The following is a 72,089-nucleotide window of genomic DNA, read 5'->3' as shown; positions in this document are numbered from 1 at the left end:
TTGAGGCTAACTATATGCTTTACTAAACAGAAAGATTTAAGTTTGGTCTTAAAAGTGGAGGTGGTGTCTGCCTGTCGAACCCACATTGGCAACTGGTCCCACAGTAAGGGTGCCTGATAGCTGAAGGCTCGTCCTCCCATTCTACTTTTATGAATTCTGGGAACTGCAAGCAAACCTGCACTCTGTGATCTGAGTGTTCTATTGGGAATACATGGGACTATTAGATCCTGCAGGTATGATAGGGCTAGTCCATTTAGGGCCTTATATGTAAGTAGGAGAATTTTAAAGTCTATTCTGAATTTTACCAGAAGCCAGTGAAGAGAAGCTAAGATGGGGAAGATATGATCCCTTTTACTGATTCCTGTTAAAACTCTAGCTGCTGCAGTCTGGATCAGCTGCAGGCTATTAATAGAGTAATTTGGACATCCTGACAATAGTGAGTTGCAGTAGTCCAGCCTAGAAGTAACGAAAGCATGGACAAGTTTTTCAGCATCACTCTGAGAGAGGACGCTCCTAATCTTAGCAATATTACGGAGGTGAAAGAAGGCGGTCTTAGAGATCTGTTTAATGTGATGGATAAATGACACATCCTGATCGAAGAGGTCCCTCGCAGTGGTACTGGAGGCCAAAGTAATTCCGTCCAGAGAGAGAATATTATCAGCTAGTCTAGTGTGGTATAATTTCTATGTAAGTTATGATGAGCTAAAGTTATAGTATGCACTGCAATATGATAGCGTGAAGTAGTCATGTTATGTTTCCATTAAGATTGAAAGAAAAGCAAGATACAGCTGTATTAAAAGAGTACAACTGGTTAAGGGCCTGTAAGCTATAGAAGGTAAAACTGTAATTGTGAAACTGTTTTATGGTAGTGAAACACTGTCTATGGTAGCCATACACTGTCAATGAAATCTCATTGTAACTGCTGTAAACCTGAAAAAGAACATTTATTGTAATCCTGCATAAAACAATTATTTTTAAAAAATAGCACAGAAAGAGGCCTGGAGATAATAGTGTCTGGTGCCAGCTGAAACTTAGACAGAAATTGGAAGGCAGCTCAGAGAGGAGAACTAATGGTGTAAACTGTGCTAAGAAGCACATAAAAAAATTAATAAAATAATAAATAAACAGGTGCAAAGATAAGGCCAATGTAAACTGTGGTAAGAAGCACATAAAAAAATAATAATAAAATAATAAATAAACAGGTGCAAAATAAGGCCAGTGGAAAGTCCCCCGAAAACCTAGGGCAGGCCTACCTAATGGTGTAAAAAGCCACCACCCAATCCAGGACAAAAAGAGAAACCAATTGGTGTAATAAAAACAAAGTTGGCAAAAGGGATGGACAATAGGCGTGGAAAGGTCCAAACCTTAAGGTATATAATGTGAAGCCACCAGTCATTTTATGAGAGACCCTTCATGTGTACCTAGTGTGCTTTGTGAACGGTTTTTCCCTTTTTTGCCGGCATTAAAGTCTTTGCTGCTCAGAATCCTGTCTCCTGTTGATGATTCTACTGGACTTTGAGGGAAGATTTTCCTGAACAATTTGACACAGTTAAAACTTAGAAATTATTGTGGTGTGGCTTTGAGTCTCCGCTCTGAGCCTACACAACACTAGTTCTAAGATGTTTGAGGCCTAGAACAATGATTTCAGTTTTGTCTGAGCTTAATAATAAAAAAATTGGAGGTCATCCAGTCCTTTATGTTCTTAAGACATGCCTGGAGTCTGGCTAACGGCTCTGTTTCTTCAGGCTTTAAGGATAAGTACAGCTGAGTGTCATCAGCATAACAATGAAAGTTTATGCCATGTTTCTGATTAATATTTCCTAGAGATGATGATGATGAAAAAGATGAAAGTGACATATTTTGTCATTGGAGGGAACTCACTCCAACGAAATTTGTGCTCTGCATTTAACCCACCCAAGTGACGTGCACACACACACAGCAAACCCGGGGCAGTGGGCGACCGCGTGCAGCGCCCGGGGAGCAGTGGGGGTTAGGTACCTTGCTCAAGGGTACCTCAGCCATGGACACCGGTACGGGGAATTGAACCAGCGATCCACCGGTTACGGGTCCGACACCCTAACCACTGATCCACGACTGCCCCAAAAGAGAGAGCGTGTATAAGGTGAACAAGATCGGCTCAAGCACTGAACCCTGTGGAACACCGAGGCTAACCCTTATATGTGAAGAAGAAACATCATTAACGTGAACAAAGTGAAATCCATCCATCCATCCATTTTCTATACCGCTTATCCGTCAGGGTCGCGGGGGAGCTGGAGCCTATCCCAGCTGACTACGGGCGAGAGGCGGGGTACACCCTGGACTGGTCGCCAGTCAATCGCAGGGCCAACACACAAAGACAAACAACCACACACTCTCACACTCACACCTAGGGGCAATTTAGAGTAGCCAATTAACCTAATGTGCATGTTTTTGGTATTGTGGGAGGAAGCCGGAGTACCCGGAGAAAACCCACGCAGGCGCAGGGAGAACATGCAAACTCCACATAGAAGATCTGAAAAAACAGCTGGGACTCAGCCCAACTTTGGGTTCTGGGTCACATCTAGATTTAGAGGAACTGTAAAATCAGTCCGCCCCAAAGTGAAATCTATCTGTTAAATATGATTTTAACCAGCGTAGCGCAGTCCCTGTGATCCCAGTCTCATGTTCTAATCTGTGTAATAAAATGTTGTGATCTACAGTGTCGAAAACAGCACTGAGATCCAGTAGAACGAGTATGGAGACAAGCTTGCGGTCTGATGCCATGAGGAGGTCATTTGTAACTTTAACCAGTACTGTTTCTGTGCTGTGATGGGCTCTGAAACCAGACTGAAACATTTCAAACAGACTGTTCCTGTGTAGGTGATCAGTTAACTGATTAGCAACCACTCTTTCAAGCATTTTAGATAAAAATGGGAGGTCGGATATCAGCCTATAGTTTGCTAAGATGTCTGGGTCAAGTGAAGGTTTTTTAAGCAAAGGTCTGATAACAGCAGCTTTAAACCTAACCTTAAACCTTAAACCTAACCTGTTGTTAAAGACAAGTTGATCTGATCTATCCAGGATGGGGTCTAAGAGACATGTAGTTGGGTTAGATTTGTTAATGCTGGAGGTCAGCTTGGGGAGGTCTATGGGCAGGAAGCTGTCCAGAGATGGAGTAGGATTAAAAGAGGTTTCTGGAGATGGCACTATATCAGCTATTCTGGGGAGATCTTTATTGATTTTTTTGTCTAATGTTATTGATTTCATTGGTGAAGAAACTCATGAAGTCTTCACTACTAAGAGCTGCAGGAATACAAGGCTCAACAGAGCTGTGTTAAAGAGAAAACGTGGGTTGTTCTTGTTTTGCTCTATTAATGTTGAATAATAAGCAGTTCTGGCTTTACGAAGGGCCTTTTTGTATACCAATAGACTATCTTTCCAGGACCTTCTGGGATTCAACTGATTTGGAGGAGTACCACTACCCTCTCCATCCGTCTTGATGTTTGCTTCAGTGTTCATATATTTGAATTATACCAAGGAGCTAGCCTCCTATGATTTGTAACCTTCTTTTTCAGTGGAGCAACCATATCTAAAACTGTGTGCAATGTGGCTGCAGTGTTGTTGACAAAAGAATCAATTTCTCCAGGAGTAATGTTTAAATCAGTACGCTCTGTTGTACTGGTACATGGTGGTGAAGGGAGCTGTGATGGGATTGCATTCCTAAATCTGTCCACAGTATTCTCAGAGAGGCATCTGGTATAGTAGACCTTTTTGTTGTGTGCTGTAAAGTCTGTTAGAGTTGGTTCAAAAATTACAAGTGAATGGTCTGAAAGAGGGTTTTGAGGGACAACTAACAGGTTCTTAGTTTCTAGGCCGTAGGTGAGAACTAGATCGAGGGTGTGATTATGGCAGTGTGTTGGTTCATTTACTATCTGAAGGAAACCTATTGAATCTAAGAGTGAGTTAAAGGCTGTCTTAAGATTGTCAGAGTCAACATCCATATGAATGTTAAAGTCACCCACTATAGTCCGAAAACTCACACAGGAACTCTGAGTAAGCAGCAGCAGGTGGGCGATACACAACAGCTAATAAAACTGGCTTTTCTGACTTCCAGTTTTGGCGAGACAGGCTGAGAGTGAGACTCTCAAATGAACTATGGATAGATTTAGGTTTGGGGTTAATTTGAAGACTGGAGTGGTAGATTGCTGCCACTCCTCCTCCTCGGCCTGTTCCTCAAGGAACATGATAGCTAATATAACCAGACGGAGTTGATTCATTTAAACTAACATATTTGTCATCCCGTAACCAAGTCTCAGTGAGACAGAATATATCGGACTGATGATAAATAATTAGATCACTGAGTAGGAGGGATTTAGAGTGGAGGGATCGTATATTTGGGCAGTGGTTAGCACTGTCGCCTCATAGCGAAAGGGTTCCAGGTTCGAATCCCGGTCTGGGCCCTTCTATGTGGAGTTTGCGGCTTCCTCCCACAATACCAAAAACATGCACATTAGGTTAATTGGCTACTCTAAATTGCCCCTAGGTGTAAGCGTGAGAGTGTGTGGTTGTTTGTCTTTGTGTGTGGGCCCTGTGATTGACTGGCGACCAGTCCAGGGTGTACCCCGCCTCTCGCCCGCAGTCAGCTGGGATAGGCTCCAGCTCCCCCGCGACCCTGACGGATAAGCGGTATAGAAAATGGATGGATCGTATATTTAATAATCCACATCTGATTGTCCTAGTTTTTGGCTCTAAATATTTGCTAGTTTGTATTTTTATGAGGTTATTGTGATTAACACTTCTTAAGTTTTGTGCTAGTTGGACTATGGGAGGACGAGGCACTGACAATATTTCTATGGGATTGTTAAACTTAGTATTACTGTGTGCATTTATATTTTTATTTATTCTACATTTAACGGAGGGCAGCAGTCCTACAGAAGCAGCAGAGAAGTGTGTAATACAGCGACTCTGGCCTCGACCCTGGGTTGTCAGGCGGTTGGTTGTCTAATAAACTTGGCTATATTAGAAATAAGAGCCCAGGTGGGATGAATGCCGTCTCTGCTAATAAGCCCAGGTTTTCCTCAGAAAGTCTCCCTGTTATCTATAAAGGCCACGTTGTTTTCTGGACACCACCGTGACAGCCAGCGACAGAGCGAGGACATGCGGCTAGAGTCCGACATAGTTTTTGCCAAGTTACACACCGACTCCATATTAACTTTGATGACCTCTGACTGGCATAGCAGGGTGTCATTAGCACCGGCCTGAATTATAATCTTACTATAACGCTTCCCTCTGGTAGGCGTTACAGAGCTCTGTATGCCAAGACTACTAGACATAAAAACAGTTTCTTCCCCCTGGCTGTCTCCCTGATCTCCCCGTAAACCACCTGCCATTGTGTGAACCATCACACTGTTTGCACTACCTCATTCCACTGTTTGCACTACATGTGTGTGTATATATATATATATATATATATATAGCCTATATATATATATTTTTTTTTTCTCTTGTAAATATTTTATTCTTCTTTTTATTATTATTATTGCTATTTTGTATTTTGTATGGTGCACAGGACAGAGAAAAATCCGGAGTCAAATTCCTTGTATGGTCACACATACTTGGCAAATAAAGCTGATTCTGATTCTGATTCTGATTCTGATATTTAATCTTATCTCTTGCCAGCAGCTTTAAATTGCCCCCTATGTCGCCCGCTCTGGCCCCCGGGATGCATTTGACTATGGTCGTTGGTGTCGGCTTCATGTATTGCAAAACACCAATAACCGGGGTCGGTTTCTCTGCGGATGTGTCGCTGAGTGGAGAAAAGCGGTTAGATACATGAACGGGTTGGTGGTGAACCACGGGCCTTTGTTTCGGGCTACGCTTCTTTTGAACGGCCACCCAACCTCCCTGACTTCCCGGCTGCTCGGGGGCTGCCGGGGGACAGCTGACATCAGCTAAAGTAGCTAAAGTAGGCCGGTCCGCACAGGCTAACTGCTGCTGGCTAGCTGTTGGAACTAATGGACTATGATCTACAGTATGGAGTCGGGCCTCTAACTCAGTTAGCCTCGCCTCCAAGGTTATGAATAAGCTACATTTTCTACACATCTCACTCTCACTAAAGGAGGCAGAGGAATAGCTTTCACACACCTTACAGAAGATGGGAGAGGGAGAGGCAGAGGGAAAGTGAGTGGAAGAAGCCATGCTAGCACTAAGCTAAGATGAGCTGAAAGACAGACAGCAGGGATCGGGAAAGAAAAGAATCTAGATGATTGTGCGGTTTATAAACTTTTCCTAAAGTGCTTGTGTACTTATTTGTAAAAATCAACCACAGTAAACTAACACAATGTATGTTGATTGAAGTACATCAATACCACCAAGCACCAAACGCTGGCAAGTGAATGACTCAACGCTGGAAGAGCAGCCAAAACAGTCACAACAAAAGCTTATAGTACCTTATTATCCAACTAGAACTCTATGCTCCCAGGATGCAGGGTTATTTTTCATCACTGATTGAAACACACACACATGCAACATACAGTGAAACACACAGGAGCAGTGGGCTGCATCAAGCGCCCGGGAAACATATATTGGAGGTTAAGTGCCTTGCTCAAGGGCACATCAGCCAGCTAAGTAGGGTGGGGACATTATTACTCCATCACACTCAAATTTTTCCTGCTCGTCCGGTGGGGGAATCGAACCAGCAACTATCCAATCACAAGCCGCTTTTCCAACCTCTAGGCCACGGCTGCCCCCAAATTTACTTACTTGCTTGTTACTTGTGGTTCCTAGACTCACCAAAAGTAGAATGGGAATCAGAGCCTTTAGTTATCAAGCTCCCTTCCTATTGAATCATCTTCTAGTTTTGGTCCGGGAGGCAGACACTCTCTCTACGTTGAAGAGTAGACTTAAAGCTTTCCTTTTCGATAAAACTTATATTAGGTCGGGCCAAGGTTGGCCCTCAGTTATGCTGCTACAGGCATATACTGCTGGGGGATCTCCCATGATGCAATGAGCTTCTCTTTCTTCCTCTAATTCTCTTTCTATTCACATGTTCTATCAATGCATGTCACTAACTTGACTTCCTCACCGGAGTCGTCGTGTTTTCTCATCTCACAGGTTTCCGTGGATCATGTCTGGACCTCCTGCTGTGGTCCTTCTTGACACCGACTACCGTTATTAACACCTGTCATATTTCTACATTGGTATTATTACCACTATTACTACTACTAGTATCATTGTTATTATTGTTTCATTATTGTTAGTAATGTTTTTTATCATTCCAAAGCTCTTTTGTTATCGCTGTTGCTAAACATCTCTATCTGTGTGCCCCCCTTCCCGCCCCCTCTCTTTCCCTCGCCCTCTCTCCTTCACACAACCCAACCACTCAAGGCAGATGGCCACCCACATTGAGCTAGGTCTGGTCCGAGCCACTGTCATCAAGCACTTGCTCATAGGGGTTTTGTTGGGTCTCTCTAAAATAGATTAAAGAGTTTGGTCTATACCTGCTCTAATTGGAAAGTCAACTTTTGTTGTGATATGGTGCTATATAAACAAATTTTATTTAAACTGAAATTAAAACCACTGCATGTGACCAGAATGGTCCTCGAGCAGGGGCCAGACAAAGTGTCGTTCACGGCCCTTTGGATCGGAAATGGGTCCTCACTGTCGTTTGTGCATATGCACCAGGCAATAGCTCGAAGTACCCACCACTATTGTCAAATTACATAAATAATTAAAAACTCACACCTGTACAGATGTTAATCCTCACACCCCACTTATCACAAGTTAAACTATTTGCAAACCCTTCAGCATCAAACCAGTCCAATGTTAGTACAGGCCTGTATGTACAACTATGTTACATTGTATGTAGATTATAGTATGAATGTGTATATTCTCTTTGCTACTACTACTACTACTACTACTACTACTACGCTTAACATGTTGAGCTGGTGTGACTATCCTGGTCTTTCACACAGCTGCTCTACTCTCATTTCTATTCCTCCCTTTAATTTATACCATGCACAAAGCCTCATGACCATATAAATTTGCCGCACAAAATACAAAACAACACAAAAATTGGTCTTACAGTTTAATGCTCAAAAGATGAACAAACTCAGCTTCAACGGCAGTCGTGGATCAGCGGGGGCAGTCGTGGATCAGCGGTTAGGGTGTCGGACCCGTAACCGGTGGATCGCTGGTTCGATTCCCCGTACCGGTGTCCATGGCTGAGGTACCCTTGAGCAAGGTACCTAACCCCCACTGCTCCCCGGGCGCTGCACGCGGTCGCCCACTGCCCCGGGTTTGCTGTGTGTGTGTGCACGTCACTTGGGTGGGTTAAATGCAGAGCACAAATTTCGTTGGAGTGAGTTCCCTCCAATGACAAAATATGTCACTTTCTTTTCTCTACTTTCAACCCTCAAACTCCTGGGGAATCTCTTTTTTTAAATTTGAGCTTATATACAGTATACTTTTAATTAAGATGTATGCAATCATAAAGTGTTTGAAGACTTAAAATGTTTCTTATTCTGAAACTCTTCTGTTCTGTAATTATTATTTATTATTGTGGAACATAGAATGCAAATGTGCAAGAAAGTTCAATGACATGTATCAGGTTTTGTAATTGTTAGCATGTACAGTTATGCCGTTTCTGCCCTAAATGTTCATTCAATTCAATTCAGTTTATTTATATAGCGCCAAATCACAGCAAAACTTATCTCATGACACCTTCCAATTTAAGCAGGTCTAGACCAAACTCTTTAATTAAATTGTAAATAGAGAGAGCCCAACATTCCCCCTTGAGCAAGCACTTGGCGACAGTGGCGAGGAAAAACTGCCTTTTAGAAGGCAGAAATGTAGTCTAAGCCTATAGCAGCATAACTACGGGCCGGCCTAGGCCAGCCCTAACTATAAGCTTTATCAAACAGGAAAGTTTTTAGTCTACTCTTAAATGTGGAGAGGGTGTCTGCCTCCCGGACCAAAACTGGAAGATGGTTCCATAGTAGAGGAGCTTGATAACTAAAGGCTCTGGTTCCCAATCTACTTTTGAGAACTCTAGGAACCACAAGTAGCCCTGCATTTTGGGAACGCAAAGCTCTGGTGGGATAATAGGGTACTATTAACTCTTTAAGATAGGATGGTGCCTGACCGTTCAGGGCTGTATAAGTGAGGAGGAGAATTTTAAAATCTATCCTGAATTTTACAGGTAGGCAATGTAGAGAAGCCAGAACAGGAGAAATATGATCTCTCATGCTGGTTCTTGTCAGTAGTCGTGCTGCAGCGTTCTGGATTAGCTGGAGAGTCTTTATGGATCTATTGGGGCAGCCTGATAGAAGGGAGTTACAGTAATCCAGTCTAGAGGTAATGAATGCAATTTTTCTGCATCTTTCTGACTCAGAATGTGCCTAATCTTTGCAATATTACGGAGGTGAAAAAATGCAGTCTTTGTAATATTCACTATGTGTGAGTTAAAGGACATGTCCTGGTCAAAGATAACTCCTAAATTTCTTACAGTGGAGCTTGAGGCCACGGCTAAGCCATCTGGCAATGCAATATCACTGCATAATTTGTTTCTAAGGTGTTCGGGGGCCAGAACAATAACAAGAGATACAAGATACAAGATAGGTTTATTTGTCACACACACAATCATACATGGTACAATGTGCAGTGAAATTCTTTGTGTCCCTGCTACCGAAAAATAGGTAAATAAAAATTTTTAATTTAAAGAAAAAAATAATAAAATTAAAATTAAATTTAAAAAAAGTGAAAATGTGCATTATTTATATGAGTGGTATTTACATCTAGTGCATGTAGTGCAGGTGGGAGTGGGATTGTCCAGATTAACGCTCACTGTTGAGCAGACGGATGGCCTGGGGGAAGAAGCTTCTCCTCATCCTCTCAGTGTTGGTTCTCAGGCAGCGGAACCGACGGCCTGATGGCAACAGGGAGAAGAGTGAGTGTCCGGGGTGATGGGGCTGCCTGAGGATCTTCTCGGCTCTCGACCTGCATCGTTTGGTGTAAATGTCCTGCAGGTCGGGTAAGGACTACCCTCCTAAGGGCCGATAGGTCCTGCTTTGTGCAGCTGCCCATCCATGTGGTGATGCTCCCACTCAAGATGCTCTCAGTGGTGCAGGTGTAAAAGTTCCTGAGCACCTTGAGGGGGAGCCTGAAGTCTCTGAGGTGTCTGAGGTGGAAGAGACGCTGCCTGGCCTTCTTAACAGTCCTGTGAATGTGCAGTGACCAGGACAGGTCCCGTGTGATAGTCACACCGAGGTATTTAAAACTGTCCACCCTTTCCACCTCAGACCCGCCGATGCAGAGTGGATGGATGTCCTTCTGCTGCTTCTTCCTGTAGTCCACAATCAGCTCCTTAGTTTTGCTGACGTTCAGCAGGAGGTTATTCTCCTGGCACCAGCTCTCCAGGTGGGTGACCTCCTTCCTGTGGGCCTCCTCCTTGTTGTGGGAGATTAACCCCACGATGGCTGTGTCGTCAGCAAACTTTATGATGGTGTTACTGTCTGATGTGGACACACAGTCATGTGTATACAGGGAGTACAGCAGGGGACTCAGCACGCAGCCTTGGGGGGATCCAGTGTTGAGGGTGAGGGGGGATGAGCTATGGGGGCCCATACGTACCACCTGTTGTCTGCCAGTAAGGAAGCTGTGGATCCACCTGCACAGGGAGGAGTTCAGTCCAAGATCACACAGCTTGGTTACCAGCCTGGAGGGGACTATGGTATTGAATGCTGAACTGTAGTCCACAAACAGCACTCTCACATAGTTCCCCATCCTAGTGTCTACGTGGGAAAGTGTCTTGTGCAGCAGGAAGGTTATGGCGTCGTCTGTGGATCTGTCTGGGCGGTATGCAAACTGTAGGGGGTCCAGGGTGGGGGGGCAGAGAGGAGGTGATGAATGTTTTGACCAGCTTCTCAAAACATTTCATCACCACAGATGTGAGGGCTATGGGGCGATAGTCATTGGAGAAAAGAGGGAGGAAAAAAAAAAAAAAAAAAAAAAAAGCTTACAGCACCTGGTATTCCCAGGCAGTCTCCCATCCAAGTATTAACCAGGACCAACCCTCCTTAGCTTCCGAGATCAGACGAGATCGGGCGTGTTCAGGGTGGTATAGCCATAAGCCAAACTTCAGTTTTGCCTGAATTTAGAAGTAGGAAATTGCTGGTCATCCAGGTTTGTATGTCTTTAAGACATGTCTGAAGCTTGACTAGCTTTGATCTGGTTTCATTGATAAGTACAATTGTGTGTCATCCGCATCTCAATGAAAATGTATGGAGTGTTTCCTAATAATATCACCAATGGGGAGTATATACAGGCTGAATAATATTGGCCCAAGGACAGATCCTTGGGGAACTCCATTACTAACTTTTGTGAGTGTGGACGATGTATCATTAACATGAACAAATTGAAATCGATGTGATAAATAAGACTGAAACCAGCTTAATGCAGTTCCTTTGATGCCAATTAGGTGTTCCAATCTGTGCAGTAATATAGAGTGGTCAATGGTGTCAAATGCAGCACTAAGGTCTAACAGTGCAAGGACAGAGATAAATCCCTTGTCTGATGCCAGGAGGAGGTCATTTGTGACTTTGACCAATGCTGTTTCTGTGCTATGATGAGCTCTAAAGCCAGATTGAAAATTTTCAAATAAGTTATTATTTTGAAGAAAGTCACATAACTGATTGGCGACTGTTCTTTTAAGGATCTTGGAAAGAAATGGAAGGTTAGATATTGGTCTATAGTTGTTTAAAACCTCTGGGTCAAGTGTGTGTTTTTTAAGGAGAGGTTTGACTACAGCTACTTTAAAGAACTGGGGTACATAGCCTGTTATCAGGGACAGATTGATCATGTCTAATAGACAGGTGCTAAGTAAGGGTAAAGCTTCTTTGAGAAGGTTGGTAGGGATGGGGTCTAAGAGGCATGTTGTTGGCTTGGATGAATATACGAGTGAGTATACCTGATGGGGATCAATAGGTGAAAACCAGTCAAGATGATTATCTGTTTCTGCTGTTGGTTCTAAGACACTAGTGTTTGATGTTATATCAGTACAAGCTGAGGTCAGTAGGTGCTGAATTTTATCTCTAATGTTTAGGATCTTGTCGTTAAAAAAGGTTATAAAGTCATTGCTGCTAAGGGTCACAGGGATACAAGGCTATGACTCTCTGTCAGCCTGGTTACAGTGCTGAAGAGAAACCTGAGATTATTCTTGTTGTCCTCAATTAATTTTGAGTAATAGGCTGCTCTGGCAGTCCGTAGGGCCTTCCTATATAATCTAAGACTGTCTTGCCAGATTGAGCGAGATTCAATAAGTTTGGAGGAACGCCATTTCCTCTCAAGTTTTTGCACATTTTGCTTTAATTTGCGAACCTCTGTATTATACCAGGGTGCAAGTTTCTTTTGCTTTATGAGTTTCTTTTTTAGCGGAGCAACAGAGTCTAAAGTCGTCCTTAGTAAACTTGCAGCACTGTCCACGAAATGGCCAATTTCAGAGGGATTATTGTATTGTTCACTAGTCACCCATAATAATAACTTTATTAGTTTTAAGGACCAGACTCGATAGGAACTCTGGAAATACCAGTAAAAATTCAGAGTATGGGCCAGGAGCGCGGTACACTACAACAGTAAAAATTGGTTGTATTGTTTTCCAGGTAGGGTGTGAGAGACTAAGAATAAGGCTTTCGAATGAATGGTAGTTGACTTTGGGCTTTGGACTAAATGATAGGTTTGGGTCAAAAATGGCGGCAACTCCATCCAGGGATTAATAAAGGAATTCTGAACTCCACCTCCTCGGCCGGTGTCTCGAGGAATGTGAGTAGTAATATGATTTTGGGGAGTGGATTCATTTGAGCTGGCATATTCTTCTGGCCGAAACCAGGTTTCAGTCAAACAAAATAAATCTATATTATTGTCCAATATTAACTCATTCACTAGTACAGCTTTAGATGAGAGAGATCTAATATTTAACAGTCCACATTTAATTCTCCTATTTATTGTAGTTGTGGAGGTGTTGGTGTTGATCTTTATTAGATTTTTATGTATAACTCCTCTTTTTGAATTTGGTTCAATTAATTTAAGACATGCGGCTAAACATATCATCACTGGTCAGATTGGGTAGGGGTCCATAGAAAACTACGGAGTCCGACATAGTTTTTGCGAATGTACAAACTGATTCCACATTAATTTTAGTGACCTCCGACTGGCGCAGTCGAGTGTCATTACCGCCGACATGTATTACTATTTTACTGTATTTACGCTTATCCTTAGTCAGCAGTTTTAGATAAGATTCAACGTCGCCCGCTCTGGCCCCAGGAATGCATTTGACTGTGGTCGCTGGTGTCGCTAACTTCACGTTCCTGACTACAGAGCTGCCAGTTACCAGAGTTGGTTTCTCAGCGGGTGTGTCGCTGAGTGGGGAGAACTTGTTGGAAACGTGAACTGGTTGGGGGTGAACCGTGGGCTTGTGCTTAGGACTACGCTTCCTCCGTGCAGTCACCCAGCCTCCCTGGTTTCCCGGCTGCTCGGGAACTACCGGGGGCAGGCTACGAGCTACACTAGATCGGTCCGCACCGGGTAATGGTGGCTGACTAACAACAGTAGCTAAAGACTTTGTTTCCATGGTGCGGAGCCGTGCTTCTAATTCATTAGCCTCGCTTCCAGCGCTACAACTAAACTACATTTATTACATGTACCACTTTCACTAAAGGAGGCAGAGGAATAACTAAACATCTGACACACTGAGCAGGAGAGCGAGAGGGAGACAGAGAAGCCATCGCTAATGAACAGGCTAAGCTAGTTTAGCGGAATTTAGCAAATGCTAATCGGTTATAAGGTTAGCGTCAAAATAATAAAATGAGTGATGAAGTCTATGACTAGAACAGACGATCAAGGTAACAGTGTGAAATTACTCGCTGCAGCGAATATTGGAACAACTTAAGCGATCTTTAATTAAAGCGCAGACGGAGCTGCTCGTACCACCAGTAACACACAACAACAAGAAATGACGTAGGACGCTTACCGCAACAGGAAGTCCAGCTGTTGGCTGCCGGGGCACGAGAAATGCGACCGCCATCTTGAACCGGTCATTCTACTGCAAAGATGCCTGAACACTGTGCGGCGTATAGCTGTACAAATTGGTGGACTTCTGACTATTGGGGCTCGGGGGATTACTTTTCACAAATAAGATTGAACATTATTATTGGTTGTATTTTGTGAATAGAATATTACTGTACTGTTCCCGTTTTCATTTTGAAGGTTTCCCAAAAATAAAGACATTAGGAAGAAGTGGGAAGTGGCTTTGAGGAGGGAAAGATTCACTGCAAGTGATTCATTCATGCTTTGCAGTGAACATTTTAAGCAGGAAGATTTTTGATAGGACAGGTCAGATTGTGTGACTCAGAGATGGTGTTATTCCACCCATCTTCAGCTTCCCTATTCATCTCCAAAGCATAGGTGTATCATCATAAGGTTATTAGCATTCATAAATATAAATATTCTATTATCAGTCATATTACGTTTCAAGTATTATGCTTCTTCATTTTAGTCACAAAAGGGCAGGACTACCTCCAGAAGAGCCTCTCAAGAGGCCCCAATAGCTGCAACTTCACACCCACAACCTCAGTCTAATGATGTGAGTATTTCTATTTTAAACATCATATCATAATGGTCCTGGACATATTAAAATCTCACTTATTTGCTGCCACTCATATTAAACACACTCGCAAACCTATACACACACAATTGAAGACATGTTGAACATGCATTCCTGGCACATACACAAGAACACCATGGCGAGAGAAAAGAGGGACAGTAAGGAGTCTTTTGGGGGATTTGGGGGAAAATTAAAAAAATAAACTTTTATGATCAATAAAAATGAAAAATTAAAACTTTCATTAGCAACTTTGTGCACATGTTACATGTATGTCGTTTGCAGCAAAAAAATTCTATGATTGATTAAATGCACTGACACTTCACTGCGCCTACCAAACAGTTTACACTGAGTGGAGCCGGTGACCGGTCCGAGATGGCGGCCCCACGGCTCGTCAGCGCCAATAGGCAGTAGCGGTTGATACTCTTTATTATGTCTATGTATGACCGGGCTTTTGGTCTCCACTGCGCATGCTCCATGTATACCGCTTTTTTTCCTCCTCAGTCACTCATGGCCCATCCTACTCTTCCTCTGATTGGCTAGAAGTCTGGGTCTTTAGAATTGGATTGGTAGCAGGACGAATGAGTTTCGTAAAGTCATCTTAAAAATATCAGGGTAAACCAATCAGACAATTCGTGCCTTCGTATGTATTATGCGACCAACTGTGGCGATCAGTCGTGCGCAAGCCTGGTTTATCTCGAATGCCTATGTGGCTCTTTGGATTGTTTAGGGTCGCGCGTCTTTCATCGTTGGCGGGTTTCTGTAGACTGCGAGCCTACTGTAGAGCCTCTCAATTGACCACAGAAATACTTCACCACTCTAGGTATAGAGTATCAAGAAAAATGTCTGACTGGATCAGAAACAGACGACTTAATGCTTCAAACAGCGAACATGACAACCGGTAAGGTGTGACTGTTGTAGTTTCGCCATATGTGAAACACTGTTATAGCCAGCTCCCATTGTATTTTTGTACACTTGACTGGAGGAATCATGCTAGGTTAGCTGAGATCCTCTTTAAAATATATATTCTGTTTTACTCGCTACAAAGCACACCAGTTAGTAATCAATTTCTACAACTTAAGCACATCTGCATCTGTTTATAAATGTTGTGCTCTGTAGCCTTTTCCCGCGCCAGCTTGTACAATTACTACGATATCGAGTTGCTCCACTTTGAGGTGTGCTCGTAACACTAGAACACACCGCCTGTTCATTTGTTGATTGAGTGGCTAAGAAATCGACAGTAAACACGAAACATCGAGTTAAAAGAATATTGAAGTTCTTCGCCGCATGGATTATAATTGGTCTTTCTCTGCCTGTGCAGATAACTGGACGGATAGTTAACCCCTTTGTCAGGAGGAGGATATATCATGAACACGTTACTCGGGATATAGCTGAAAGAATATTCGCTATCTCGCAACTGTAAACATTCGGGTAGATAATGGATTAACGAAGGCCGTCAGAACAAACGGAAGTAAAGAGTGCGTGGCTCGTTTAAGTGCTGCTACAGTTAGCACAAATTCTGCGTCTGCATGTTACCAGCATATTCTCAGTGGCTTTAAGAGGCCGTAAACTCGCGATGTTATAAAATCCCAGACGCTTGTTTAAAAGCCCGACCGCTGTACTTGCATTATCGTCAGAATCTCCAAAAGGTCTTCGGGAAAAATATTCCTCCGTTACACTGTAACCAGTTTCCCAAATTTCGACCCATTTTCTTTTCAAGGGAGCAGACGAGTGTCTCGGCTTAATGAACGCTCTGTCACATGTGGCCATTTTTGTCTGAAATCGTCTGTAATTCCAAATCATGGGCTGCCATCTTTGTTTTGACAGGAAACAGTTGCGTTCGTTGGTGTAAATAGTTATCATTTATATTTAAAAAACTGGATGATGCACACAGTCTGCAAATCAGTTCTGCATTTAATGCTCTATGTAACTAATGTGCTGTTTTGGTGTGTATTGCTTATTTTGTGTAGCATTGGTTTAGTTGTTTGACACTGGAAACATTCTCTTGACATTTATTTTTAATTTAATTTACTTTATTAATCCTAAGATGGGAAATTACTTCTCTGCATTTAACCTATCACTGATTAAAACACACACACATGCAACATGCATTGAAACAGACAGGAGCAGTGGGCTGCATCAAGCCAGCTAATGGGGGGTGGGTGACATTATCACTCCACTACACTCAAATTTTTCCTGTCCGTCCAGTGGGGGAATCAATCTAGCAGCCTTCTGATCACAAGCCTCTTCTCCAACCTCTAGGCCACAACTGCCCCAATGCCATGAGGTGTATCTGTAATAAAGATCTATCAAAATGAATTTGAAAAACAAGCTTGAATGTTTAGGTCTAATTCTTCATTGTGTCTTCCCTTGTGTTGGAGCTATGGCCCGTCTCGGTGGTCCCACTGCAGGAAGAGAGGGATTGATGGAAACCTGCGGGCCTACAGAATGTCAGATGGTAGTAAAAGGGAAAACAGCAGCCACAGTGACCGCAGCTGTAGCCACTCCAACAACAGACATGCTAGGTAAGATAAGAATTTAGATAAGTAAATATTTCTGTGTTGCCTCACATTCTATATGTCAGGCTCAAAAGTTACACTTTTATTCACCACAAGAACCACAGCCCATGGCCAACAAGTGCTTATGTTCTGCACCTGCATGAAGAGAAATAATTCCCCATACCAGCAGGTGGTGGTAGTCTCTTTGGCAGTCAAAAAGGGGAACCGGACTTCCTCGGCCTGGCAAAGACAGATGAACGATGAGCTGGGCTATCATTGTGATTTTCTCCACCTGTACGTGATGCCCTTTCACTGCTTGTGTTTTTGCTTGCCCAGACAACACTTGTTGCACTTGTGGCAAGGAGCATTTTCGACATCACCTTTGAGGTGTAATCACACACTATATGTGTTGCATGCTGTTGTGTGTGTATGACAGCTGCCAATGTTCTTTGCACACAGGCTCTGACTGATTGAATATAGTGAAAGGGTAACACAGACTAGCTACATATGTGTGTGTGCCATGAAAGAAAATGATTAACAAGACATGCAAGCAGGTTTTATCAGGATCAAGGCAGATTTTGAAAAATGGCTAAATTCTTAGTGCAAAAAGACTTGAGAAATTAGAGTGTTGAAAGAGTTTTGACAATAGGCCAAGCTATTTTTAGGGCAAGGGCTGAGTTGGTATCAAACATATGACCATTTGTAGTTCATAGTCTTTTAACCTCTCGACTATCTGCTCTGTTGGTAAGTGTGTTCCTTTTTGTGGAACAACAATACCTTCCATTGGAGAAAATCAAACTTTTGCATCATCTGTATTATCTATAAGGAAAAGAAACTTGAGAAACGGTTAACTGAGTGTGCAATGTTCTCCCATATTGAGTCTCTAGATAAATAAGTTTGTGATCACACAACCACAACTGTATCAGTTGGCACTGTGGCCACAATGGCTTGATATTCCTGTCACTTTGTTTTATCCTTAGCTTCACAACCCCTGAGAACACAGGCCCGGTGTCTCGTTGTGGCAGACAAGCAGACTGGGGCAGCCTGGTGGAGGATGATGAGATGAAGAGGGATATGCACATAGACATTCAGCGGTAACCAAACTCTGCTTTTATTTTATTCATTTCATCTAATTTATTCAGTTATTGAAACTGGTGTCAAACTTGACTGATTATGTTACAGTTACAGGAGGAGGATACTGGGCACAGAGACCCCTCAGAGAGAGAGGAAGACCTCCTCTGACTCTTCTGGGAGGTATGTCTTTTATTCCTGACCATTAAACTCAGAATATTGATTTGTTGATCAAACATTGGCTTCCGATTGCCAGCTGTGACATGTTGTGCCAATTAATAGCATCTTGTCATGCCTTTTTATTATTTGACTCTGTATCTGTAAATGGATGGTAAGCCTGTTTATCTGATGCAGTTGTGACTCCAAAGAGGACGAAAATATGGAGACAGATGAGGCTGTGTTGCTACGACGACAGAAACAGATAAACTATGGCAAGAACACGCTGGCCTATGACCGATATATCAAAGAAGTCCCAAAGTAGGTTTACACAAAGCTACACAAACACCCACACCAGTGTTTACTACAGGATTTCATGAGACTATGGTGGGTGGCAACTATGGTGAACTCAGACCTGCTCAAGGAGGCATACTTCCCTGGAAGAAAATTTTGGACCTTTTAAATGTTAAATGTGTCGATTTGGTGCTTTTTCAGAGCAAGATTTAAAGGCTAGATTACAAATACTGTAAATTTCAATAATAAATTGTAGAAAATATAAAATGTGGAGAGTAATAAAATATATTCAAAAACTTTGGTTCTCCAGCCTGAGAACTGTACCTTTGGCCCTTTGGCATGATTGACCTTCATAAGTCACAAATTCACAGAACACAGCCCTGACTGACTGGACGTGAGGGATGAGATGATGATGTTGGAACAAATCAGACTATAGTGGGCAGCCAAAGTGTTGGTTAATAATGATTACTTATGGAAAATGTTGTGCATTCAGTCTGTATATGCCAGGTCTTGTTACTGAGTAAGAAGTAAAGCTCTACTTGCTGGCATTATCACTGTATCATTTTTTTTATTGCAAATACTGTTTTACAACAAATGGGGGAAACATTAACCCCCAGTTTCTGTTATTTGTTTATTTTTTTCCCCCTTCCCCTTTATGATTTCAGACATATGCGTCAGCCGGGTGTTCACCCAAAGACACCTAATAAGTTCAGAAAATACAGCCGTCGCTCATGGGACCAGCAGATCAAACTGTGGAAGGTCAAACTGCATGCCTGGGACCCACCAACAGAGAAAGGCCAAGATCAAGTCCTCAATAACATGTAAGAAGATTTTTGGCCTTGACCTGAGGCATGTAAAGAACAGATACGAACTTGTGCTCATGTGTTTGCCATTTGTTCCTCCAGTGGTGAGCTGGATCTTGATGTCATGGACATTGAGGTGAACTTCCCAACCTTGTCAGATTCCCATAATACCCCAGACTCTTTCAACACACACAGCCTTTCACTGGAGGTGAGTTTGATTCTTTTAGTAGAATTGTAGCACATTGTGAGCTCAAGCACATGTGGTTTTAAGTTCAGCGGAAACACATTTTTAAGTAATTGAAATTTTAAGCAGTATAAGAGAAAAATATAGTTATACTTCTTTGATGGTTTAATGAATGCTTGACAATTCTCTAATTCCAGGAAATAGCTGTAATTTGATACTGTGTTTACTAAATGAGAGATTGGGAGAGCACAGCAGATCAACTAAATGTCAAAATGTTTTCAAATTGTTATACAATTCAACATACATGGACATTAATTTTTCCTAAAATAAATGCATAATGAAAGATCTCCCTTAGAAATCAGCAACTGCTTTTAAACTCAGTACAGCTAAGTAAACTTTACTATTTGTCTAAGATCTTTGTCTCCAGTTTCACCAGAAAAATTACCATATTGCATCGATCTTTCCAAGAAGCCTCCTGAGTCATTAACTTGGAAAATAACATTTTCAAACGGGAATCCTGTGATTTGCAGGGATTAGATGACTATGTAATTACCCAATGAGGCATTAGCTTTTTGACAACTTGTGAACAAAGATGGTGTGGGATTAAATGTGGAACTTCTAACTACAAAACTTATAATACAGATCCTGATTTGAAAGCAGAGGAAAAACACTGGTACTTTATGAAGTGGCTTTTTTATTGAACTTGATTGCTTGTGCTCTCTTGCTCAGTGTGAAGACTGTTTGGGTACTCCGGTTAAAGTACAGAAGACAGAAACCACAGCAGAACCTGACATGGCATAGCTCATCATTGTGTCTGTCCAAGAAAATACAGCTTGTTCACATGCACCTCAAATGGTTCAGCTGTATCCTGCCAACATATTCACTTCTCACAGCCCTCGATGTTACTCAGAATTACTTAGTTTCAGTTATGTGCTCTTTAGTTTGCTTAAATCAGTGCTGCATCTGCACAGCTTTGCAGTGTGTCTTAGCTGGTAGTTACTTGTTTAATATTATATTTGGTATTCTTTCTTCTTTTCTACTGGTGCTTCTTAATTACTAGGTTGGCACATTTTACAGATGACCACTCAGGGAGTCTTCTTTTATGGCTTTTAAATGTTTAATCAAGTTTCAGTCAGTTTAATTTTTTTTCTTCTTTTTTTTTTAATTAAGGTTTGGTGTTCAGACACTTGAGGCACTGATCTGTGGGCTTGGTATAGCGGATGTTAAATATAATAATGCTTAATTGAATGCCAGAATAAACAGAAAGAGGAGTCAAGTTTCTACAAGTTTAAAGGAGTTGGACAAACCAGAGTGAAAATGTTTTCCTTTTAATGTTTCACATTGACAAAGTTCTTTCTTTTTTTTTTAGCCTGTACAACTTAAAGTACTGAAGAGCATTACTTAAGTTTTATTGACCTGTGATTTGTTCATCCAAATGTTGCTGTTTCTCATTGCTGTTTCCGTCACTATGAAGATTTTCAAATAAAAAAACAAACTTGAATGTCTCATTGTATTTTCTGAGGATGACTTTTTTTGAATTATTACTTGCTGTAATTAATAATTGTGTCATGCTAGTGTGAGTGATTTGAAAGTATCAGGATTAGTTTCATATATTACTTCCTGGTGTATTTACTGAAGTCAGTTGAGTATAATTTGGACTTGCATGCTGTTTTGACTTTTCTGCAGTGATCTTGTTTACCATCAATTAAATATTTGTAATGTTGGGGTTAGTTTTTTCTGATGTGTGATGGCATAATAATTTGAGCCCTAGAAAAGCTGTCCATGGTAAAAGTAAGAAAGGATTTCAAAGTAAGTTTGAGGTGAGCTCAAAAGATATTCACTCATCAGCATGCACTTCTCGCACCCTTCCGTGATGGATGTCCAACACAACAAAAGCCACAGAAAATGGAGAGTGTTTTCTCATTACCAGGTGCGCGCGCGCCGGGGGTGTTTTTGTTAAGTTTGAGAGAAATTTGATTCAAATTCTACTTCAGGCAAAGGGCGGCAGCATTGCGCACACATACATGCGCTGCAACTAGCTAATGTTAAATTTAAAAGGAGAAGAAAAGAAAATGAAGCGGTAGAGGGCAGCAGTAAGCAAGGGTTACCGTCTAGCCGTCCGAAGAAGAAGCAGAACACGAGAAGTAGAAGATTAGTCACTGCTCCTGTGAAGGTTAAATTGACTCGGATTTGGAAAAAAGTGATTGAAGAACATGCTGAGGGCTTGTCTGAAGGGAGCTAATGCCACAGCCCGGGTAAGACTCGTACTTTTTCAACTAACCACTCTTTTAACGTTACCACGGTGAGCTACAATGTTAGCATTGGCGTGTTCTCTTTCAGTGACCCGCAGTCGGGCTCAAGGTGGGATTGTTAACAATAATATACTACCTAATAATAAATTATTGAATCGACATTACTGTTTAAATTGTCAACAATAATAATAATAATGCCTAGTGCTTGCAGATCAGCTTCCAGAGACGGATGATTTCGAATATGAGCAAGCTAACGAGTTGAGCTAAGTTCAAATGGGGACCCATTAAATACTTTAACGTTCGGGGAACGTTCTACAAACGGTGCCTGGGGGTGAGGTAGCATTTGCTGGACGCCACAGCAAGCGTTCCTTGGGCGTTGTTTTGGAAACTTTTCTTAATGTTTCGTTTCAGCGTTTGGTAACCTAAAATTGTTTGCAAGATCTACATTTTAAAAGCTTCGACTGTGACAAACAGCTTTATTGGCTCAACCACCCACTTATTCCTCGTCTTCCTCCACCCGTTGTCCCGGTGGCAACAGAGCCATCGGAGCACAGAAAGCGTCCCTTACTTGCGTCAGCTTTACGCTTCTACGGATGGTCGGCGGGTGCAAGCCCTAACCGGAGATGTATTGCTTCACTGTCCCGTTTTCCATCTTTTCTTCATTTTCAATCAGTACCCCTAACACTGTACTGCATTAGTTAGCATTATCATATATGCGCAATGAGAATAATAAACAGTAGTAAATACATAAATGGTAACAGTAAAAATGGTAAAAGTGATCTTAATTTCTTGAAATAATGTGATATAAGATAAACATAACTGAGTTGTGTAATTGTGAATAGTTAGTTTCACACATCACAGTGGAAACATAGGACAGCCATCTGACACCACTAGAGCCTGACTGTTGTATACATTGTTATCTGTTATCATAGCCAGGGGTCCATAATGGAGGTCATAGTAAATTTAGGGCTAATTATCTCACATATTCAACAATCACCCTTCATTTCATACACACTCCAGGTTAACCTTCATTTGCAGGATTGAGACTTTGTGGCATCAGTGCTCAAGATTGTCCAGAAATACTGGGACTGTGCTGTGAAGATGCATGGTTGAGATCAGCAGAAGACACATAATGACAACACAGGTTGTTGAGACTCAGACTCAGGAAGGTTAAGTAGTCCAAGCTGGCCCAAAGACAGCAGCCACACCAAAAAAGGGACATCAGTTACCCTCAGCCTAGTGGTCAGTTAACAATCATTTAATAGCAGTTCTTAACAACAAATAAAACCATGTATAAGCAAAGCATTGTGATTGAGCAAATTTTGTGTTTTGCTTTTGTTACTTGTTTAAGCTACAGTCAGCAAGTTTAGTGGCCACTCTCTCCTTATATAAACTAAACATACAAGTCAAGTTTTCTGCCTACCTGAAAAGCGCTGTGATGGTCATATGCAGTGTATGTTTTTAAATAAAAATGACGTTCACCTATAGCTGACATAATGACTGGCGTCTCACACATGTTGTTTCAGTCTGTTCTGACAGCAGGAATGAACCAGAGTACGTGTGTTGGCAGCAGGAATGAACTGGAGCTTTCTCTGTGACCTAAGCTAATTAACATGTAAGATAATACCATTCAAGGTAGCTATATCACCAAATAGTTTGTTTCTAAGATGTTTAGGGCCCAGCACAATAACTTCCGTTTTGTCTGAGTTGAGAAGTAGAAAATTACAAGTCATTCAGGATTTTATATCTTTAAGGCATGCCTGAAGTTTTGTTGGCTGATTGATTTCATTTGGTTTCACTGATATATATAATTGTGTGTCATCTGGGTAACAGTGAAAGTGTATTGATTGTTTCTTAATAATCTCACCAATGGGTAGCATATATAGGGGGAATAATACTGGTCTGAGCACACAACCTTGGGGGACTAACTTTTGTCTATAAGGAGGATTCATCATTAACATGAACAAACTGATTTTGATTTGATAAATAAGACTGAAACCAGCTTAATCTAGTCTTCTTAATGCCAATGAAATGTTCCAATCAGTCTAATAAAATATAATGGTCAGCCTTATCAAATGCAGCAATGAGGTCTAATGATATGAATAAGGCCCTCATCTGATGCAAGTAAAAGATCATTTGTGATTTTGACCAGTGCCATCTCTGTGTTGTGACAAGGTCTAAAACCAGAGATCCTCAAATTAACCACTGTTATGTAGGAAGTCATGTAGCTGATTAGCAACTGCTTTCTCAAGGATCTTAGAGAGAAAGGGAAGGTTAGATATCGGTCTATAATTGCCCAAAATCTCTGGATCAAGAGTAGACTTTTTAAGGAGAGATTTGAGATCAGCTATTTTAAAGGACTGTGGTACGTAGCCTGTTATTAGAGACAGATTTATCATGTCTAGTAGGAAAATGCTGAGTAGGGGTAAAACGTCTTTGTGCAGCTTAGGTGGGATGGGGTCTAAGAGGCATGTTGTTGGTTAGATGAAGAGATCGGTGAAGAAGAAAAGCAGTCTAGATAATGGTCTGGTCCTACAGTTCTTTCCAAGGCTTCTGCATTTGAAGGTAGGTCAGTGCCAGTTGAAGTTAGGAGGTGTTAAATTTTGTCTGAGTAAAAGTTTTTTGTTAAAAAGGTCATAAAATCTTTACTCAGAAGGGTTACAGGAATACAAAGATCAATAACGCTGTGACCCTCTGTCAGTTTGGTTACAGTGCTGAAGAGAAACCTGGGGTTGTTCTTATTTTCTTCAATTAACACCTGCTCTGGTATTCCATAGGGCCTCTCTGTATGATTTGAGACTGTGGTGTCAGACTAGACGAATTTCTTCTAGTTTGGTGGAGAGCAATTTTCTTTAGAGTTTTTGTGTGTTTTGCTTTAATTTGCGGATCTCGGAGTTGTATCATGGTGCTAATCTCTTTTGCTGTATTGTTTTCTTTTTTAGGGGGGCAATAGAGTCAAGTTCTCAATGAGCTTGCAGCACAAAATCATAAGAAAAAAAAGATCAGTTTGAGAGGGACTATAGTTAGGATGAGACTGTTCCTTAGCATTGGAGTGTTCGGTTATACTGAAATGTGGTGCTGCAGTAAATACATAAAGTATACCTTTCGTAATATGTTATCTCTCATCTAGTGTAGGAATTTTTTTTGTGGTGGCTTGTAGTCAGGTAATTGAAATTCAAAGTGGTAAAACAAAGGTCAGATAAAACAGAATTTTGGGGGAAGACTGTTAAATGTTGTTTTTGTAAATGTAAACACTGATTCAACATTAATTTTAATGACACCCGACTGGTGCAGTCGGGTGTCATTACCACCAACAGGTTTTGTTGTCTTTCTGCATTTATGCTTACCCTTAGCCAGCAGTTTCAAGTAGGATTCCACGTTGCATGCTCTGGCCCCAGGAATACATTTGACTATGGTCGCTGGTGTGGCCGCTTTTAGAAAATGAAGGAGCTCAGTGCTTTGCGTTCAAACTCTTCCATGTAGTGGTTGGCCACAATGCATGACACCAGTGAACCCATGGCACATTTGTCTTTTGTCTATGGAAACAGCCTCCATTGTACTTGGCTGGGTTGTCTGAGAAACTCAGAAGAATTTTCTCAAAGCGCAACATGTCCACACACAGAAACCCAGCAATACCCCAGACAAACACAGGTCCATCCTAAGGATAACACACCCACTGACAACCTAAACAACAAGGTATATGCGTTAAAGTGCAGCAAGGAGTGCTCAGACCTTTACATAGGGGAACCCAAACAATCACTCCACAGACGCATGGCACAGCACAGGAAAGTCAGCTCATTGGGACAAGACTCTGCTGTATATCTGCATCTCAAGGATGAGGGACACACCTTTGAGGACTCAAATGTTCACATTCTGGACAAAGAAGACCAGTGCTTTGAGAGAGTTGTGAAAGAGGCCGTCTATGTCCAGATAGAACAACCATTGTTGAACAGAGGTGGTGGCTAACAACACCAACTTTTAGCCACCTATAGCATTGATATCCCTCCCCAGACGGTTTTACCCCCATTTGCGCCATTCCTCACGTGACCGTAATGACTCACATGATGGAGTGGGACAACGACTCACTAATGAGTCACACCTTGACTCGTGACCATAACCATTCACATGATGGCATGAAGTGTCGATGACCCTCAAGACCACCACCAACCCAACTAGAAGTTAAATACCTGGAACTCCCCATCTGTCTCAGAACTGAAGAAGCCTTTCGGGAGAGAGGTGAAACGTCTTCAATACTCTATAGCTGGTTGCCTTCGCTTCCAGCACTTCAACTAATTGTCATAATCTTATTCAGATGAAACTAGTACATTGAAACTACATAATTCTCCAAAATCTCAAAAACACTGGGGTTCTAGTTATGTAAAAAATTAAAACAATGTCCAGCAGCTACTTAAGACAGCTCCTCCAGATATATTTTTAAAATTTTTTTCTCATTATAAACATTTAACTCACAAATTCACTTTTAATCAGAAATCAGAAACGACTTTATTGCCATGTAAGTGAAGAGGTTTCACATTACTAGGAATTTGTCTTGGTGATTGGTGCATACATAGAACGTAAGAACGAGTAACATATAATAGTAGAATAAAATAGAATAAGGTAAAACAAAAGAAAATGAGATAAGTAAAATAAATATGGTTCTGGAGGTAGTACAAAAGTGAGGTAGTACAGGGTGCACTTTACTGAAGTAACTAAAGTGCAAAGCAGTATGTTAGTCAGTTGGTGTTCAACAGTCCAACAGCAGAGGGGAAGAAGCTGTTCTTGTGGTGTGAGGTTTTAGTCCGAATAGACCGTAACCTCCTGCCTGAAGGGAGTTTCTCAAAGAGTCCATGTCCAGGGTGAGAAGGGTCAGCTGTGATCCGACCTGCACGCCTCAGAGTCCTGGAGATGTACAGGTCTCGGAGAGATGGAAGGCTGCAGCCGATCACCTTCTCAGCAGAGCGCACAGCACGCTGCAGTCTGTGCTTGTCCCTGGCAGTGGCCCCAGTGTACCACACGGTGATGGAGGAGGTGAGGATGGACTCAATGATGGCCGTGTAGAACTGAACCATCATCTTTGAGTGTCCTCAGCTGCTGCAGGAAGAACATCCTCTGCTGAGCTCTTTTGATGAGGGAGCTGAAGGTCAGCTTCCACTTGAGGCCCCAGGTGATGGTGGTACCCAGGAAACGGAAGGAGTCCACCATGGAGATGGGGGTGTCTGTCAGGGTTGGGGGGGGTGCGATGGAGCTGGCACATTCTGAAAGTCAATGATCATTTCCACTGTCTTCTGGGCGTTCCGCTCCAGGTTGTTGTTGCTGCACCAGGACACCAGATGGTCCACCTCCCTCCTGTAGGCAGACTCATCCCCGTCTGGGCTTTGGGCTTATAGTTGGTGATTTGCCTAAGCCCTTTCCACACGGAGGCCGAGTCATTAGCTGAGAAATGCTGTTGACGTTTCTCAGAGTACAGTGATTTAGCACTTCTCACCTCCTTGCTAAACCTGTACTTGGCCTCTTTGTAGCTGTCTCTATCCCCACTTCTGAATGCAGCCTGCTTCTCTAGCCTCAGCTGTCTGAGTTTAGCTGTGAACCAGGGTTTGTCATTGTTAAAACTTACCCTGGTGCGTGTTGGCACAATACTGTCCTCACAGTACTGGATATATGAGGTTACAGTGTGTGTATACTCATCAAGACTATCCGCAGCAGCCCTGAACACGTCCCAGTCTGTTGAATCCAAACATAAACGAAACTCTTCCACAGCCTGGCTGGTCCCCCTTTTAGTTGTACTCACCACAGGTTTGGCGAGCTTCAGCCTCTGTCTGTATGTGGGAATCAGGTGGACCATGACGTGGTCAGATAGACCAAGAGTGGGGCGGGGCACTGCACGATATGCTCCGCTTATTGCGGTGTAACAATGATCCAGTGTGTTCTCCTCTCTGGTCGGGCATTTGATTAGCTGATTGTATTTGGGTAGCTCTTGGTTCAGATTTCCTTTATTAAAGTCGCCAAGGACAATAACTAAGGAGTCCGGATATGTTTTCTCCACACGCAGTACCTGATCGGCGGGTACATGCTGAGCCTCGTGCACGTCCGCACTCGGCAGGATGTAAAAAGCGGCCAGAATGAATGAAGCAAACTCACACTGAGAGTAAAAAGGCTTACAGTGTATGAATAAGTACTCCAGAGCAGGAGAACAGTGCTGGGAGATCACAGTCACATCAGTACACCAGCCACTGTTGATGTAAAAACAGACACCTTCACCTTTAGTTTTGCCAGAAAGTTCCTTGTGACGATCTGCTCGAAGAAGTTGGAATCCCTCCAACTGCAGCGTGCAGTCCGGTATCTGTCCACAAAGTCACGTCTCCGTGAAGCACAAAACACAAGATGAAGAAAAGTCCCTGTTATTTCTCATCAGCAGTGTCAGCTGATCCATTTTGTTGCAGAGTGAGCGTGCATTAGAGAGAAAGATTCCAGGTAACAGTCTGTGCGTTCCGCGTTTGCGGAGGTGCACCAGCTCGCTTTCCTCTGCTTCAGCGCCTCACTTTTTTGACTAAAATGCGGAGTACATCTGCAGCAGATGCTAATAAAATAGAGATAAGTCAACGTGTGTGAAATATCTGATGTTCATGAGCTCTTCTCTGGTGTAAGAGCATGCGGACACACAATATTTACACAAACAGACAAAACAGAGTACACCAAAACACCAGGGCGTCCGTCCTCGGCACCATCTTGATATGTTTTTCATTCAGAATCAGTTTTAATCATACAAGTATGGTTAAAGTTCAAATTCACTATGAGAAGACTGATGTAAAGAGAACTGAGATTGCAATATATGTCACTGACTAAAACTAAGCAGCAACTGCCAATCTGTCACCTCAAAACAGCCCTGGAGTGTCTCATTGGCCGCTTTACGAGAGGCACATAGCAGGGGGAGAGGTGGATCAGGTTGTGATCTGACCTGCCTAGTGGGGGGAGGGGGGAAGAGCTGTAACAATCCTTTGCATTAGCATACAGCAGATCAATTGTTCTTCCCTCTCTGGTAGGACAGTTCACAAACTGAGTGAAAGTGGGGAGTGTTTTGTCCAGGTTAGGTTAGGTTAGTCTGCACTTTATCTGCCGTTATCTCCCTATATGTATATACTGTTATTTTTTTATATATTACTTTCTTATTTTTATATTTTGTGTGAAAAATTACTTCTACTTTTGTGTAGAAATAGAAATATTTATTTTCTATGCAAATAATGTCTTATTTGCATAGAAAATAAATACTTCTCACATCCATCCATCCATTTTCTATACCGCTTATCCGTCAGGGTCGCGGGGGGGCTGGAGCCTATCCCAGCTGACTACGGGCGAGAGGCGGGATACACCCTGGACTGGTCGCCAGTCAATCGCAGGGCCAACACACAAAGACAAACAACCACACACTCTCACACTCACACCTAGGGGCAATTTAGAGTAGCCAATTAACCTAATGTGCATGTTTTTGGTGTTGTGGGAGAAAGCCGGAGTACCGGGAGAAAACCCACACAGGCACAGGGAGAACATGCAAACTCCACATAGAAGGGCCCAGACCGGGATTCGAACCTGGGACCCTCTTGCTATGAGACAGTGCTAACCACTGCACCACCGTGCTGCCAATATTTCTCACAGATTTTACTTATTAATTCTTAAAAAGCATTGCTGCCATGTGACTAATTACATGGTAACTATTGGCTAGCTGTTTTTAGTTTGCTAATAAATTAGCTTAACTGATCAGAATGCCATATGGTGTGACACTGTGTCATATGGTGTGACTGATTTTTCCAAGTCACACCATGTGACACATCTTTTACATACTTAGTCCCTGAAACAAATCTGTACAATAATTAATCCATCCACTAATCATAACTTGAGGGACTTTGGTGTAAATAGTCTTTTTCTTTTCTGTACTGTAAACAGATGCAGGTACTTGTTTCCTGTGTATTTATTCTTTCTGAATGTACATCCTTCCCTTATTCTTGCATGCTTTTCACCCTCTATATCCTGTTCTGTGTCCTGTGCTGCTGTAACGTAATTTCCCAGTTATGGGTCTAATAAAGGATTATCTTATCTGTCACACCATATGACATTCACTTTATTTTACATGAATATTTATGTATTTAAAAAGTCTGATCGAAAAAAAAATCCATATGATAAATAATCCACTTTCCAATGTTATATTTCATGCAGCTATATTTTAGTTTCCCATAATATTAAAAGATCTTTTTCCTGCATTTGTTGTCAGAGTGAGGCAGATATGTCCATCAAGGAGGGGACACACAAGTGCAAGGAAAGTCTGAATGCAGACCCTGTAAGGAGAGAGGAAGTCCTCAGGGAAAGGAGGGAAAAGTAAATAGATCATGCCAGTTCACATAGGACAGACTATAGGAGGTTGAAAGTCTAGGCCACAACCAGCATAGTAATATTCTGAAAACTATTACTACTGCTTACTGTAACTATGATAGTGAATCTGAAATTAAATGTTTAAAAATCTTAGTCATTATATATTTTCCTTTAACAGGTATGAAGAGAAGAAACAAAAAGGAAAAATTAAGCCGTTCAGTGACCTGAATGCCTTAATAATAATAATAATAATAATAATAATAATATGTCTTAATAACTATTACTGAATACACAATGTTAAGAGGAGTTTATATTGAACCATTAAGGTTATGTGAATGCTATATTTGAAATTCATGTGTGACCTGTTTCCTCAGCTGTTTGTGTGTTAAATACATTTAAGACACTTTTTGTATATTGTGGTGTGGTTTAGCAGTTTATCTTGAATTTCCCTCAGGATCACTAAAGTATCGATCTATCTATATATCTATCATATAGTGTGACACTAATGTCACAAGTGTGATGTTCACAATTGTGACAAAAAAAGTCTTTGTTAGTGGTAATTCATGAAAATATCAATAGAACACAAGGAAATTAGTATCAGCAAGAGTCTCAAGCAATTTCTTACTGTTGTTACAAGGTTTAAGAGAATTTATCTAAAATAGCTTAAAAAGACTGAGGAGCAATGTCCTCCGTTGCATGATGATTTTGAAAAATAAACCGAAATATACGAAATTTTCACAAGGAAATGTTAAATATCAAAGCAGTCATGATTAAAATGTTTGATGAAGTGAGTTAGAATAAAAATAAATACCTCGTTTTCACTTTATGTGAAATAGCTTTCATGTCACACCATATGACAATTTAAGGCACTGATAGAGCAAACTGATAAAAAAAATGCATATTTCAATTCAAACTCTAAAAGAACACATATATTTGGAAAGTTAAGAGTCATAACAACACAAAAAAATAATTTTCCGGGGTAATATTTGAAGTTTTTTTAAAAAACATTTTTCCGGCTTATATGTCAGCCACCCAGTTGCATAAGAGACACTTAAATGTGGTGAGTTTTGTTTGTGAGTGTGGTTGATGACATCTTGACAAGTGGCTCAAAAGCACATTCCAAGTCTTGCAGGTACATGGACAGTTGAAATGGATACATTGGTAGGAAGGGTGGCATCCATAATGTCTGTGTTCAAGCTTATAATGTTCAGAAGCTCAGATCTTTGTGAAACACAAGTACCACAACCTTTACATTTCGTTATTAATCTGAACATTAGGAAAGGAACAAAAAAGGCCCACCTTACCCATTTGCCAATTAATAAAACGTACAAAATGCAGCAAAATACATTTAATTTGGAGAATGGTCAGTTATTTTTCCTTCGGGAAAGTTAATTGAATAAATCGCTGCCGCAGAAAAACTGCAAATACTCACTGTATGTGTAACTGAAATTATTGGCATTATACTTTCAGTATATACTACATTATTGTGTATAGACCGTGCTACATCCTGTTCAGATTTAAAGTGCTTCCAGTTCTATTGTGGGTTTGAATTTAAACATACAATGCCTAGCCAAAAAAATGGTCACACACAATATTTTGGCAAAGGAATTCAGTGGGAAAAAAAGATGTGTGTACATGCATAAGTTCAGTGTTCATATTAGGACTTATCATAAGTGCAAGGTGGCAAAAAACTATATTTTCTGAAAAACCATAAACTCAAAGAGATTTTAAATATTTTTTTTCTTGTTGAAACAGCATTATACTTAAGTGGCACTTCAGACTGAATTTATTAATTTATTATTTATTATAGACCTTACACTTGTGGTATTGAACTATACAGTGTTATACAGAGAGATAAATCTGTCATGATCTATGATCTATAATCTCCTGATTTTTTTTTTGTCATATGTTTTGTTGTTTGTCCTATAATTAGCATGTTCCCCCAAGCCCGCATAATTTAACCCAACTCCAGCAGCAGCTACACCATTTTAGTGTATCGACAGATTATGAAAATTCAGTAAAAGAAAATCTTCTTGAGAAAGTCAGGAAAAGCAGGTTGGCGAAGGGCAAATATTTTAATGTTTATCGTGAAAGTGGCAAGTATCCTGCCTCTGGCGTCAGACCAAGCCTTGCTTATGCCACAGGTGAGGCAGGTGTGTGGTGGCACATGATATCCATTGTAGCAAAATGGTGAGGGAGCTGCTTCGCTTGTTAGGCAATGGATTTCATCAGCACATGCATACACGTCTGACTAGCTGACTCAGCAGTTAAACATCACAAAGCAGGAGGCAAATTTATTCAAGCACTATAAGACAAGCATTTTCCTTTTCTTACCTGGTAACAGAATAACAAGACCAACAATATCTACTTTGCACTCAGTGAAGTCAATATGCATATTTCCCTTTGAATTAGGTAGCCACATGATGGCAGTGTTAATGAGCATTAATGAACATGTGCAAAATGCAAAAACCGACTGTAAAAGTTAACACTGTAAAGTGCAAAAGTTACTCACCTGCAAAAGGTTGGTGTGATACCATTTTACATGGTCATGTGACATGAAACCCACAGGTTTAAAGGGAAAATACCACTTCATTAGAATTAGTGTTTTTAATTTTAGCTGTGAGGAGTGTTATTTTCATTGAGAACCATAGTACCCATATATCTGCCATTTACACTGCTCAAAAAAATAAAGGGAACACTTAAACAACACACTGTAACTCCAAGTCAGTCACACTTCTGTGAAATCAAACTGTCCACTTAGGAAGCAACACTGACTGACAATTAATTTCACGTGCTGTTGTGCAAATGGAACAGACAACAGGTGGAAATTATAGGCAATTAGCAAGACACTCCCAATAAAGGAGTGGTTCTTCAGATGGTGACCACAGACCACTTCACAGTTCCTATGCTTTCTGGCTGATGTTGTGGTCACTTTTGAATGCTGGCGGTGCTTTTACTCTAGTGGTAGCATGAGACGGAGTCTACAACCCACACAAGTGGCTCAGATAGTGCAGCTCATCCAGGATGGCACATCAATGTGAGCTGTGGCAAGAAGATGTGCTGTTTCTGTCAGCGTAGTGTCCAGAGCACGGAGGCGCTACCAGGAGACAGGCCAGTACATCAGGAGATGTGGAGGAGGCCGTAGAAGGGCAACAACCCAGCAGCAGGACTGCTACCTCCGCCTTTGGAACAGGAGGAGCACTGCCAGAGCCCTGCAAAATGACCTCCAGCAGGCCACAAATGTGCACGTGTCTGCTCAAGCAGTCAGAAACAGATTCCATGAGGGTGGTATGAGGGCCCGACGTCCACAGGTGGGGGTTGTGCTTACAGCCCAACACCGTGCAGAAGGTTTGGCATCTACCAGAGAACACCAAGATTGGCAAATTCGCCACTGGCGCCCTGTGCTCTTCACAGATGAAAGCAGGGTCACACTGAGCACATGTGACAGACGTGATAGAGTCTGGAGACGGTTTGGCAGTGGGTCAGTAATGGTGTGGGGTGGCATTTCGTTGGGGGGCCGCACAGCCCTCCATGTGCTCGCCAGAGGACTGCCATTAGGTACTGAGATGAGATCCTCAGACCCCTTGTGAGACCATATGCTGGTGTGGTTGGCCCTTGGTTCCTCCTAATGCAAGACAATGCTAGACCTCATGTGGCTGGTGTGTGTCAACAGTTCCTGCAAGACGAAGGCATTGGTGCTATGGACTGGCCTGAGCACATTTAGGACATCATGTCTCACTCCATCTACCAACGCCACGTTGCACCACAGACTGTCCAGGAGTTGGCGGATGCTTTAGTCCAGGTCTGGGAGGAGATCCCTCAGGAGACCATCCGCCACCTCACCAGGAGCATGCCCAGGCGTTGTAGGGAGGTCATACAGGCACGTGGAGGCCACACACACTACTGAGCCTCATTTTGACTTGAGACTTAAGGACATTAAATCAAAGTTGGATCAGTCTGTAGCGTGTTTTTCCACTTTAATTTTGAGTGTGACTCCAAATCCAGACCTCCATAGGTTAATAAATTTGATTTCAATTGATAATTTTTGTGTGATTTTGTTGTCAGCACATTCAAATATGCAAAGAACAAAGTATTTAATAAGAATATTTCATTCATTCAGATCTAGGATGTGTTATTTTAGTGTTCCCTTTATTTTTTTGAGCAGTGTATTTACAATACAATACATAGTCTTACAGCATTCCAATTAAAATAACCTGTCATGTTTGTCCTTTGTGATGAATGATGCTTATTGCACGTATGTTTCTCTCTCTCTCTTTCATCCCCTCTGTCCTGTCTACTTCTCCTTCCCCCTCTTAACCCGGCCGACTATCAGCAGGATAGTTGTCCCTTGCTAAAGGTTTCTTCCTGTTGAAAAGGAGGTTTTCCTTGCCACTGTCTGCTTGCTCAGGGGTTCAGGCTCTGGGTTTCTTTAAAACACTTAGAGACAATTTTGATTGTAGGTGCTATATAAATAAAATTGAATTATATTGAATTTATATTCCTCAGCATTCCAACAATTGGCATTATTAACTTTATTTACTTTATTTTATTGACCTGATGAATTTAACACCAGAGATGTATTGACTTAGTTTTGAAAACAAAACTTTAAAATCACATAAATTAAACATCCACTGCTAAGCATCTCATTAGCAGTGGATGCAAATATAGCAGCATTTTCCATGGCTTGCCCTCAGCACCACCTCTGAAAGCTGAAAATAGCTGAAAATAATAATTTAAAATAAAATGGAAATACAAAATTAACTGAATTTAAAATAATACTACCCTCCTCACAGGACTCCTGGTTCTCCTGAATGAAAGAAGTGTATGACCCATTCATCTATCAGTAGGCTATTATTATATCATCATTAATATGACTAAAGCCTTTTCTGGCATAAAAAGCAGAAGCTCTAAACTTCTCATGATAATGCACAAACAGTGACAGTCAATCCTAACTGCCGTGACAAGTCCATGGCAACTGCCCCAAACAGCTGTAACTGCTCCAAACAATGGCAGCTGCCGTGCAGGTCAGGTTTGAGCTTGCTGTCTCTCTGTTTTCTGTAATAATTCAAAAACCTGTTTGCCTGATCTACAGAAGAGCTTCAGGGGAACCCTTCTTACCAATCTGCAAAGCTGCCGGCACTACACAGCAGGAGAGACCAGGTAACACACACACAGTACAAAGATGAATTGTGCAAAATTTAAAGTGAGTCATGTAACGATTTCACACATTACATTCAGGCCTCTTGATGATAGCAAGACCATATTGACTTCAAGTGTTTTTGCTGTCTTCTTCCACCACAGTGGTGCAGGAAAAGTGGTTGCTGCTGGCTTGGTGACAGTAGGCGGTGGCATTGGAGCCACGATACTCTATGCCAAATGGGACCAAAAGTTCAGAACAACCGTGGAGAACAATGTTCCATACTCCGATTGGCTGTTTGGTCTGGCTTTGGGACCTTCTCAAGATGTCAGCCTTTCCATACAGAAACAGGTCAGGATGGATTCATAACATGTTTGGATGATGTGGAAAGCTAGCTGGAATCTAGATTAGAAATCTTTTTAGAATAAAAAAGGATGTGAAAAAGAAAAATCCACTCATTAACAGAGCTGCTAAGTAAATCTAATTACTTTGAATTAAGTATGTCCCTACCTGACTCTAAACATCATATCAGTGCTTTATTCACCAAAATCTACACGTATACACCAATCAGCCACAACATTAGGCCCCCTGATCTAATATTAAGTAGTTTCCTCTTTTACCGCCAAAACAGCCCTGACCCATAGAAGTATGGATTCCAATGGAGCTCTGAAGGTAATCTGTGGTAGCCGGCACCGAACTGTCAGTCGCAGATCCTTTAAATCCTGTAAGTCACTAGGTGGATCCTCTGTGGATCAGACTTCTTCTGGCATCACACAGATGCTTAATTTGATTGATATCTCAAGAATTTGGAGGCCAAGTCAACACCTCAGACTCGTTGTGTTCTTCAAACCATTCTCGAACCATTTTTGCAGTGTGGTAGGGCATATTATCCTGCTGAAAGAGACCATCGCCATCAGGGAATGCTGTTAACATGAAAAGGTGTACTTGGTCAGCAACAATGTTTGGGTAGGTGGTACATCTCAAAATAACATCCATATGAATGGCAGGACCCAAGGTTTCCCAGCAGAACATTGCCCAAAGCATCAAACTGCCTCCACTGGCATGCCTCCTGCCTGTAGTGCAGTGCAATCATAGTGCCTGACTCTCTGAGCGGTCAGGCACCAACATATCTTAAAGAGTTGATAGTTCCCTAGTATCCCACCAGAGCGCTACGTTCCCAAAATGCAGGACTACTTGTGGTTCCTAGGGTCCTTAAAAATAGATTGGGAACCAGAGCCTTTAGTTATCAAGCTCCTCTACTATGGAACCATCTTCCGGTTTCGGTCCGGGAGGCGGACACCGTCTCTACATTTAAGAGTAGACTAAAAACTTTCCTTTTTGATAAAGCTTATAGTTAGGGCTGGCCTAGGCCGGCCCTTAGTTATGCTGCTATAGACTTAGACTGTCGGGGGACCTTGAGATCTTTCTTCCTCTCCCTCTCCTTCTGCACACATTTACGTCCCATTAATGCATATCACTAACCCAACTTCTTCCCTGGAGTCCTTGTGCTTCCTCGTCTTGCAGGTTCCCATGGATCATGGTTGGACCTCCTGCTGCGGTCCTGCTCGAAACTCACTGCGATTACTACTGTTTAGTCATAATCTATTTTAATTCTGTTACTACTCTGCTACAGCTGCTACCATTATTATTGTTACTAATATTGCTATCATAATCACCATAGTACTGTACCTTCTGTATACCTCATTGTCATTATCATTATCTACAGTTCCAATACTTCTGGTACTATTACTGCTGCTATGCATCTCCGCTTGTGTGCTCCTTCTCTCACGCCCCAGCCCCCCCCCCCTCTCTTTCTCTCTCTCTCTCTCTCTCAACCCAACCAGTCAAGGCAGATGGCCTCCCATCTTGAGCCGGGGTCTGCTCTGCGGTTTCTGCCTTCTAAAAGGCAGTTTTACCTTGCCACTGTCGCCAAGTGCTTGCTCAAGGGGCAATGTTGGGTTCTCTGTATTACAACTTAATTAAAAAGTTTGGTCTAGACCTGCTCTAATTGGAAAGTGTCATGAGATAACTTTTGTTGGGAATTGGCTATATAAATAAACTGAATTGAATTGAAATTAAAATAGAAATCTGAGAGTGCCTCTCTTTCCTCGTGTTGCCAGCATGTCCTTGTGGACCTCATATGTAGCAGTATACAAAAACAATTGGAGACTCTCAGTTCTCACTTAAAATGGCTGCTTTTCTTGCTTTTTAGATTGAGTTGGCACAGCCTCCCTCTATGATGGAAAAACAGGTGAAGGTATCCAAAGCCAAGTCGGAAAAAAAAGTGAAAGAGGCATTCGATCAGCATCCAGCCAATGAAACAAGTCCTATCGTAACGCAGCCTGTGCAGAGCATAGAGGGTAAGTGTCTGATTTGTTTCAGGCTCATATGTCATGCACTGTACTGTACTTGTTTTTTGAGTTATTGGCTGACTACTGTCGCTCATTTCAGCTTGCCACTTTGCTTTTTGAGACACGTTTTTGTCGTCGTTTTTGGGACACTAGAGGGCTGCAAAATGTCATCAAGGAAAGAAAATAAATTATCCCATCCTGTGGGATCATCAGAACATTTTTATTTCTTTTTCCTGTGGTATTGAAAGAGGTATCAGGCATCCTTTTTAATACTAGTATAGTATCTAGATGTGAAATTCTGATGTTGTAACAACCTTACTATTGGCCTAGTTTTCATTACAGTGGTATCACCTCAGATACTGTCATACTTTGTTTGAACAGTTTATTTGCTATTTATCATAACCACCTTCTTCCCCTAACCTGAACAAACATTATTGTTCTTCATCTCGACTGGTCTTAAGATCACTTATTGATGGTCTACATTTCATCTCTGATTCAACCACATTTTTTCTGGCTTGTCTCAGACAAAGACGATCCATGATTGTATTTCAAGACAATTCAAGACTACAGCTGCGGGGATATCGCTAAATTCCCTGTCCATTTTCTGATTTATTTGTTAATTACTGCTTCGTATGGCTGGGACCACTACACTTGATTGCCTCATTTAGACATACAGCATGATATCCATGTTTGGTTTACACTGTCATACTCAAACTTGATTCTTTTTAGTTATGTTCAGACCGACAGTTGTCAAGACAGTGCCGTATTGGTGAAAGCACAGAGAGCTCCAAACAGTCATCTAGAAGACGTGTTGCACCTGGCTCATTTTTGCACTAATTTTGCCCATTAACAACTTGTCCCTACAATTGAATACATATAAATACATGTTGGGCAATACTATTCAGCAATATTTACTGTTGCACTTGGTTTCAGTGCAGTCATTTACTAACTGCCTCTAAAAATGTCAGTTGTCCATGTTATCTTTATAAAAGAGTATAGAAAATACTCACCTACTGACACAAGTTCAAAATACAGTGGAGGTCTGTGAGAACATAAATGACATTTTGCTTAGCTTTGAAGAAAAATCTGAATATTTCTTGTTTTTTTGTTATTATTATTATTATTATTATTAAGGTATTATATCTTAATGCTGAATTGGAAATGATCCACAAGGTCTGTCTACTCTAACAGTCAGAGTAGTAGACTTTGGCAGAAATATGTAACTTTTGGCTAATATTTTGAATGAAATGTTGTTTACCTCGGGTCCTAGGGTAGTGACATCTTTCTAAATTAGGTCTTTTCAAGATGCTCACCTTTTTGAAGCTGATATATATACTTATTGCTTTTGATGAGGGGGAATTAGAGGCCAGTATGCTTTGTAAGTTGATAACACTAGTTTTATTCACCTCAGGTTAATTGTTCTTGATATTAATGATGTTTTTACATCTCAGAGTTGCGACCTTGATACTAAAAAGTTGGAACACTGTGTTGAACTTAAACAAAATATGATTATTTTCTAATCCCCTTTAACTAACTTTGCTGAGCAATAATCTGCTCATCCCAGAATCTGATGGATTGTGATGTCACTATACTATAATGGCTCAATGCTTAGTCAAGAGAGGCACATAGTGATAAAATTTATTATCAACTGTCCAGTCCATTATTTGACTGAATATCAAACTGGTTTAAAAATTGAAATGGTTAATGGTTATTTTTTCACATTAATCACTCCAACACATCCAAATTTTTCCTGCCCGTCTGGTGGGGGAATCGAACCGGTGACCCTCCGATCACAAGCCGCTTCTCCAACCTCTAGGCCACTGCTGCCATAGACTGTCTATGTCTGTGTCTCTTTGTGTTTGTGTCATATCCCGAAGCTTCAGCAGAGGCAGCTCATATCATCTCAGCCATCAGTGAGGTCCCATCAGTCCCTGCTTCCATGTCCGGTCCATTGTTTGACTTAATATCAGACTGGTTTAAAAGTTGACATGGGTCAGACCCAAGTTGAAGGGCTTGTGAAAGATCTGTTCAGTTGAAACCAGATATTTACATACACTGCAGAAAGAAAACAAAAACTTTTTTCTGTTGTTCTTTCTTTTCTTTCTTGTTTTCTTTACTGTCAATCATTAAACCAGAGTGAACTTTTTCTGTTTTAGATCAATAAATATTAACAGATTTTTTGCATTTGTTAAATGTCAGAATTGAGCGAGGGAGAATTTTTATGTATTTTTTTTTTATCACTTTCATCAAAGTCAGAAGTATACGTACACTAAGTTTATTGTGTCTTTAAACAAAAAGAAAACTCCAGATGATTTCATTCTGAGCTTAAGAAGCTTCTGATAGGTTAATTGATTCCATTTGAGTTAATTGGTGGCACACCTGTGGATACATATCAAGGCACACCTAAAACACAGAGCCTCTTTCTTTGACATCATGGGAAAATCAAGAGAAATCAACCAAGACAGACTTGTGGACCTCCACAAGTGTGGCTCAATAATACAGTTACTCAGTTACACCACTTCTGTCAAGAGGAGTGGGACAAAATTCCAGCAAACTATTGTAGAAAGCCTGTGGAAGGATACCCGAAACGTTTGGCCCAAGTGAAACAGGTTCAATTCTACCAAATAGTAAGGAAGGGTATGTAAATTTTTGACTGATAAAAGTAATTTAAAAAAAATCTCTAAAATTCTCCCTCACTTGATTCTGGCATTTAACAAATGCAACAAATATGTTAATATTTAAAACAGAAAAAGTTTACTCTGATTTAATGTTTGACAGTAAAGAAAAAAAGTTTTTGTGTTTTTTTTCCTGAAGTGTATGTATATATGTATATAATATCTGGTTTCAACTGTAACTGTGTTTAGACATAATACTTAAATACATACGGACTGCCTATACCTGTGTCTCTTTGTATTTGTGTCATATCCAGAAGCTTCGACAGAGGCAACTCATATCATCTCAGCCATCAGTGAGGTCCCATCAGTCCCTGCTCCATGTGACACAGAGGCAGCAGCAGTCAAAGGTATACTGTGATAACATCTTGGAGTAAAAGCAATTTGGACATTTAAATCAGTGTCTATGATGATAAATGATTGTAATTGGTAATCAGAGTGTCAATACTTGAAATTTGTTATATTCTCGCAATCGGCACAGACTTAGTGACAACCACTGTGAGCTCAGATTTGGCCTTTTGACATGACTTTCATTTGAGTGTTTGAATGTCGCCCTTTATAGAGGAAAAATTTACTGATACAGAATTTATCCTGGTACCAAAACTCTGTGCTCTGTGCAAAAGTAAGGTTGCATTGTGCTTGTGTGTGAGCGCATGTGCATGTTTTCCTCAGAGGAGTGCAAGGACTGTCACAACCATAAGAATACCCCAGTAACACAAGTGGACCCTGACATGGAGTTACCTGCAGTAACAGAACCACTGAAAGAACGTCCAGTCGACGAAGTATCCGCTAGATTGGCTCAACAAGACCAGGAGGAACAGCACATCCTAACATGTATGCTGGCAACCGCACACACTCACACATACACATAGATAACAAAATCAATTTCGTATCAGAATACCAGAATGAGTGACCACATGGGAAATGATCTTTATTTGTCAGTTACAGTACATTTGTCACAATCAGGATTGATGAAACGCACGATGCACCTCTATCTTGATAACATGATTATGATATACAGTATAATACTTTTCTGTGTGCAGACATATCTCTTGCAGAGGTATTTTTTTCATAATTGTTATTCACACATCTTGTCATTCACACTTATTGTCTTCTTTATGTTACACTTCATATTGTTAAATCATGGAAACAACTGATACTGTTTGCACTTTTGAAAGACCAGTTGAGTGTAGTACTTTTAGCCCTACATGTCTAAGAAGAAGATATGAAGATTCCACTTTATTATTTCTGAGTTATCCTTTAACTCATCATGCTATTCTACACTCTGTTAGTCTCTTGTGTTTTTTTATCTGTGTGTTCATGTACCTGACTGTTTTGCAGCTGTATCAACCAGTCTTGAAGACTCACTGGCCAGCTCTGCAAAAGCTACACTGCAGGCCATTGGAGCTCAGGAGGCAGCCCTGCAGGCTATCACACAACACATACACAAACTGAAGGAGGCAATGGAAGCAGAGGTACAGAACACTTTAGCATTGAGCACAAGGATGTGGTGTGATTACAGTAATGCTGTTACAGGAAAGATGTCTTTACAGTGCTCAGAAATAGTGCTAGGGTCAGCGGGCAGACACTCCACAGACCTGGGACTCCACATGTTAAATTGCATATTAATCAGGTCGGGAACATTTCAGGTCCATATTACCATGGACTTTGCAACAACGTGGTTACCAAAACAAACTGAAGACTTCAATATACTGTATCAGTTAATATTTGCCATCCCACTTGAAATAATTTATTTGCATGAACATGAAGCAATACCCCAGTGAGACCTGAAATTCTATAAAGTACAGTGCAGACTTGAGTCTCCACAAATACTGAAAAGCAGGGAGAACGCACATGGACTAGAACCATGGCAAAAATCTGTACATTCTCTGAAAAGTTTGTATGCAGCCTAATATGTGTATCCATGCTAGGTAATGTTATTAAGTGGTTTACAGGACATAGGACTAATAACATGATTGGAAAAATGAGGTCAACTGATGAAAGAAGTGACAAGAATGGAGCTTGATGTTGGTCTTTGGTACATACTGCCACTAAAATGGCAGTGGTACAAGGAGCAGTTGCCCAAAGTTAAATTGTGGTTATGGTCTAGCTAAGCTAGTTTGATGTGTAACCGTGGGGGAAAGTCTTAATGATAGTCATCAGGTGAGGTGTGGAACTGTGCACTGTGCAGTGATTCTCAGCAACCAGGCCATGACTCAGTATTAGTCTCCATGTTGGCTACTAAAAAATAATGTACAGCATTAAAGACAAATGTCAAGCCTGTGCCTACTGGCTTTGTAAACCTGTAGTTCCTGACCACATACTTCTTGGACTTGTCGGTGAACAACAGCTCTGTACTGCAGCTCCACCTGGTCTTCTCCACTCTGCCCTTGGTAAACCCGTAGAATATTTTCACGTTTAACCCAGTGATTTAAACCACCCAGAAAATCACTTAGACATATCTACTGAGGATCTGTGATATTAGTGAGGTGATGCACAACGCCCAAAGAATAGGTCGCAGGTTCCCATGGATGATGTTTGTTGTGGTCCTGCTTGACACCGACTACTTCTATATTATAATTATAATTCTATATTATTATCATTTATCATAATTTATCACATATCATCACTTCTACTACTAGTACTATCATTATTGTTATTGTAATATTGTTCTTACTGCTCAAGCACTGTGTTTATTGCTGTTGCTACACATCTCTGTAAACTAAATTAAAGAGTATGGTCTGGACCTGCTCTAATTGGAAAGGGCTGTGAGATAACTTTTGTTGTGCTATGGCGCTGTATAAATAAATTGAATTGAAATGTAATTGAATTGAATTGTAAAAGACAACACCTACCCCAGCCTGCTCACCCTGCTATTTTCTGACAAAGGATACTGAAGAATCCACTGTGCTACTTTACCACCAGACTAAGGAGCAGTTTTTTCCTCAAGGTGCAAGAGTCTTGAACACATTCTCCCACTCCACATTTAGAAAGTTTATTTTTGTGATATGATTATTTATTCATTAGTTTACATAGTGTTTTTCTATATGTAGTTTATTATCATTAGTGGGCCAATAGAGCTTAAGTGGGGGCCAATGGGGGCAATAATAATTTTGTTTGTACTAGTGCATTGTTCCACTATTACTATTGCTCATACTTCTTCTTATTTTTATTTTCCTTCTTCCGGACAAAATTTCGGCGCGTAACTAGGCCCGCAGCTTTTGCGTGAGTGTCCTGAAACTTTTATCCGACGTGCGGCCATTTCGGGAATAGTGTGCTATGACTTTTGGTTCCGATCCGACAAACGGTTCTCGAGAAAATCGCGAAAAACCGATGGGCGAGACACATAGACGATGGGCAACTGGGGTAAAAGAGAGAGAAAAAACACCCGAAAAATTGCAAAACATTGCTCTATTTGTCGCCCTCTAGCTCTGCGATAGTTTCACCTGGAGACGTCATTCGAAGTTTAAACGGGTAAGGAGGGTTGGGGCTAAATTTGTCCAATACATGTGTGTTTCCATTTTTTGGGGTTTTTGAGCTGGAGCAGTTTAAGTTTTATGAAAATCTTGGAATGACGAAAAACTTCTCCCGCCAAGCGGTGATGACGTCACACACTCTAACTTTCAGCTTCTGAAAAACAGCTGAAAAAAGGTGAACAACTTTTGTCTGTGGCCGCAGTGTGTATCGCACATGCACAAATTATACATCAAAACGTAGGGATTTTCGTCCTGGGTAAGATGGCGTGCCAATCGTTGCCGTGCCACTAACGGTATTTGGTCAGGAGCTCCTCAAGCGCAGGGAGCGCGCCTCCCTCCTCTCATTCACTCCCATGTTAAATTCGGTCGAGTTTTTCGGAGGTGATCCTGAAAACCAAGGCATTTCTATCCTGCTCGTACGAACATATACTTTGACCGGGAAAGATGAAATTCAACATGACATTAGTAGACAAATGCCCAGCGCTTACGGCGAAAGAATTTTTGCCCTGTGACCTTTCGTTTGGTCGCAAGAAGCATTTGTTCGAGGGCCTTTTTCTAGCTACCTTTTTCTCTGGGGCGATCGAGGATTCTCTCTCTTTTACCTAGGAGAGCCTCCCTGGCTGACAGGGAAGGGAGGGGCTGGGGCGAGGAGGGGACCTGTTTCCATGGGAAGGTGTATATGACCACACGCACACACACACACGCACAGATTGTAAAGTAAAAGCCCCTCTCTCTCTCTCTCTGCTCTCTCTCTCTCTCTCTCTCTCTGCTCTGTGACCCTCCCTGGCTGAAAGGGAAGGGAGGGGCTGGGGCATGGTGGGGGCCTGTTTCCATGGGAACGTGCGCAGCTGCTCATATAGTCAGCACACAAAATGGCTGCTCCCACTACTAATACATGGAGCCCAATGGACACCGAGTGTATGTTAATAAGATACACGACAACATGCATATATGACCACACACATATATGCATATGACACGCGCACACACACACACACACACACACACACACACAGATTTTCAAAATATAAGCCACTTTCAAATTACAGGAAGTGGCTGTTAAAGAGATTTTCAAAATTAAAGCTTCAAACATGTTTTGAGGTCTACCAAGGAATGTTTCCAGCCAGGCAGGAAGGGTTGCGGCAATGGGGTCCCAGCCAGCAGCAGAGCCCCATCGAGCGCCATTGGCCCACTCAAAATTTCTTGTGAAGAATTTTCTAGTTATAATTATTATTACTTTAACTTGAGTTTCATTCTACAGTCTTGTACTGTATAAGAAAGGTACAGTGCCTGATGAGGTCTCGAAGTGTAGGCCAGAACCAGTGTACATGGGGACGGTTGCCTTCACAGATTCCATTAAGTCTTGATTATGGACCTCTCAAAGGGTATTATCTTGCTTATTATGAAGCACCATAAGAGTCACAGAAATTGTAAGAAATATTTTATTTGTCCATAACTAATTGTATGATTTAAAAAAATAATAATTTTGTTTGTACAATTTTATTTATTTTTTCATTACAAATGAATTCATTATGTGATATTTTAATGAACAATAAATAGTATTTATAAAAAAGAATTTACAAATGAAATATTAATCAGTAAATATTTTAAATTAAATTAAATTAAAAAAGGATTTACAGAAACAGTATAAAAATAAACTGGAAAATATATACATATATAAACATACAGTGTACATTAATGAATTCAGAAGGAAATGATATCAATAAAAAGTCTACTTGTGTAGTTTAAAAAGAGAAATAAATGATTTGATTCACAAACTGAATTAGGAATACAAATTTCAGTCGTTTTCCATTTGCAGTTCCATTTGCAAATCGAAAATCTGCACCAAATGGGATTGGCACTCTTTTTCACTTACAGAGAACATCTGGCAGATTGGAGACCCCAGTGAATCAGTGTATACATAAATGAGTTTTCCAAAAAAAATATACATGTGTACACATTAGTTATTTCTGAACAGGAAAAGAAAACAAAACAAAATAAGAGAATCTATTACTCTGTTGAATTGTCTATTTTTCTGTATAATTACAATAAAAGCCTTGTAAATTAGAAGTTCATACTGAGACTACCTAAGTTCAGAAATTGTTGCTTTTAAATCACATACTTGATCCTCACTATGTAAAATTGCTTTTACCAGATAGAGCTATATAGATACTTTATTGATCCCGAGGGAAATTCAAGCATCCAGTAGCCCATTACAGTAGTGTAGGTTAGTCAAAAAATAAATAAACAAACAACCAAACAAGGCCTAACTGTTAGTAGGAAAAAATAGACTAAACTTATACTAAATAAACTAACATGTTACATAAAGTACAGTAGCGTGCAAAGAAAGCAGGTCAACCAGATTAACTGTGTGTATAAAACAAGAGACTAAAAAGCTACAGTAAACAGATTTCTACCCAGAACTGCGTTATAAAGCGCAGGTTAACTGTGCAAAACATTTAAGGTAAGGTGCATAGTGGAATAAATGTCCAATAAATAAATGGGATTTTTACGCCTGATGTGACTCAGGCACAGACTGTCGCTGGGATCGTGACCCCTGAACAACCAGAGATGTGTCTAATGGCCAGGGGAACAAACGAGTTCCTGAGTCTATTTGTGGAGCAGGTCAGAGACAGCAGCCTGGTGCTGAACACACTCCTCTGAGTGATCAGAGTCCTGTGCCGAGGATGGGAGGTGTTCTGATCTTATCCAGGGTCCTTTTTTTTTCTTTGCTACTGAAACTAGAGTCCAGCTCTGTGCCCACCACAGATCATGCCCTCCACACCAGTCTGTCCAGCCGTGTTGCGTCCCTCTCCTTGATGCTGCCTCCCCAGCACACCAAAGCACAGAAGAGTACTCTGGCCACCACAGTCTGGTAGAACATCAGCAGCAGTTTTTTTCAGATGTTAAAGGACCCTAGCCTCTTCAGGAAATACTGACGACTCTGTGTTTTCTTGTGGATGGTGTCTGTGTTCACTAACCAGTCCAGTCTGTCATCCAGCAGCAGACCCAGGTACTTGTAGGTCCTGACCACCTCCACCTCTGTTCCCTCGATGGAGACCGGTGTGGGATGGGGTCTGTTCTTCCGGAAGTCATCCACCAACTCCTTGGTTTTGGATGTGTTGAGCTGCAGCTTGTTAGCCCTGCACCATTCAGTAAAGTCCCCTACCAGGCTCCTGTACTCCCCCTCCTGTCCATCCTCAATGCATCCTGTTATCACAGTATTGTCTGATTACTTTTGCATATGGCAAAGCTCCGACTGGTGCTAGAAATCAGATGTATTGTGTGTGAACAGGACCGGGAAGAGCATTGTGCCCTGAGGTGCTCCAGTGCTGCTCAGCAGGGTGTCAGACATGCAGTCACCCAGCTTAACAAACTGCGGTCTCTCTGAGAGGTAATGCTCCATCCAGGATATCAGGTGTGGGTCCACTCTCATGTTGTGCAGTTTGTCTCTCAGGAGGACGAGCTGGAAGGTGTTGAAGGTGCTGGAGAAGTCGAAGAACATGATCCTCACAGCACTGCTTCCATTGTCGAGGTGAGAGTGGGCCTTGTGCAGCAGATACAGGATGGCGCACACCCCTACATTTGCCTGATAGGCAAACTGCAGGGGGTCCTGTGCATGCCGGGCCTGGGGTCTAAGGTGGTGGAGCATCAGCTGGTCCAGTGTCTTCATCACGTGTGATGTTAGGGCCACTGGTCTGAAGTCGTCGGACTGTCTCGGGTGTGGCCTCTTAAGGATTGGGACAAGACAGAATGTCTTCCACAGGGTTGGAACCTTCCCCTGGTAAATGCTCAGGCTGAAGATCTGCTGGAGGGGCTTCCCCAGCTCCATAGCACAGGCCTCAAGCATTCTCGGGCACACCTTGTCCGGGTGCCTTGCTGGAGCAAAGTTTCTTCAGCTCCTTGCTGTCCTGGTGACAAGTGATGTTGATGTTGATGGGGGCTGAGTCTTTGTCCTTGTGTTGTGGGGGTGGGTGTTGAGTGGATGAAAGGGGAAGCAGACCCATTTGCATGGGGATGGGAACTGTTTGAACTGCTTTGCTCTCCTTGTGTCTCCTTTTACAGTGCTGCGGGTCTTTTTGCAACTTGTAATGGTTTTCATCCCCTCCCAGACCTCCCTCATGTTGTTTTGTTGCAGTTTTTCTTGCACCTCCTTGGCCTCCTTCAGGTAGACCTTGAGCTCCCTCTGTACCTGATTCAGCTCATCCCTGTTTCCTTCCTTGAACGCCCTCTTTTTCTATTGAGGATGTTCTTGATGTAATCCAGGGCTTGTTGTTGGGGAAGCAGCACACAGTCTTGATGGGGAGAACAATGTTCCTGTAGAAATTCACATAGTCCGTAAAACAGTGTGTGACCCCTCGATATCCTCACCGTGTGGCTCCATCAGCACTTTCCAGTCCATGGAATCGAAGCAGTCCCTCAGGGCCTCCTCTGCCTCAGGAGTCCACTTCCTGAAGCATCGGGTGGTTGTGGGCTGCCAGCTTGTGAATAGAATGGCTAAGTGCTACTCTTACTTGCTACTTTCATGGCCTTATTTGGGTAACAATAAAAGTAATCACAATTCAGTTACATTAATTTGTATAGTGCCAAATCACAACAAAAGTTATGACACTTTCCAGTTGGAGCAGATCTAGACCAAACGATTTCGTTTTTAGTACAGAGAGGCCCAACATTCCCCCATGAGAAAGTACTTGGTGACAGTGACAAGGAAAAGCTTCCCCTTGTGGAGACAGAAACCTTGAAGCAGACCCTGGCCTGGATCTGCCTTGACTGGTTGGGTTGAGAGAGAGACTAGGAGAGAGTCAGAGTGGTAGAGAGCGGACACAGAGACACAGATGCATCGCAGCAACAATAAGAGTACTGGAACTATAAAAAAACAATAATAGTAGGAGTGGTAGTAGTAGTAATAATGATAAAAATACTAACAATTTAAAATTTTGACTAAATGGTAATAATAGCATTCAGTGTCAAGCAGGACCACAGCATGGGGTTCAGACACTCTCCATAGGAACCTGCAAGACAAGAAGGCACAAAGACTCTGGCATAGAAGCCAATTTAGTCACATGCATTATTGGGACATGAATATGTACAGAAGGAGAGTTAGAGGAGAGCCTCAGGACATCATGGGAGGCCCTTGGGCCAGCCCTAACTATAAGCTTTCAAAAAAAGTTTTAAGTTTACTCTTGAATGCAGAGTGGGTGTCTGCCTCCCAGAGTGAAACTGGAAGATGGTTCCACAGGAGTAGAGCTTGATAACTAAAGGATCTGGTTCCCATTCTATTTTTGGACACTACAGAAACCACAGGTAGCCCTGCATCCTGAGACTGTAGAGTTTGAGTTGGAAAATAGGATACTATGAGCTATTTAAGATAAGGTGCCTGACCATTAGGTGCTTTGTACATGAGAAACAAATTAAATTCTATTCTGCATTGTATAGTCAGCCAATGTAGAGAAGCCAGTACAGAAGAAATATGATTTATGATAGGAGTTTTTGTCAATGCAGATGCAGCAGCATTCTGGATTAGCTGAAGAGTTTTTGGAGACCGCACTAATACATGCACTAATTTTTCTCTATCTTTGTTAGACAGGATGTGCGTCATTTTTGCAATGTGGCTAAAGCAAAATGGATAAAGCAGTTCCTTGAAATGAAGAACACTGAAATAGTAAAATGACCAATGCAGAGTCCTGATCTAGACTAAAATTTCTGGAAAGTCCTTGGTGACAAAGTTATGGCTAAGAAACCCACTACACTTACCAAACTATGGAAAATCTGTGCAATTGTTAACTATTCCAGTAAATAGGATGAGCCTTAGATATGGCTTGGCAATAGGGCTCAAAAGGGCATGTGATTTCGCAATGCATTGTATGTTTACATCACTTTGTGTTAGATACAGTGCTGCGGGAGAGACAGACACACCATGAAAAATGGACCATACGAAAGAGACAGGCAATGGACTGTACTGAGACAAGCTGGACCCTGTTCCAAAGGCTCTGTACTTTGAAAAAATTAGTAAAACTGGTGGAATCGATCCATATGAGTATGTACAGTGATATTTATCTGGGTTTGCACATTGTATTTTCATTTGTTACCTCATTTGCGGTGTTATTTATCTGTTTGCACAGAGTCTTTAAGAGTCACCTTATTTGCACTGTTACTGGAACTTTAACAGTGTCAATGCACAGTACAAGAATGTGTGTGATAAACTGAAAAGACTTTAAAACAAGAAGTGTTCAGACATTATTGCTTGAGTAAATGGCGTGGTCTCACAGAGGACTGGCTCAATTAAAGCACTTGGAATATAGTTTCATGTATTGCTACTGAACTACAATATTTTTATCACCATCAGGCATAGTCTTATCAACTTTCTTTGTTAAAGTGTAGGCCTGGTGTTTGTCGCCATATGCGCAAGTAACAGGTGATGAGATTTTCCTCTGTCTGACATCAATCAATGACAATGACAATCAATCAATCAATGACATGTTAAGGATAAATAGAAATAAACAGAGGAAGATTAACAGCCATTCATTTTATTTTCAGAAAAACACCACCAACACCGGTCTGAAAACGCCGTGAACCAACATGTGTTGGGTGATTGTGTTGAAAGTGATGTTTGGTCGTCTCACGGCTGCTATCCAGGCCATCTGACGTTTCTTTGTTAGCTCACAGATCCAAGGTTTTTGGTTTTGCTTTCACGTTGGAAATGAGAAAAATCTCACCCCAGCGTGTTTCTTTACAGAAGTGATCACGATCGTGGCAGTTAACGACACAGCACGTTTGCACCATGTTTTAACTTGTTAAAACAAAGCAACAGAACACAAGAGCAGCGTCACACATGCAGCCGGAGTAAACACACTTTTCAGTTGCCCGCAAAGCCCACAATGCACTGGAGCTATTTAGTAGGTGTCCATTATCAGGAATTAACTGACATGACATCCTGGAGTATCCACCCAGGGTATAATGACAACTAAATGAGTCTTGAATCTTAAAATGCAGGTTCCGCCACAGGAGAAGTCAGCCCAGTGGAAGGATCTAGAAGCTGCCCTTGCTGATAGAACTTGTGCTGTGAATGATGCTGGAAGTGCTCTGTTAAAAGCCAAGTAAGACATGTGTAAACACATACATAACACACATGCATACAATGTGATGAGTAATTTTTTTTATTACTGTCACCTGCTGAATAAGACAGATCCTTACACATCCTATCTTTCATAACAATAACAATTTCTTTTGATGTTTGCAGAGGTGCAAGAGAAACTATGAATTTGCACCCTGAGATTAATTTGAAAGATGCACTAATCACATGAAGGGTTACAATCTCATGGCATGACACATATTTGTCTGCCATTGGAGATATGCAGTTTACCATAAATGGTGTGTTTCTATGAATTTATTAAGCCATTGTGGCAATATTTCAAATATTTGATTGTGTAGGTACTTAAGAAACAGTACTAATACCACATGGTAAAAATAGTATTAAAGTCCTCCATTGAAAATGTTCTGTCAGGAAAATGCACTTAAAGTCTTAAAAATAAAAGTGGTCAGTGTTTGAGAAGCTGAAACCATGACATGTTTTTACGTGAAAAAATACTGGAATGATTATCAAAATGGTCAGTTGATTGACTAATCATTTCAGCTTTACATAAACATTTTAATATATTTTGTCCACAAAAAATTTAATTTGTAATGTAACTAAAGCTATGAAATAAAATGTGCAATATTTCACTCTGACATGTCATGGAGTAGAAGTAGAAAGCATGGAAAAAAAATTGAAAATTGTAAATGTACTTGTTACATGCCACCTCTACATATTAGAATCAGAATCAGAATTCCTTTATTTATTCTTTATAAATTCTTAAATTAGTAAGCTGAACTGCTTTATGGGAATGTTGGAAGTTTTCCAGTTTTTTTTTTTTCATCAATATGATAGTGTCTCTCCATTTGTCTAGTGTTTAGGATGCTAAATGCATTCATTCCTTACTTAATGCACTTAATGCATCAGTATCGCAATACAATACAATACAGATATGGTGACAGAGGATTGTACCTATAAAGGCCACGCTTAGGCTAGATACACACCTGAGTATATTATTGATTGATAAATTTCAATATTTGAATGCGTACACAACTAGGAAAGAGTTGCTAACCCAGTATTCTTATCATAAAGATTACCCTTATTCACATTCAAAATCTTCTACCTGTTTTTTGCACCAATGTCTTCATCCTCCTCTCAACTGTCCCACCTCTTTCTCCCTGTAGTGAAACCTTGGACAGTCTCAAGTCACTGATCGAAAAATTTAAAGGACTGAAGGTTGCTGCAGTTCGTCCACTGGTTTTAGCAGCAGAGGAGAATCTCTATAACATGGTGGTGGACTTGGACAAAGTGGTCACTAAAGTAAGGGCATTATTTTGAACATTGTGTACAACCAGATGAAAATACTTTAAATGCATAAATATGTTTTTGGAAGTTTGCTTATTCTGATTGATGATCGGTGTTAAGAATGATGCCACTTTCATGTTCATTTAATATGAAACTAAAGCCAGCATCCAGTTAACTTAACCATGCGTGGACTGGCCATTGGGAGCAACAGGAGATTTCCCTGTGGCCTAGCAAGCTGATTAGCCTCTGCAGTGTCAGGCCAGTGTTTAAGAAAAAAAAAAGCTAAATAAAATGGGTAAATCAAAGAGAAAACAAGGTGGGGCAGCTACAGTCCCCTTTAACCAGATGGTATGATCTCTGCCATCCTCTGCAACTGGTGGGTTGCACATACACATCAACACAAGTGTGCCAAATAGTGTGGTGGAAAAAATAGACGGCACCAGAGAGAATTAGAGAAAGAGGAAAGATAGTGCTGAGAGGGAACACATTAAAAGAAGACAAGTCCAAGAGAGAATTGCTGCTAAATGCTTTAAAACTACAGTTATCTGTCCCCCCACACATCTAACTCTGAATAAAGGGTTTATTTTGACCAAAATTAGTTAGTGATTGGTGTGGTATTTTGTAATAGTTTTCTGTCAATTTTGGATGGTCCCAAAATGTTTGTATTTATAAGAGAAGAATCACTTTATTGGCAGTATATTTATTTTTACATACACACACTGAATTTGTCTTCTGCATTTGACCCATCCTTAGTTGAACGCACATGCAACACCCAGCAAATTACATGCAGTGAAACACACACAGGAGCAGTGGGCTGCATCAAGCGCCCGGGGAGCAAATTGGGGGTTAAGTGCCTTGCTCAAGGGCACATCAGACGGCTAATGGAGGGGGGGGCATTTTTTGCATTAAACACTCCACCACACCCAAATTTCGATGAGCTTTATGTTACAAATATTTCAGCCTGTGTTACAGTTCTAAATTTTTTGTCCCCATTTGTTCAAAGCTGACAAAGTTTTGATGAGTCCTAAATTTTGCATTTCATGTCATTGGATCCGAGCTACAATTTTAGTAAAAGCTGTGTGTGAGACAGTTTTATTATATGTCGTATCTGCATTAATATGGTATGGATTACATTTTAAATTTATAAATTGTATCCATAAGAGCAGAGTAGAGTTCCAAAGAACGGACAACTGCAATCTGAATTTGTGAGTGGCTTCTTGACCAGAATTGGTCAAGAAGCCACCTATAGCTCAGGTAAAATTCATGCATTAAACAGTGTCAAGCAGGTGTAGTTAGAGATGTGTTGTTTTGTCAGGTTTCTCTCTCTTTTCTGTAGCACACGCAATTTGGTCTCAACAACATGAAAGGTGGGCAGCATGGTGTTGCAGTGGTTAGTGCTGTCGCCAGTGCTGTTGCCTCACCACAAGACGAGTTCCAGGGTTAAATTCTTGTCTGGACCCTCTGTGCGGCGTTTGCATGTTCTCCCTGTGTCCGTGTGGGTTTTCTCCAGGTATTCCAGCTTCCTCCCACAGTTCTAAAGACATGCACATTAGGTTAATTGGCTACTGTCTTTGAGTGTCAATGCTGCTATTGACTGACAACAAGTCCAAGGATACTTCATTATAATGGAATGTGGCAGCTGTGACTTTACCTTTCTAAGTGTCCCAAATTGCACCCATTGGCTGTTCCATCGATGAGTGAGTGTTTGTGTGAAATGCTCCTGATGAGCACGTGGCACCTGGTATGGTATCCTCTGCCCACAGAGTATGAAGGTTATGTGAATGGGTGAATACTGGCTTGTGTTGTAAATTGTTGTGAGTGGTCAGTTAGAATAGAAGAGTGCTCTACCTAAACAGGTACATGAACCTGTTAAAACCTATTCAGTGATTGTTTTGGCTTCACAACTGCACAACAAGCCCCGCCACCCTACGGTGGTAACTTAATTTCAGACACTTGTGTTCATAGCCTCGTGTTTTCGTAGTCCGGTATCTTTGTGGACGAATACCAGACCTCCCACTGCAGCTGGAGGGATTCCAACTTCTCCGAGCGGATCGTCACAAGGAACTTTCCGGCCTGTTCTTACATTAACAGTGGCTGGTGTACCGATGTGACTGTGATCTCCCAGCACTGTTCTCCTGCTCTGGAGTACTTATTCATACACTGTAAGCCTTTTTACTCTCCGCGTGAGTTTGCTTCATTCATTCTGGCCGTTTTTTACATCCTGCCGAGTGCGGACGTGCATTAAGCTCAGTGTGTACTCGCAGATCAGGTATTGTATGTGGAGCAAACATATCCGGAGTCCTTAGTTATTGTCCTTGGTGACTTTAATAAAGGAAATCTAAGCCAAGATCTACCCAAATACAAATCAACTAATCAAATGCCCGACCAGAGAGGAGAACACACTGAATCACTGCTACACCACAATAAGCGGAGCATATCGTGCAGTGCCCCGCGCCACTCTTGGTCTATCTGACCACGTCATGATCCACCTGATTCCCACATACAGACAGGCTTTAGCTTCCCAAACCTGTGGTGAGTACATCTAAAAAGTGGACCAGCCAGGCTGTGGAGGAGCTTCATTTCTGTTTGGACTCAACAGACTGGGATGTGTTCAGGGCTGCTACGGAAAGTCTTGATGAGTATACACACACTGTAACCTCATATATCCAGTACTGTGAGGACAGTATTGTGCCAACACGCACCAGGATAAGTTATAACAATGACAAACCCTGGTTCACAGCTAAATTCCCACAGGCTAGAGGCTAGAGAAGGAGGATGCATTCAGAAGTGGGGATAGAGACAGCTACAAAGAGGCCAAGTACAGGATTAGCAAGGAGGTGAGAAGTGCTAAATCACTGTACTCTGGGAAACTTCAACAGCAGTTATCAGCTAATGACTCGGCCTCCGTGTGGAAAGGGCTTAGGCAAATCACCAACTACAAGCCCAAAGCCCCTCACACTACTGACGACCTGCGACTAGTCAACAGTCTGATTGAGTTCTACTGTCGCTTTGCTGGACTATCTGCCAGCCCTGACTCCTCCACACACCCCATCAACACGGTCATTCACACCCCCCACTCCCCAGAAGACACCCAGCAGAGTCCACCTCGGACCCCTCCTCCTCCACCACAGCCCTCTTTATCCTGGAGGAGGATGTTAACAAGCTGTTCAGGAAACTGTACCCTCACAAGGCTTCTGGACCAGACGGTGTGTCCCCCTCCACCCTGAGACACTGTGCGGACGAGCTGACTCCAGTGTTCACAGACATTTTCAACACCTCTCTGGAGTCATGCCATGTGCCAGTCTGCTTCAAAACCTCCACCATAGTTCCAGTCCCCAAGAAGCCGAGAATCACTGGACTTAATGACTACAGACCTGTGGCACTGACATCTGTAGTCAAGAAGTCATTTAATTGCCTGGTTCTGTCCCACCTCAAGACCATCACAACCCCCCTCCTGGACCCCCTGCAGTTTGCCTACAGAGCCAACAGGTCTGTAGACGATGCAGTCAACTTGACACTGTATTTCATCCTGCGGCACCTGGACTCCCCGGGAACCTTGTTTGTGGACTTCAGCTCTGCCTTCAATACAATCCGCCCAGCTCTCCTCCAGGACAAGCTGTCCCTGCTGAACATGCCTGACCCTATCTGCCGGTGGATCACTGACTTCCTGACAGACAGGAAACAGCATGTGAGGCTGGGGAAGAATGTCTCGGACACCCAGACCATCAGCACCGGTACCCCCCAGCCTGTGTACTTTCCCCTCTGCTCTTCTCCCTCTACACCAGTGCTTCTCAATTATTTTCTATTTGCGCCCCCCCCAACAAGAAGAAAACAATTCGCGCTGATTGTTGGCAATATTTGGCACGTTTTCGCTGAAAAAACTCCAGTGGCTTATCAACATGATTGGGATGTAATGTCTTCAAGTGGCGCCTTAATTTATTTGGCTTCATGCTGTCCGCTGCCAGCATTTTTAGACACAGTAAACACACCGGTCTTTCCTCGTCTCCCACTGTAGTCACAGTGAAGCCAAGCGCTACATATGCTACATATTTCCTCGTCTTAGCTTTCGGGTGAGTTACTTTTGTCTCATTATCTTCGTCTCTCTCCGCCTTTCTTTTCATCCCTGTTAAAAATTTCTTCATGTTGTCTCTGAAGGGTTTGTTTACTGCACTTCATATCGCCTGCTCAGTGCAAAAAAAAACGCTACACCATAGAGCTAATACTCCCTGCGCACACTCAATGACAATGAGAGCGCCACTGCCAACTACTGTAGTGGATGTGCAATTACATTTTATTCTAGTTCGGCAAAAAAAGCATGTTCCCCAGGGTCACACACGCCCCCCCTGGCATCGCACCCATCGCCCCACTATTTGAGAAGGACTGCTCTACACCAACTGCTGCACCTCCGACCACCAGTATGTCAAGCTGATTAAGTTTGCAGACGACACCGCCCTCATCGGACTCATCTCGGACGGGGTTGAGTCTGCCTACAAGAGGTAGGTGGACCATCTGGCGTCCTGGTGCGCCAACAACAACCTGGAGCTGAACGCCCAGAAGATAGTGGAGATGATCATAGACTTTTGGAAAGTGCCAGCTCCATCACTCCCCTCACCCTGACAGACACCCCCATCTCCATGGTCTCCTGGGTACCACTGTAACCCAGGACCTCAAGTGGAAGCTGACCATCAGCTCCCTCTTCAAAAGGGCCCAGCAGAGGATGTTCTTTCTGCGGCAGCTGAGGAAACTCAAGGTGCCAGTCAAGATGATGGTTCAGTTCTACATTTCCATCATTGAGTCCATCCTCACCTCCTCTATCACCGTGTGGTACGCTGGGGCCACTGCCAGGGACAAGCACAGACTGAGAAGGTGATCGACTGCAGCCTTCCATCTCTCCAAGACCTGTACATCTCCAGGACTCTGAGGCGTGCAGGTCGGATCACAGTTGACCCTTCTCACCCTGGACATGGACTCTTTGAGAAACTCCCTTCAGGCAGGAGGTTACGGTCCATTCGGACCAAAACCTCGCACCGCAAGAACAGCTTCTTCCCTTCTGCTGTTGGATTGTTGAACTCCAGCTGATTAACATACTACTCTGCACTTTAGTTACTTCAGTACAGGAACTGTCCTATGCTCATGTCACGATCCACCTGCTGACCATTTGCACTGTTTACTTCACTTACTTGCACTACTTTCACTCTGTACTACCTCATTCTTGTACTACCTCCAGAATCATATTTATTTTACTTTATTCTATCTTATCTTATTTTATTTTATTCTATTATTATATGCTACTTGTTCTTACATTTTATGTATGCACCAATCACTCAGACAAATTCCTAGTAATGTGAAACCTCTTCATTTACATGGCAATAAAGACAATTCTGAATCTGATTCTGATTTTCAGTCAGTACTCAAATATCACGCTGAAATCTACTTCAGCTTCAGCTCCCTCAGCCTTTTCACCACTCAACAGAAATGCGGTGCCTTTGTCAGTACATGAAACTGCTTAACTGTCTGCGTGTGTGTAGGTGCAGTCTGCAGAATCAGAAGCTAAGATTGTCTCCCAGTACAGTGAACTGGTTAATGAAGCCAAACAACAGTTCCAGAGGGAAGTAAGCAGCCTTACTCCAGAGATTCAGGCCAACTGGAAGGGACTCGGTAATAACACACACACACACAAACACACATAATTCAAAATGATAACACTTAGACCTTTCTTAGGTAATTGAGAATAACACAAAGTATTGATATTTGACAATATTTTAGTCCACAATGGAGCAAGGGTACATGAGCATAGAGCAGACCTGGTCATTTTACGGCCTGCAGCTACATACGGCCCTTTGGGCATCCCTGTGTATTTATGCTGTGCATGCAATAAAACTGTGTTGCTTTTATTTTGAAAAGCCTGGCATTTTTATTATTTACGTATGGACGCATGTATCTGCGTCTGTCTGCACAGTGACAGGTGATGCTAGCCAGCTACCCCTCATGTTAAAAAAAAGAAAAGTTGATTCCGAATGCAGCGTTTTCAACAAGACATCGACTGCTAAATACTTTACAGAAGTCAAAGGTAAAGCCATGTGCTTAATTTGTGGTACACAAGTCCCTGTGTTTAAGGATTACAATCTGAATCGCCACTACGTGACCAAACACAAGGAGAAATACAAGAACTTCAAGCCCAAGACAGATTTTTCTTTTTTGAACAAGTGATCTGAAAACATGAAGCTGGTCAGTTGCTTGTCTTTAACATACTGCAAAACACCTTTTCAGTATTTGTGAAGTTAAAATTAAAATGAAACAGTGATGTAATGATTGTTTTTGTTTTAAACAGTTTATTACTTTCATGGGATTATTTTCCTCTTCGACCCACACAACAATTCATGAATTTACATAAATATTTACAGAATATTCGTATACTTCTGATTACCAGTAGCAGCTAATCAAAATATATAATTTACTGCATGATTAAGTTCAAGTTATTGTTGATTCGGCCCTCCAACAGAGTTCGGATTTTTCATGTGTCCCCCTGTAGAAATTAATTGCCCAGCCGTGGCATAGAGTATGATGTGGATCAGAATGAAATTGAATTTGACACCCCTGCTCTTTACTGATAGTATATGAGATGAAACTGAAACACATTTTCACCCACACCCTGATCAAGATAAACACATGAAATTCTTTAAATAAAAGAGACATATTTGTGTCCTTGTTCGTGAGCTGGTAAACTGTCAGTAGATGACCTGAACGCCATGATCGCCCATGCACACCGTCGCATTGACCAGCTGAATCGAGAGCTGGCTGAGCAGAGAGTCAGAGAACAGATCCACATAGATGCAGCACTGGAGCAACAGAAGCTGGAGGACCAGAAAAGCCTGGAGAAAGCTGTTAACACCACCCTGCAGCACGCCAAGGAGGAGGCCAGGCTGGAACAGGAGAGAAGGGTAGGGAGAAGATTTAGGGTTTGCTGACTTTGATGTTCATTTGAAGCCACCAAGATTTGACAGTGCTCTGTGATGTATATACAGTGCATTGACTAGTGACATCAGGAGCTGGAACTGGAATCAGTTTATAAATTATTAATCAATGTAACTATAGCAACATTACTGTATCATAATTAAGAGAGTGTGTGTTTGTGTGTGTGTGTGTGTAGCTGTCTGAACTAAGGGATGTGATGGAGGCAGAAATGAGGACTCAGCTTCGGCGTCAGGCAGCTGCCCACACAGACCATGTCCAAGATGTTCTTAAGGTCCAGGAGCAGGAGCTGAGAGCTGATGCTGAGCAGGTATCCACACATTGCAGTCAAACATTAGAACATACACTCACACACATACACACATTATATATAAATATTTACTGTCTTGTTATCCTGTCCTTTCCATTATCACAAACTTATGTAGAAGTCTTATCTCAAGCATTCTTATTTTTTAGTCACATACTACCTTGTTAAATCATTAAAGCAACAGCACTGTGATACACAGTGATAATTTTGACAGCTGCGTGTCCTTCAGTCAGCTTGGTGTTTTTAGTATCCACTGTACTCACTTACTGTGGTGCATGTCTAAGTATCTGCCAACATTCATTCAAAGATCTGCTTTGGGTTCTGTTTCAGATTCTGAGCAGTAAGTTGCTGGAACAGGAGACCCGCAACCGTCAGCTGAGCCAGGAACAGCTGGATAACTTCACTTTGGATATGAACACTGCCTATGCAAGACTGAAGGGAATGGAGGAGGCCATAGACAGTAAGATGCACATACATACACCACTTGGTGGGGAAAAAACCTACAAAATATCTTTGCGGGATTGGGGGAATTTGTTTATAACTCACTTGGCCTAAAGTGGAGTGGCTGTGGGTCAGGATGTAGATTGGTTGTCCAGGTTGGTGGTTTGATCACCAGCTACTGCAGTCTAACTGAAAATGAGATGAATAACAATAATGACTAATGTTACTTAAACATACTTGACAATCAAGTAAGAGCTTTCCTTATTTTTCACTGGAGGTGTCTGTTGATCATGTGTAGAGTGATATCAAAACAAACTTTGACTGACAGATTAGCCAGAAAACAACCAAGCTTAATTTTGTGTGGTCATCACTTTACATAGGGAAATAATGTTAACCTTTGAAAGCAACAGAAAAGGACTGCTGATGTGAACTAAATGTAACTTTGGTTTTTGACAAAACATTTGATCCAAGTTGATGGAGCTTAATGAATCATTATTCAATTAACTCAAAATTGGAAGCCAACCATACAACTGTACACTGTCACAAATATGATGCAGCCCAACCAGCTGTGATATTTGGTGTGATCAGAGATTCAACAGACTTATATAGACTGCATATAGATAGTTTTCAGTCAGGTAAAGAGTAGTTTTGATCTGTAAAGTATGTGTGCTGGATTCAAACGGAGCTTTGAAAAGTACGAGGGAATGTTACACATGTTCTTGAGAGTAGCATGTCTTGCTCTCTATAATGTAAACATTTTTCTCTGTTTACTTTAGGCCATATGGTGGCAGAGGAGAAGGCCCGTAAAGCTCACCAGCTCTGGCTCTCTGTGGAGGCTCTGAACTACACTTTAAAGACTGCCGACACTGATTCCCCCACTGTCCCTCTAAAGAGTGCTGCTAAGGCTGTGCAAGACTGCAGCCATGACAGCGACTTTGCCTTGGCTCTGTCATTGGCTCTTCCAGAAGAATCCTTGCAACGTGGTGTGTTCAGTGAGGCTTCTCTTCGTGCCCGCTTCAACTCCTTACGACCACTGGCACGCCGTGTCGCCCTTATTGACGATTCTCACAACTCCTTGTACCAGTATTTATTGTCTTATCTTCAAGCTGCACTGCTGTTTGAGGATAAACAGAAAGTCCCACCTGCCCAGCTGTGCAGTGAGGATTTAGACCCATTCAAGATTCTGTCATATGCAAGCTACTGCTTAGAGCATGGAGATCTGGAATTAGCAGCTAAACTGTTGAACCAATTGAGAGGAGAGGCCAGGAGAGTGGTGGAGGACTGGCTGACTGAAGCCAGACTCACACTTGAAACTAGACAAGTAGTCAGTTTGTTGTCTGCTTATGCAAATGCTGTGGGCTTAGGAACCACCCAGACACCATAGGCTGCCGGTCTCATTTATTACAAGAAAATGTCTTGAGTATCAGGCACTCATCCACTGTTGGCTTTGTGTACGAAGGCAGCTGTATTCAGCTTGTGCTTGCTACATTGTTGTATTCCTAGTTAAAGTTAATTCAAGTTAATCAGTTGATGGATGTTGAAATGCAATGCAAGTTTATTTATAAGTCACAGTGGACAGTTATTTGTTAAGAAATATATTCTAGTCTCATCAGGCCCACAGGTTTGGTTCATGTATTTATTTCTGACAAATACAATTTTTTTTTTTTTCAAGTAATGTGGAAAATGATTCCTAAACTGTATTGATTTGTCATGCTGAAGTTTATTTTGCCATTGCACATTACAATAAATCATGAACAAGTATGCTATTTGTTTTCTTAATTCTATTTTTTTTGTACTTCACAAGGCTGTTTTCATTTGAGATTTTATATAGTGTATTATTAGTCTTTCAGAACACACATTTTAACCCGTGTCCTTAGTTGATGGTAGTGGGACTTGTGTGTCCTTAATTTCATACTTACTCACCACACCTACACCAAAAAATGTTGTTTCTACAGTTGAATACTTTAACTTCATTATTCATTGCTGAAAATATAAATTTTCTCTGTGCCTGTTGAAATTATACTTAAAGAGGCAGGTGTGCAAGCTTGATTCGTGTCATCAGAAACAGTTTGGTCAATTTCCAGCATTCAAGTGTGATGTAAATACTTGAAGTATTGCTTGTCAGTGCACATACATTGAGACTTGACTTTACAGTGAAGTAGGAGACATCCTATGTCCAGCAGGGAACATCACAAATTAAGAAAATTTGCGTTTCCCTGATTCCCTTTTAAGGATGCTGATGTGGGAATGAAACACCTTTGACGTTTGTCTCAACAAATATATATAAATACAATACAATATATAAGTATATACACTATATTGCCAAAAGTATTTGTTCATCTGCCTTTACATGCACGTGATCTTAAGTGAAATTCCATTCTTAATCCATAGGGTTTAATTAAGAATCACTTTATTGGTAGTATATATATTTTTACATACACACACTGAATTCGTCTTCTGCATTTGACCCATCCTTAGTTGAACACACATGCAACACCCGCCAAATTACATGCAGTGAAACACACACAGGAGCAGTGGGCTGCATCAAGCGCCGGGGGAGCATATTGGGGGTTAAGTGCCTTGCTCAAGGGCACATCAGCCGGCTAATGGAGGGGGGGGGCAATTTATTCACATTAATCCACCACACCCAAAAAAATGTGTGTCGGTTCACTCTTTACAGCTATAACAGCTTTGCGACAGAGAAAATAGGAAGAAGCTGTGGCCTTTGGTGGAGCTGCCCGAAAGGAAGGGAAAGTGGCTTTCTTCAAAAGTTTTTATTGAAAGCAAGGAGATTTTCCCTCCACCGTGTAAATAAGACAATGATAAAACTGTTGTGAAGGAAATCAATACATAAACAAAAAAAAAAAAAATTAATCCTTTTTCCTCATGTAGCAAAAAACCAAGGCACTTTTTTTTCCTACTTGAATGCACATTACTCAAATTGTATTCTGTACACTATTCTGTTACCAAACTAATCCTTTTGGGCTCTTTTTGTTTACTTAGTCTACAATCTTCTGTTTTTTTGGCATGTTTTATCTGTTTTGTTTAATGTGGTTGATTCCTGTCGCAAATGTGCACACAGGGACACCACTTTTATTAGTTTTGTTTTTTGCTTTTTGCTGTTTTTTGACCTTTTTGGTACTCCATTGGGGGACCCCTTCAGCTTCAGCCATGGCTCTAATGTTTACACCAGAGATCAGCTGTTAGCTCTATGCGGCCCTGCTTTTCTCTATGCCGAGAAACCAGAAATTCCTGCGGAAATACGGAGGAGAAGGAGAGGCTGCAAAGCAGGACGAAAGATCCAGGAGAGGAAACGGAGGTACAGACCATATCTACCCTTCGTTATTATGGGAAATGTCCATTCCCTCTCCAGTAAGACCGACACGCTTACAGCACTGATCTGGCTGCAGAAGGAGTACAGGGAGTGCAGCCTTATGTGTTTCACTGAGACCTGACTGAATGGACTGATACTGGACTTGGGGGGGGGGGGGGGGTGGCGGTCTTTATTAATGAGAGATGGTGCAACCCAGGGTGCATCTCTGTTAAGGAACAAGTCTGCACTAAAGACATCAAGTTATTTGCTGTTAGCATTCAACCTTATCACATCCCAAGGGAGTTTTCGCACGTTATTGTGTACATGCATACATCTCTCCCTTGGTCGATGCGGCAGCCGTCTGTGAGTTTTCAATAGGTTTAATTCCAATCCCACCCCCTCTGCCACCCATCCTCTTCCTCTTCACACATCTCCAGGCCAGCAGACACTACTACTATCACCAGACCATCACTGTCTTCTACTCCACCTCCCATCACCCACTTTCTTCACACCACTTCACACCAGCCCCCCTACCACTACCAGCACCCCCATCCCCTATTGTCCACCCCCTGGAGAGAGCAGGAGTGGACGGACATTTGGATGCTTGGATCATCGACTACTTCACCAACAGGCCACAGTATGTGAGACTGCGTAACTGTGTGTCTGAGGTGGTGGTATGCAGCATGCTGTCCCCCCAGGGAACAGTGTTAATACCTTTCCTCTTCACTCTCTCCACTTCGGACTTCACCAACAACACCAGCAGATGTCACCTCCAGAAGTTCTCTGACAATAACTGTTGGCTGTGTGTCTGATGGGACTGAGATGGAGTACAGGTCAGTCATCAGGGACTTTGTCGACTGGTATGAGCGCAACCACCTGTGTGTAAACAGCAGTAAAACAAAGGAGATGGTGATTGACTTCCGGAGAAGGACATTACCAGTTACACCAGTGAACATCCAGGGCTCGGACATTAAGATGGTGGACAGTTTTAAGTATCTGGGTGTTCACCTCAACCATAAACTGGACTGGTCACATAACACAGATGCCCTGTACAAGAAGGGCCAAAATCGCCTCCACCTTCTGAGGAGACTGAGGTCCTTTGGAGTGTGCAGGCCCCTCCTAAGGACTTTTTATGACTCTGTGGTAGCCTCTGCTATTCACTACGCTGTGGTCTGTTGGGGACCGGGCAGCACGGACCGGGACAGGAAGAGACTAAATAAGCTCAAACAGTCAGACAATCAGTCAGTGGAGGCTCTGAGCAGCTCCTTCAGCGGCAGACTGCTACACCCTCAGTGTAGGAAGGAGCGCTACCGCAGGTCCTTCATTCCCACTGCTGTTAGACTATATAATTCAATGGTCTTGTCCTCTTTTCCTCCTTTATGAAGACTTGTATATAGCTGTATATTGTACTGTGTTTACTGTATTTCGTAAATTTGTAAATTGTTAATTTATTTTACCTCTATATTTTTTGCAACTGTTTTTGCACACTTTTTGCACTCTTTTTCTGTTCTTGTGAGCTGCCACAACAAGTGAATTTCCCCAATGTGGGATCAATAAAGTTCATCTTATCTTAATACGAATAGCTACTGCTTGTTGACCAGTTGAACACTTAAGCTCAAGATTGGAATGCAGTACATATAAATCTTATGTTGTTCTTGTTTTCTGAGTGCTTAAAGAAAGAAGAGCTTGAACAATTTACAAGCTTTACATCCTTCCCTAGCTAAGATGAAGCCCAAGTGTGAGCTCTTCCTACGTTTGTTCATTTTTATGCTCACCTGTGTTAAAGAAGCTTATGGCTATTTCACTTTTGCCTTAAAATTCACACAATTATAACTGTTTATGGTACAGTCCACAATGAAACTATAATACTTCGTGGTGTTGTGCACTAGTAGGAGCAATTTGCTTATTGGCAAAAGAGTCAGTGATTATGGGGGATAATCATTAAAGCAAAAATCAGTGTATGCTTTATACACACAAAAATTGGGGCACCACCCTGTCACCAGGGACCAATAGTGTGGATTAATAAATATTTAACCTGCCTTATTTTGTTTTATGCTATATGTTCTATGCTGTATTATTGATGATATAATTAATAAGGTTATAATCATGTAGAACTGGTTGTTTGTCTCAGGACTGCACACTCTGAGGGAGACAGAGGTATCATGCATAGTAGGAGAAGGACACCATATCTCAAGTCACTCTGACCGATGGGCGAAGACACTGATACACCACCCCTCCCCTCTCGCTTGAGTGGAAAGGTGTTGAGACTAACAACCAGTGTTATCTTAAAGTATATATAATGATGTACTTCCTTGAGTGCTTTAGATCCCACTTGGCGTTTGGCTGAAGCAGACTTGTGTTCTGAGGTGGGATCTCCAAAGATCTTTGTTTCTAAAATAAATAACTCTGTTTTAAGGCTATTTCAATGACTCTGTTTTAACTCTCTCACATCAACCTACTCGGGGAAGCAAGTGGGCTTCAACAAATAGCCAAATTAATAAATAGGAAATAACAGTCTCTTAAAATTATGAAGGATGAATCTGAGCACTGACTGTCACGAATCCAGCTGTTATTACAAGTATATTCACAATAACCACAGACAACGACAGGTTAAACTATAACAGGATTTATTAACCAGCAACAACCATCCAGAGATAAGTATCACTTTGTAATAAACACTATTATAATATAAGTTTTGTCTACATGTAGGCTGCTCTATTGTTCTCCAGAGTGCATGGCCAGAGATCCCAACAGTTGTAAGTTACTTGCAACTTAATTGTCTATTACTTATTCTTTTTTATATATATATCTTTCAAATTGTCTTGTTAAATGCCAGGGGCCTAAGAGATAGTGGGAAACGCAAAGCTTTATTTTTATATGCTAAATGATTTAAAGCAGATTTTCTTTTTCTTCAAGAGACTCATTCCACAGGTAATAAGGTTAATTTCTGGAGGTTACGGTGGGGGGCACAATATCTGGCTGTCACATGGGTCAGAACATTCAGCAGGTGTGGGCACTCTGAAATGCAACTTTACAGGTAACATACTGCACTCAGATATTGATACTAATGGTCACTTTATGTCAGGTAATTGACTTCAGCAAGATTATTTTGATTGTAATGTTTATGGATATAACAGTAAAACACAGAATGAGATCCTGTTTGACACCATAGAACAAATGTTATTAATATGGTTAAACAAATTCCCTAATGCCTTCCTTTTAATGGGTGAAGATTTTAATTAGTGGTGGCAAGTTCGACTCTTTCTACTGAATCGGATCGTTCACTCTCGAACAGTAAATTGAGCAAATCTTTTTTTGAGTCATTTCGTTCATTTTACAGCAGGTGGCGCTGTAGCCCTCTTGTGGGCGTTGTAAAAAAGGCTACAATTCACAAACACTAAATACAGAAGGCAACATGGTTTGCTTCAGCTGACAAAATAATTTCTAATACACAAAATGCCACAAGCAATTCAAACCATATGAAAACTTGGGGAAGCAAATACACACCACAATAAAGTGACTTGTGTCCTGCATCCTCCCTGTCATTGTTGTTTAACAGAGCGACGGTGACTACTTACTTGTTACGTGACAATTGAATGAGAGACCGATCCGAGAACAAATGTACTGTTCGAACTTACAGCATCGTTCACGAGAACTGAGAACTTACTGTTTGCCATCGGCTTTGCATTAAGCCCTATTCTAATGCATGATGCCACTGTTTGCTATTCCTCATATTTCTTCTTAGTATTATTATTATTTTCTTTCTTCCAGACAGAATTTCACACAAAATGGCTGCTCCTAGTACTACATGGAGTCCAATGGACACCCAGTGTATATTAATAAGATACACACACAACAACATGCTTATATGTCCACACGCAGACACACACACACAAACACACAGACTTTCAAAATAAAAGCCCCTCTCTCAGCTCTCTCTCTCTCTCTCTCTCTCTCTCTCGCTATCTCTCTCTCTCTGCAACGCAACCGGTCAAGGCAGATGGCCGCCCATCTTGAGCCGGGGTCAAGATGAGGCTGTTTTTCCTTGCCACTGTTGCCAAGTGCTTGCTCAAAGGGGAATGTTGGACTCTCTGTATTACAATTGCAGAGTGCTGATGCTGCGTTGGATAATGTATTGCATATTACATCACTTCCTGTTTTAGCACTACACTTCGCGTTTGGTGCTCGGTGGTATTGGTGTACTTCTATCGACATACTTTGTGTTAGCTTTTACTGTGGTTGGTTTTTACAAATAAGTACACAAGCACTTTAGGAAAAGTTTATTAACCGCACGTCATCTAGATTCTTTCCTTTCCCGATCCCCGCTCTGTCTGTTGTTCAGCTCAGCTTAGCTTAGTGCTAACATGGCTTCTTCCACTGACTCTTCCTCTGCCTCTCCCTCTCCCATCTTCTGTAAGGTTCCTCTGCCTCCTTTAGTGAGAGTGAGATGTGTAGAAATGTAGCTTATTCATGACCTTGGAGGTGAGGCTAACCGAGTTAGAGGCCCAGCTCCGTACCGTAGCCAGCAGCAGTTAGCCTGTGTGGACTGGCCTAATTTAGCTACTTTAGCTGATGTCAGCCGCCCCCCGGCAGCCCCCGAGCAGCCGGGAAGTCAGGGAGGTTGGGTGGCCGTTCGAAAGAAGCGTAGTCCAAAACAAAGGCCCGTAGCTCATCACCAACCGCTTCATGTGTCTAACCGCTTTTCCCCACTCATCAACACACCCGCTGAGAGACCAACCCTGGTTCTTTGCGATTCTGTTTTGCAATACGTGAAGCCGAGACCAGTGACCATAGCATCCCGGGGGCCAGAGCGGACGACATAGGGGGCAATTTAAAGCTGCTGGCGAGAGATAAGAGTAAATATAGTAAGATTATAATTCATGTCGGTGGTAACGACACCTGGCTACGTCAGTCGGAGGTCACCAAAGTTAACATGGAGTCAGTGTGTAATTTGCCAAAAACTATGTCGGACTCCGTAGTGTTCTCTGGTCCCCTCCCAAATCTGACCAGTGATGACATATTTGGCCGCATATTTAGCCGTGCTCCATCGTTGGCTGTCACGGTGGTGTCCAGAAAACAACGTGGCCTTTATACATAACTGGGAGACTTTCTGGGGAAAACCTGGCCTTATTAGCAGAGACGGCATTCATCCCACCTGGGGTGGTGCGGCTCTTATTTCTACCAATATAGCCAAGTTTATTAGACAACCAACCCCCTGACAACCCAGGGTCGAGGCCAGGAAGCAGAGTCGCTGTATTACACACTTCTCTGCTGCTTCTGTAGGACTGCCGCCCTCCGTTAAAAGTAGAATAAATAAAAATATAAATGCACACAGTAATACTAAGTTTAACAATCCCATAGAAATAGTGTCAGTGCTTCGTCCTCCCATAGTCCAACTAGCACAAAATTTAAGAAGTGTTAATCATAATAACCTCATAAAAATACAAACTAGCAATTTCCACTCTAAATCCCTCCTAGTCAGTGATCTAATTATTGACCATCAGTCTGATATATTCTGTCTCAGTGAGACTTACGGGTTACGGGATTACGGGATGAAGAATATGTTAGTTTAAATGAATCAACTCTGTCTGGTTATATTAACTATCATCAGGAGGAGTGGTAGCAATCTACCACTCCAGTCTTCGGATAAGCCCCAAACCTAAATCTATCCATAGTTCATTTGAGAGTCTCACTCTCAGCCTGTCTCACCAAAACTGGAAATCAGAAAAGCCAGTTTTATTAGTTGTTGTGTATCGCCCACCTACTGCTGCTTACTCAGAGTTCCTGTGTGAGTTTTCGGACTTCTTATCTGGTTTAGTGCTCAGTACAGATAAAGTCATTATAGTGGGTGACTTTAACATTCATATGGATGTTGACTCTGACAGTCTTAAGACAGCCTTTAGTTCACTCTTAGATTCAATAGGTTTCCTTCAGACAGTAAATGAACCAACATACTGTCATAATCACACCCTCGATCTAGTTCTCACCTACGGCCTAGAAACTAAGAACCTGTTAGTTGTCCCTTAAAACCCTCTCCTTTCAGACCATTCACTTGTAATTTTAGAACTAACTCTAACAGACTTTACAGCACATAACAAAAAGGTCTACTATACCAGATGCCTCTCTGAGAATAGTGTAGAAAGATTTAGGGATGCAGTCCCATCACAGCTCCCTTCAGCACCATGTACCAGTACAACAGAGTTACTCCTGGAGAAATTGATTCTTCTGTCAACACTGCAGCCACATTGCACACAGTTTTAGATATGGTTGCTCCACTGAAAAAAAGGTTACAAATCAATGGAGGCTAGCTCCTTGGTATAATTCAAATATACGAGCACTGAAGCAAACATCAAGACGGATGGATGGTACTCCTCCAAATCAGTTGAATCCCAGAGAGCCTGGAAAGACAGTCTATTGGCATACAAAAAGGCCCTTCGTGAAGCCAGGACTGCCTATTATTCAACATTAATAGAGCAAAACGAAACAACCCATGTTTTCTCTTTAACACTGTAGCCAGGCTGACAAAGAGTCACAGCTCTGTTGAGCCTTGTATTCCTGCAGCTCTTAGTAGTGAAGACTTCATGAGTTTCTTCACCAATAAAATCAATAACATTAGAGAAAAAAATCAATAAAGATCTCCCCAGAATAGCCTCTTTTAATCCTACTCCATCTCTGGACAGCTTCCTGCCCATAAACCTCTCCAAGCTGACCTCCAGCATTAACAAATCTAACCCAACTACTTGTCTCTTAGACCCCATCCCAACTAAGGTCCTCAAGTACGTTTTTCCCTTGATTGCCGTTTTCTTCTTACATCAGATCAACTTGTCTTTAACAACAGATTATATACCACAGGCGTTTAAAGCCGCTGTTATTAGACCTTTGCTTAAAAATCCTTCACTTCACCCAGACATTTAGCAAACTATAGGCCCATATCCAACCTCCCATATCCAACCTCTAAAATACTTGAAAGAGTGGTTGCAAATCAGTTAACTGATCACCTGCACAGGAACAGAACAACAGAATTCATAAAAGTAGAATGGGAGGACGAGCCTTCGGCTATCAGGCACCCTTACTGTGGAGCCAGTTGCCAATATGGGTTCGACAGGCAGACACCACCTCCACTTTTAAGAACAAACTTCAAACCTTTCTGTTTAGTAAAGCATATAGTTAGCCTCAAACAAAGTGTGTAGGGCTGGTAGGCATAGTTACAGTCACTTCTTGATATATAGCCACAGGTAGAATAGGTCTGACTAACTGTTAATCTTTAAATCTCTATCATAGCTATGCTGCTATAGGCCTATGCTGCCGGGGGACACAAACATGATCGACCAAGAAGTTTCCCCTCCTCCTTTTCTTCTTCTTCCTCTCCCTCCTCTCCCCTCATCAGATTAACATACAATTCATTATTTTATGTCACTAACTGTGTGTCCAGTTCTCCTCATAGTTTTGTGTCTCTCCCTCCCTTTCTCTCTCTCTCTGTATCTTTCTGCAGGTATCTCTCCATCCAGATCTTCATGTTGAACTGCATCCAGCCCTATGACCAACCCAATGTCTACTGTTGACATCTGCCTGTCATTCTTCTGTGCACTGAATATCGGCGGGGTGGTTCTCCCTTGCGGGCCGAAATTGAACTGAATTGAATTGAATTGAACATGAGAATGATACAGCATTTCATTATAATTTCATTATTATAATTCCAGTCTTGTGAAATGTTAAAATCATATTGAGGTGGTATCAAAAGTGAAACTGAACGGATGAATAACATGAAAATTTAAAATTTTTATGAGTTGAGATTTTGTTTTACTTGTCTTTTTAGTAATGTTGTTCTCATGTTGTTAACTGCTTTCCTGCCTGTACAACATCCATTACCCGTCCTGGGTGAGGGATCCTTCCTCTGTTCCTCACCCTGAGGTTTCTGACATTTTTTCCTGTTAAAGGTTTTTCTGGAGGTTTTCCTTAGTCAATGTGGGGGTCGAAGGGCAGAGGATGTTGCTATGATGTTATGTTAAGTTACACACACCACAACATGCATATATGACCACACAGAGACACACACACATATGTTCAAAATATAAGCCCCTTTCAAATTACAGGAAGTGGCTGTCACAGAGCTTTTCAAAATAAAAGCTTCAAACATGTTTTCAGATCTACCAAGGAATGTTTCCAGCCCACACACAGCACATTCACACAGTAATAAAGAAGATAATAAGGATGTACTGTATATCGATCAATTCCATGGTCCAGCTGCTGGTCAGCAGTGATGTTGAGGATGGTAGAACCACAGGATACTGGTATGCTTAACAACCACACTGAATGTTGGTATGATAATAAGACAGACCACTGGATAATATTACACATTCTTCATTATATCATGTAACTACCACAATGAAGACAATATAGAGTTTTAATATCAGTAAGTTCATTTAATAAATGTGCATAATAAATCACATAGTAACAATATGTATGCAACTAATGTTCAAAAAGCAACATGCAATTTACAATAAATTATTAACTTATCTAACTTAACTATTGACTTAACTAGTTTAACTTATTTACTTACCTTAACATTAACTAAATTTCAGTTGCGGATCCATAAATCTTTATACGCTCACATTGTCACTCTTTCTTTTTATTTTTTGGTTGTTAATGTCCATTATTTTCTCAGTAATATATCGACCAGCTTTTCCCCATCTGGCCTGCAATTCTGTCTCCTCTAAGTTTTTGTTGACAAGCCACTCTCTGAAGCAGACGGAAAAGAAATATAGACAGACCAGTACTGAGGTATTAAGTAT

The 72,089-nt window shown here is 41.6% G+C and overlaps 2 protein-coding genes and 1 non-coding gene across 5 annotated transcripts; 2 read left to right on the top strand and 1 right to left on the bottom strand.

The window, feature by feature from the left end:
- Window positions 1–10,990: 10,990 nt before the first annotated feature.
- LOC124068753 lies at window positions 10,991–11,109 on the bottom strand. The gene has a single exon (XR_006844969.1). It is a non-coding gene; the product is annotated as a 5S ribosomal RNA (ribosomal RNA).
- Window positions 11,110–15,245: 4,136 nt separating this feature from the next.
- Window positions 15,246–21,831, top strand: LOC124067816 (stem-loop binding protein). 3 transcript variants are annotated; one of them, XM_046405454.1, is made up of 8 exons: window positions 15,246–15,533; window positions 17,011–17,157; window positions 18,111–18,224; window positions 18,319–18,384; window positions 18,556–18,678; window positions 19,317–19,472; window positions 19,557–19,662; window positions 20,368–21,831. In XM_046405454.1, exons 1-8 carry the CDS (start codon window positions 15,334–15,336, stop codon window positions 20,437–20,439), a joined length of 984 nt encoding a protein of 327 aa, XP_046261410.1. In that variant the 5' UTR covers window positions 15,246–15,333; the 3' UTR covers window positions 20,440–21,831. The 3 variants fall into 3 exon arrangements, with proteins under 3 accessions (XP_046261410.1, XP_046261408.1, XP_046261409.1); XM_046405452.1 differs by having other exon boundaries at window positions 15,249–15,533; window positions 18,313–18,384; XM_046405453.1 differs by having other exon boundaries at window positions 15,252–15,533; window positions 17,014–17,157; window positions 18,313–18,384.
- On the top strand, window positions 21,755–61,750 carry immt (inner membrane protein, mitochondrial (mitofilin)). The gene is made up of 14 exons (XM_046405451.1): window positions 21,755–21,893; window positions 35,344–35,411; window positions 35,553–35,739; window positions 37,601–37,748; window positions 40,669–40,761; window positions 41,084–41,245; window positions 41,753–41,886; window positions 50,881–50,984; window positions 52,144–52,279; window positions 57,793–57,922; window positions 58,982–59,205; window positions 59,415–59,546; window positions 59,874–60,003; window positions 60,761–61,750. Exons 1-14 carry the CDS (start codon window positions 21,852–21,854, stop codon window positions 61,366–61,368), a joined length of 2,298 nt encoding a protein of 765 aa, XP_046261407.1. The 5' UTR covers window positions 21,755–21,851; the 3' UTR covers window positions 61,369–61,750.
- Window positions 61,751–72,089: the final 10,339 nt, after the last annotated feature.

Source organism: Scatophagus argus, chromosome 12 (assembly GCF_020382885.2).
Source record: "Scatophagus argus isolate fScaArg1 chromosome 12, fScaArg1.pri, whole genome shotgun sequence".
Taxonomy (NCBI): domain Eukaryota; kingdom Metazoa; phylum Chordata; class Actinopteri; family Scatophagidae; genus Scatophagus; species Scatophagus argus.
Note: the sequence above shows the minus strand (reverse complement) of the source record. Positions and strands in the feature narration are given on the sequence as shown.

Excerpts from the sequence above, each read along its gene's own strand:
- LOC124067816 (XM_046405452.1), top strand. The coding sequence starts at position 15,334 with ATGCCTATGTGGCTCTTTGGATTGTTTAGGGTCGCGCGTCTTTCATCG. Across the intron at positions 18,385-18,555 it reads TCCTCTGACTCTTCTGGGAG|TTGTGACTCCAAAGAGGACG; the intron begins GTATGTCTTTTA and ends TATCTGATGCAG. Across the intron at positions 19,663-20,367 it reads CACACAGCCTTTCACTGGAG|TGTGAAGACTGTTTGGGTAC; the intron begins GTGAGTTTGATT and ends TCTCTTGCTCAG.
- immt (XM_046405451.1), top strand. The coding sequence starts at position 21,852 with ATGCTGAGGGCTTGTCTGAAGGGAGCTAATGCCACAGCCCGG. Across the intron at positions 35,412-35,552 it reads TACACAGCAGGAGAGACCAG|TGGTGCAGGAAAAGTGGTTG; the intron begins GTAACACACACA and ends CTTCCACCACAG. Across the intron at positions 52,280-57,792 it reads TGGACAAAGTGGTCACTAAA|GTGCAGTCTGCAGAATCAGA; the intron begins GTAAGGGCATTA and ends GCGTGTGTGTAG.